Consider the following 70,599-nt stretch of genomic DNA (forward strand, 5'->3'; position numbering starts at 1 on the left):
TAGTTTCCACTTGTGTCCTCTACTGTCTCCTTTCTTTGCTTGCCTCTTTGCATTGCTGATTCTGAAGAAGGCTGCTCGATTGGCTTTGTCTATGCCTTTGAGGATTTTAAGTTCTTGGATCAGATCACTGATAAATTGTCTACTCTGTTCAAGACTGAAGAGGTTCAGTTCCTTCAGGCTGTCAGTGTAGGGCGTTCCATTAATCCGCCGAGCGGAATGATCTTTTCTATAACGTGGGGACCAACAGGGGTCAGAACTGTAATTCTGGAAGAGCTGTGACAAGTACACGTTTCATTGTCTTGCCGTTTGACCCTCTGTTCCTGACATGGAATTAAAGATGATCCAGCTAGACAGCCCATATCCCTTCCTACTTGGTTCTCTGCAATTCTGAAAGGTCTGGTCATTTTCTGTGCACCATCTAACCTGACCGCTGTCCCTGTGCCCTGCCTTCTGACCATATGACCTGCCTTCTCCCACTGTGTCCTGCGCCCTCTCCTTATAACCTTCCTCCTCTCTGTGTACCCTGCCTCCCCTACCTCCTCTCCTTATGACCCGCCTCATCTCCCAATGACACGCCCCTTCCTTGTGCCCCGCCCCTTCCCCTGTGCCCCGCCCCCTCTCACTCAGTGGTGTCCATTGAGGACCCCTTTGACCAGGACGACTGGGAGGCTTGGTCTCGGTTCACGGGCTCCGTGGCGATCCAGGTTGTCGGGGACGACCTGACCGTGACGAACCCCAAGCGCATCGAGAAAGCAGCCGAGGAACGGGCCTGCAACTGCCTGCTGCTGAAGGTCAACCAGATTGGCTCCGTCACCGAGGCCATCCAGGCGTGAGTCATTGCTAAGTGATAATCAATCAGAGAGACACGGGCCCTACAAGCAGCAGTCACTAATTTCTAAACAATAAGAGAGGGTAAGAGAGGATGTGGGAGAATGAAGTTGCATAAGGAAGAACTATTCAATAATCTTTATTCTACTGTATATGAGAGGGTAAGAGAGGCAGCGAGGGTCTCTATAAGCTTGAGCCAATCCATAATCAGTAATCTTTAATCAGTGAAAGAGAGATAGTGCTTCCAGAGATAGTGAGATCATTTAGGTTGATCGATTTGGGTCCCACCTTGCACCCATTGCTTGCTGGGATAGGCTCAGGCACCCCCACAGCCTGGGTGGATGTGCTGGATGGAATTTGCTATCTGCCTGACTTTGCTGGTGGGGTCCATCAGTAATGACCCAAGAAGAAGTGGGAGAGGGGAGAGAGAGGAATCAGATTTTTCGGCGAGGTTCTGCAGGTGTGGATCAATACGCTGTGATCTGCAATCTGTATTCCCTAACCTGCGAGAAGAGATGAAATGATGGGACAGTGGATAAACAGTCAGTGATTGTGACTCTCCTTGACTTTCATTTCTGTATATTGTTCTCAGTTCAAGCTATTTTTGACTGGTGTGCAGTTATTAACAATCAGTGTGCATATTGACTCTCACTTTGTGTTAATATTGGCTGCCACTTCTTTTATAATGAGGCTGTTAGGGTGTATTCATATTGACTCTCAGTGTGCTCATTCTGACTCTCAGCATGTTTATTCTGACTTGTATGTGTGTTGCTCCTTGTCTGTTAAGATTGACTCACAGGGCGTGTAATAATTTTAATTCTCATTATGGTCATTCTGACCCTTAGTGCTTGTCTATTGACCCTCATGGAATATGAATATTAACAGTACAGTCAGTTTGATTTGCTGTGCTGGCATATTGACTCCCAGTGTGGTCATTCTGACTCTTATTGTGTTCATTCTTACCCTGTGCTGGCGTATCACATCTTATTGACTCACAATGTGTTCATTTTGAATCTCAATGCGCTAAATCTGATTCTCAGTGCCTGTGCATTCACTCTTATATACAATATATTAATATTGAGACTCAATACTATTGAGACTGCCTGTGTATTGACCCTCATTGTACATTGATATAGAGTCATAGTGTTAATCTTGACTGAAAGTATGCTTAATCTGACTCTGTGTGCCCAGCCTGACTCTCAGTGTGCTCATTGTCTCTCAGGTGCAAGCTGGCACAGGAGAATGGCTGGGGAGTGATGGTCAGTCACCGTTCTGGGGAGACAGAGGACACCTTTATCGCTGACCTTGTTGTAGGGCTCTGCACTGGACAGGTACCTGACGTTATCTTCTGCTCTCCAGCTCAGTTAAAGCACTTTATAGGCAAGACCGATGAGGCACATTAGTGCCAAGGCATATAGTTAACAATGAAGTTAAAACACGACAAGTCTTGAACAATTGCAAGAAGCCATTTAACACACCATTACAAATACTTTGTGTGCATCTGAGTTAAGGCCACAAGGAGAAAATACAAAAATAATCAAGTTTATATAATCAATAAAATAAAGTAAGTAAATAATGAATACTTTCAGATGACAAGAATAAATCAAACAGAAGGACAGAAGTAGGTGCACCCCAGTTTTTATTTTGTACATCTCCTTCTCCTTTGTAGCCACTCAATTCCCTGTTTCTCCCTCTCTGTATATCTTCCAGCACCTCATTTTCTACCTTCACTACCTCTGTCTGTATCTCATTTTCTGCCTTCGTTATTTCTGTCTGTATCTCATTTTCTGGCTTCGCTATCTCTGTCTGTATCTCACTTTCTGATTTTGCTATCTCTGCATCTTTTTACTGATGCAAGTGTAGGCAAGTTTTACATTTTTGTATCTCCATCCTGACTACCTATCTCTACGGTCCTGTCTCTATTCTCCCCCTATCCCCACCTCTCTCCATGCAGATCAAGACTGGTGCCCCCTGCAGATCAGAGCGTCTGGCAAAGTACAACCAGCTGATGAGGTGAGGTCCCATCTCTCCCTGCGTGAAGGCTGAACTGTGATGTCAGCCTTATCCGCCTTGACATCCGCTCCCTCCCCCTCTCTTTCTCAGGATCGAGGAGGAGTTAGGGGATCAGGCCCGGTTCGCCGGACACAACTTCCGGAACCCCAGCGCCCTGTGAGAGGCAGACCGACGCCGGGACGCTGACTGACCGACACTGTGGTTGGCAGATGGAGCGGGCACTGACACAGCCAATCCACAGAGACACACAGCTGGACAGATGGGCTGACCTTTATACAGCCGTCTACATGCACGCACACACAAACACGGCGTCTGGATTTCCACTCGTACACCAAAACGCACTCTCTCCCCCCCGTCCCTGCCCCTCCTGCGTGCCCTCCATCCCTTTCTGTCTCCGATCCTCTCCCCTCTTCGTTAGCTTATCTCTGTGAGCCTTCCTTTTCCTCCCCTCTCTCTCCCTCCCTCCTGACCCTGCAGTGACTTGGAATAAATCCACCCTTCACCGATCCACCCAACAAAAACAATCGAACTATACTATTAAATAGCTTGTATCCACAACTTCAGTGTCCGTCATTCTTCACTACGAGCTGCAGTTCCCCCGCTGGGCCTGCACAGAAAGAGGGGGCGCTCTAATTCATATAGTCATGGGGGTGATGTATTTTACTACTGCTACTTACCTTCATGCTGATCTCAATATTAATATTGTGAGTTGCAGTGCCCACACTGTGCCTGTAAAGGGTTTAGGGGCGCTCTTTCTCACATGATGATAGCGATGATGATCCCTCTGTTTTCGGTAAATGGCGGCGTGCTGCTGAGCAACCTGGAGCCCATCTCAGAGGTGCGGAGGGCCAGGACATCAGTCCACTGCAGACATCCCTGACTGAGGAGAGTAGCTGAGTTTATCGCCGCTCTTGGGAAAAGCGTGGGCCGTGTTAAATATGTTAAATATGGGCAGCCATATCACCCTGCAACTTATAACTGGCAGCCCACTGAAGTTAAGTAGGTGTTATTCCAGTTTCCTGGGCAAATTTCCCTTTGGCCTTTACCAGTTCTGGCCTCCTAATAATCCCCATCTCTGAACTGGCTTCATCACTCTGCTCTCCTCCCCACTGAGAGCTGGTGTGTGGGGAGAGGACTGCAGCATCATCCAGGTGAGGCTCCACACTGGTGGGGGTGGAGGGGATCCCCATGTCCTGTGAAGCACTTTGAGTGGAGTGTCCAGAAAAGTGTTACATAAGTGTAAAGTATTATTATTATCATTATTGTTATTATTATTATTATTATGTGCAGTGTCCATGTTGTGTGAACGTGTGTATGCTTTCCTGTCTCGCACACCTGGGTAGGACGATTTGGCTCAGGTGTGCAGCATTGTGTACTCTATGCTGCTGTGTGATGGGTGCTTAGTTTTGGTGTTTGGTCTCACAGGGCTACCATGGCCTAGACTGCCAGCGAGCTAAAAATCCTGGTGCCCGCTTATTGAACAACCAGCAGGGTTCTGAACAGCTGGCATGGGTACACTCACCGTCAGGGTCCTGGTCAGAATTATTCAGTGCTTCAGTGGCGATCTTAAGATCTTAAGTGAGGGGGGTCTGGAAATAGCACAAAATTAACAGCATTTGTTCATTTGGAAGTTTGCTGTTAATTTGGAAATTAACAGTAGTTAAGATACTGAAGTGCGCAATCCCTAGATCATCCACCAGAGGGAGACATGAGTTTTAGCTGTTACAAGACGGCCCCTTTCGTCCTCCCCTTCCCCCTAACCCCCCCCCCCCCACCAACAACTCTCCAACCTTGTCTTTGTTGCCATGGCTACAGCACAAAAGGAGACTGGAGTCTTTTTCCTTTTTCCAAATGGAAAGGGAGAGGGAGAAAAAGGGGTGGTGTGTGGTGGATACTAATGCAGACTGATTCCACAGTACATTAAGGAGGGGACAATCATAAAAAATGAAGTGGAACAGCCATGGTACAATAGGGGCTGTATCAAAAATACAGAATAGGCTTTCTGTAGAGTTGAGTAGCACAGCAGTGTAGGTAGAATAGACTGCAATAGTGTCTCTGATGAAAGTAGGACAGAACAGTCGTACTTGCAACAGTGTCTCTGAAGAAAGTAGGGTATAACAGTCCTGCAGCAATAGTGTCTCTCATTAAAGTAATATAGAATAGTCATGCTGCGATAGTCTCTGATGAAAGTAATAGAAAATAGTCGTGTTGCGATAGTGTCTCTGATGAAAGTAATATAGAATAGTTGTGCTACGATAGTCTCTGATAAAAGTACTATAGTAATGCTGAGATAGTCTCTGATAAAAGTACTATAGTAATGCTGAGATAGTCTCTGATAAAAGATGGTGTCTCTCATAAAAGTAGGATAGAACATTTTTTGCTGCACTTGTGTCTCGGATAAAAATAGTGTAGAACAGTTGTATTGTGATAGTGTCTCTGAAGAACATAATATAGAATAGTCATGCTGCAAGGGTGTCTCTGATTAAAACTGTAGTATAATGCTGACAGATGATTGACAGATTTCTAACAAGTAGTATGACAAAAAGTCTTCAAGACCTGAAAACTGAGAGGGAAGATTTTCTAAATCCATTCAAGATTCAGCTGGAAGCTATTGCTGTGAGGCCAGAACAGGAGTAAGATAAACAGCCACACTGGTGGCATGACGTGTCACCAGGACATTGTAACATAAATACCAGGGAATATGTGCCAGGTCCTGGTGACCTCATTAGCAATCAGGGAGGGGGCACCCGAGAATCTGTCCTCGTAGAGGAGGGAGGTGCATCTAGGAAAAGCTGCTCAGTAGGAAAGCTAAGGTTCAAGCTTGATTCATCAGAAAAAATGAAATCTCTGGTTCTATGACATGAAGCTTGCCTACACTACCTGCCCAACATTCCCACAAGGAAACAGAGGTATTTCTCTAGAAATCTAAGGTCGTCTACATGATATGTTATTTTCCCAAAGGTTGCTGTAGTCAATATAGGTGGCCATGTTAACCCAGAACTCCAGACATTGTACTGTAGCACAGCTGTCTCGTAAATGGACACACTTTGCTTGACAATTGTTCTGGTTCTGTCTTACTGTGGTGGATAATAGGACACCAGAAAGACTGTCTACACAAATACAGCAAGTTAACCTAACATGGGCTGACAGATGAGCAAAGGTTTCTAGGTTGCCATTAAAACAACACTACAGTAGATTAGTCCTTTTACAATAGGGGCATACAGTAAAGTAGTCCTGTTACAATAGGGGCTACAGTATAGTAGAACAGTCCTGTTATGATAGAAGATACACTGCAGTCCCAGTACAGTAGAACAGTCCCAGTCCCTACAGTAAAGAAAAGTAATCCTGTTACAATAAAGACTACAGTACTGTAGAACAGTCCTGTTACAATAGGACCTACAATCACAATACAGTAGTTCAGTGCTGTTACAACAGGGGCTGCAGTCACAGTACAGTAGAACAGTCCTGTTGCAATAGGGGCTACAGTCCCAGTACAGTACAACAGTCCCATTACAATAGTGGCTACACTCCCAGTACAGTACAACAATCCTGTTACAATAGGGGCTACAGTCTCAGTACAGTAGAACAGTCCCATTACAATAGGGGCTACACTCCCAGTACAGTACAACAGTCCTGTTACAATAGGGGCTACAGTCCCAGTACAGTAGAACAGTCTGTTACAGTAGGAGCTACACTCCCAGTACAGTAGAACAGTCCTGTTGCAATAGGAGCTACAGTCCCAGTACAATAGAATAATCATGTTACTGTATTGGACTGTATTATGCATTATAAGGGTCAGTAGAACAGTAAAATGTCCATGTTACAATGGGGGAATTGTAAAATTAGCCTACAAGACATATATACAAACATACGATGTTGAGCGCAGCGGTGTGCAGTAAGGTCTGTCAGCGGAAATCTGAATTGAATATATTGTATTCAATAACTGAGCTACTTCAAAGCGGAGCCAGTGCGGTTCCGTGCAAGCTGGAGTGACTCAAAGTGCTCTGCCAATGGGTCTCTAATGTCGAAAATACGTCTCTTGCGTGATTTTTTTAAATTAATGAACAACTAGCGCGCTACGCTCAAATCAGGCTGTTCCTTTTTTCGCCTTGTCTGTTTCACGCTACCCCAGAAGAGAGCAGCCCGGCGACAGAAAGCGAAGAAGACGGAGACAGTGCTGCTTTTGCACCCTTCCCTCTCCGTCTCCGCTTCCTGTTAAACTGCCCATCCTGGCCCCTTTCCCCCCCTTCTTCTCCTCCTCAATCTCCCTCCCTCTCCCTCTCGGCTCCTCCAGGGTCTATGCAAATTACGTGTGTGTGTGTCTCTCTCTCTCCTGCTCCGTCAATTTCTCCCTCCCTCTGTCTGCGAAAGAAGTCTCTGCTGGCTAGGCTACAACAACAGCTCGACTCTTGAGAGAGAGAGAGAGAAAGAGAGAGAGAGAAAAAGAGAGAGAGAGAGCAGGCGTTAGCGTACGCATCAATTTGTAGTCCTCGACAACGCACAGATTTTCCAACGCCGAATTCAGAGAGAGAGAGAAGGGGAAAGAGAGAGAGAGGTGGAGAGAGAGAGAGAGACGCGTCAAATTCAGCCTGCTTTATTTATTTTTTTTCTGACTGCAGCTACAATGTGACTGTTTGTGTTGTTATAGTTCATATTGTCCCCTCTCCGGCCGCTGCTCATGTTGCACAGTGCGAAGAGAGAGACCGCGAGAGAAAGAGAGTGGAGGAGAGGGAGGGAGGCAGAGAGGGAGAGAGAGAAAGAGAGAGGGGGACACATCGTTGCGTTTTATAGGTAGGTACTGAGAAATATGGGGGCGAAAAAATGGAAGCGGTTTCCATTTCGTCTTGTTCTGTGGTGGGCTAAATGATGTACCTCTGATTGGACGTAAAAAAATCTGTGTTTCACCCTACAAATCCCTCCACACACTCAGATCCGCTACATTGTAACCTGTTCAGGGAAGATAATGTGTGCCGGAAAACGATGTTATTATTCGGTTCGAATTATTTTATGTGTGTGTGAGTAGCAACCATACACGTAACACGCACACACAGAGAACTCGGTGTATTCGGCTCTTCGGCTAACACACTGTACAGTACAGTAAGATACAGTACAGTACCGTCTCACAACAACACACGGAGCACAGCGATTCCGTGCCGTACCGCATCGTACATTGCACAGCGTGAAAAATAGCACCCTGCGATAGATTCACATAGCCTTCAGTTATTTATTTAGATGGGGAACGAGTATTGCCTGCAATATACACGTCGTGTATAATGTAGAATATGTATTTATATGTTTATTTAACGTGTTACATTGAGTATTTTGAAATGCATGAGTGTGCATGAGTCTGTGAAGTGTATAACTATCATGTATCCATGCAGCTACAGATTTATACAATATTTATGTATTCGGCACCGCATTATTTAACAATGTAGCAATATATTTGTAGACGTGTTTATTATAATCAGTGGACTAACCGTAACCACACTAGTACAGCATTATTGCACTGAACATGAATTACTGTACTATGCATCTGCAGTAGTTTTAAATTACTGGACTGGAATTGCTGTACTGTGTAACTGCACTGGTTTAACACCACTGGACTGGAATTACTGTACTGTGTAACTGCACTAGTTTAACATCACTGGACTGGAGTTACTGTACTGTGTAACTGCACTGGTTTAACACCACTGGACTGGAATTACTGTACTGTGTAACTGCACTAGTTTAACATCACTGGACTGGAGTTACTGTACTGTGTAACTGCACTGGTTTAACACCACTGGACTGGAATTACTGTACTGTGTAACTGCGCTAATTTAACATCAGTACACTGGAGTTACTGTGCTGTGTAACTGCACTAATTTAACTTCACTGGAATGGAATTACTATACAGTGTAACTGCACTAATTGAACGTCACTGGACTGGAATTACTGGAATTACCAGCTCTCAGTGGGGAGGAGAACAGGGTGATGAAGCCAGTTCAGAGATGGGGATTATTAGGAGGCCATGATTGGTAAAGGCCAGGGGGAAATTTGACCAGGACACCGGGGTAACACCCCTACTCTTTTCAAGAAACTCCCTGGAATTTTTAATGACCACAGAGAATCAGGACCTCAATGTTATGTCTCATTTCATCAGGACAGTGCAGTTTTACAGTATAGTGTCTCCGTCACTATACTGGGGCACTAGGACCTGCACAGACTGCAGGGTGAGCACCTCCTACTGACCACACTAATACCACACCAGCAGCAACCTTAGTTTTTCCCAGTAGGTCTCCCATCCAGGTACTGACCAGACTCACACCTGCTGAGCTTCAAACAGTTGCAGGGTGATATGGCTGCTAGCTTTTAATGCGGTACTGTGTAACATCATTACTTTAACATCACTGGACCGGAATTACTGCACTATGTAACTGCATTGGTTTAACATCACTGGACAGGACTGACTCATTGCATACTCTTATTTAAGTGGTATTGAATAATTTGACCATAATCATCTTTCACTCTTTTTTGTTTTGCAGGTAGTGAATTTTAAGGACCAACGAAGATTTAGACCGCGAACCAATTTTCAGATTGGATCACGTATTCCCTTCTGCGACAAAACCAAAAGATCTGTGAATTTTGGGGCAGGGGGAGGAGGAAGAGGGGAGAAAGGCAGACAAAAATGGGCTCATTAACACACGGATCATGAAATCAAGGAATAGCAGAGATTCGGTAAGGGATTTGAGAATCAGACAGAAAAGTATAGAATGCGATCCTGTTTTTCGTTCCATTAGCTGCGTCAGATTCTTTTCTAAGATCTTGTGAACATCAGGAGATGATGGTTGCTGACCCTATAGGCGCCACTGCGTGAATTCTGCAAGCTTTTACCTGGTTTTTTTTTTTTGTTTGCCCACTGCTGTTGTGACTTCCTCTTTGCTTTGTCTTCAGACCGCTAGTGCAATGAAACTAGGTCTCTTTAATGTCCGGTCTGTAACAACCAAGTACTCCTTTCTAAATGATTTGATTGTCCGCGAAAGCATTGACTGCTTCTTCTTAACTGAGACGTGGCACCGACACAATGACTTCCTGGTTCTGAAATACTCCGCCCCCCCTGGTTACTTGTATCTGGACCAGCCCCGCCCCTCTAAGCGAGGGGGCGGATTGGCCGTTATCTACCGCTCATCGCTAAAGCTCAGACCCTTCCCCGTCCCTGCGGCGACGTCGTACGAATGCTTGGCGGTAAAGGCCTCGACCTCTGCACCAGCCATCTCGTTTGTGCTGCTCTATCGGCCCCCGAAGTACAACACTGCCTTTTTGCCGGAGCTCGCCGAGCTGCTCTCCGTCTTGCGTTCGCATTTCGACAAGATCTTGCTCGTAGGCGACTTTAACATTCACGTCGACTGCGAGACGGCGTTTTCCGCCGACTTCCTGTCGTTGTTGGACAGCTGCGGGTTCCTCCAGCACGTTAACGTCCCCACGCACTGCCGCGGTCACACCCTGGACCTCGTGTTCTCGTTTGGACTGCCCGTCTCCCATTTGGATGTAGTCGACCTGACCATTTCCGATCACAAGGCGGTGTTTTTCGAGAGCGTCTGGCCACAGCTGGGCCTTAAGTCTAAGCCCCCCATGACCTTCCCCAGTATAAACTCTGCGGATTTCCCCCAGGTCCTTAGATCGTCGCCTCTGAACGTCACTGATTCAGCGCCCCTGGAGGAAATGGTTAATTTTTTTTTTTTAATTCACCAGTGACTGATGTTGTTAAATGCCTTCTCTCCCCTCAGAGCACGGACAGTTTCCCCTTGCGTACAGCTCTCCTTCAAAGTGGGTTTCATAGCAACTTGGGCTCCACGAAGGCAGCAGGTAGATGCTTGGAAAGCACATGGGAATGCACTGGCCTTCCGGTCTATTTTCTGGCTTATCCAAAGCACTGATCAGCCCCTGATGGGATGTTCTTTCCGTCTGCTGAGTGAATTTTTCGGCCAAGCCAACCCCCCCCCCAGAATTTGTCTGCATTTGGAAATCCGTGGTTCCCAGACCTGTTGACAATTCCATGACCTTGCGTCTCCTCGTGGCCATTGGGATTTGCATTTTCCCCCTCCTCTTTTTCAGCAGCATCCTAGACCCCCCCCCCCCCCCCAGATTGCATCAAAACCCACCTGCTGTTCAGTCTCCAAGCCTCCTCTCTGCCTTCGATGGAGCTGGGTTGAAAAAAGTGCGGGGGGTTTCACAGTCAGAAGTTATTGAACGTGCTCTGAACATGAAGCCAGCACCTGCTCCCCCTGCCCTGTCCCTTCTCTTTTTGTCCCCAGCCCAGAGTCTTGCTTCTGGTCACTAATCTTATGGTCTCTTCTCCACCCCCCTCCCCCCACTCGATTTGTCCCCTGTTTTTTTTTGACAACAGCACTTCCAAATCGGTTGTTGAAAAAGCCCAGTCTTGATCGGAGCCAGCTGGGTGATCACAGACCTGCCTTTGATCTGCCTTTCCCGGCAAAGGTTTTAGAGCATGTGGTGGCTTCTGGACTCCTGAGAGTGTTTGGTTTTGGATGATAACTATGCATCATTCCTATTTGGGTTTGACCATTGACATCATACAGAGACAGCTCTTGTCCAAGGTACTAAACAATTTCTTAATGACAGTGCTTTGCAGGTGTGTTTCAGGCACATTGGTTTGGATCTGATCCTTCAAAGAGAGGCAATCCTGTTGCTCTGGTCTGTTTTTCCTCTAACCCTCCTCCACCCCTCTCATTCCCTCAGGTGTTCCCCACGGCTCTAATCTGGGACCCCTGTTAGCTAGCATCTACATGTGTGAGGAGCGCAGCTCTTCCCTGCCCCTACCGGGATTTGATCCTAGTCGCTCGTGAGAATCCGAGCACGCGCAGCGCCACTCCGTAGACTGCGGATAGCTCCGCCACGCCACAAGTCCGGGCCCAGCAGCAGAGTTCGACACGGTCTAGCCTTCAGAGGGGGGTGATGTCGCTTCTGTAACTGTTACACCTGCTTCCTGTTGGGTCATAATATTCACCACCATGGTGTAAAAATGCCATCGAAATTCTTAAAATTCATCAAATCGAAAATCTGTGGATTTTCTGATCCTGACATTGCTGTCTCTGTTGTGTCCCACTGTTGTGGTGAGCTAAAATTTGGATTGCCAAATCAGAACATTCTGCATGTAGTTGACCTATCTGACGTGACAGGAGAGAAGGCTTCCTGTTCTTTCATGAGACTGGTATTGAACTCAGCGCTGACATTTGAGAACCCTGGTGTCATTATGGAGCCCTATTTTATTTCTTGGAAGTAACATTCAAACAATGGTTCATTAACCTCCTTGTTTGCCTTTGAGGGATGCTGAGAGAATTAGTCCAAAACACTCTGGGTCATGGATTTGCCATCAGTACTTCCCAGAACACTGCTGCTTGTACCTTACTTCATATCTGACCATATTTCACTAATTCTAACTCCTTTCTGTTGAATACCTCTGAAATATAGAATTGCTTATAAATTCCCTTGTTGCACACACATAAAGCACATGGTGGAATGGCAGCTTCTTGCACTACATATCTCCCTAAGCAAGAGATCCCGTTGTTACTGAGGTCATTCTTTCCCAGATTCCAGACTGCTCGCTCAGGGTGACAGGACGGTTTGTCTTCTGCCAACACACAGCTGTTTTTCTACTGTTACTTTCAGTAAGGTCTCATTTTCTGACTTGAGCAGTAGATAGCTTGATTTTTCTTAACTATTTTTTTGGGTGAAATTACTTGAGGGATTTGACAGTGAAAGGCACTGTATTAAAGCACAGTGGCATTGTCGAAACAATCACAGCAGATTCCCTACAGTATATAAAAGCCTGTGAATTGTGATGTAGAGATAATACTAGATACCCTTATAGATCCCTATATTACGATCTTATCATTTACAGCACATCTCTATATTATAGAATATTTAAGCAGGTTTATAAAGCTGAGAACATTATTCCAATAGATACCTGCACCAGATTTCCTTATAAAGGCCTGTGTACAGTGCTTGTAAGATGACGGTAGCAGATTCCCTCATAAAAGCCATGAAAAGTATTTAAAGAGACAGTCACGCCAGATTCCCTTCAAAACATTGGTTAAAGAGATATCTGGACCAGATGCTCCATTCAACATCCATGACCCTTATTTTCACAAGCTAGGCACTCCAGATTCCTTTGCAAAAGCCAGGAAACAATGTTTAAAGAGTTATACAAGTAGCCAAACCAAATTACCTTTTACAATCCAATAAACAGCCGTTAAAAGAGACAGATGTACAATACTCCTGTGTAAACACTTGAAAACAGTGTTCAGGAGAAAGCTGCTCCTAAAAAAAATGTTTGTTAAGTGTTTTTAAAGAGCTTTTCTCTCCAGGTTCCCTAATAAAAGCCCGTGAACAACATTTAAAAAGATAGGTGCACCGCATGCCTCGTGGGGAACGTTCAAAGCAATATCTGCATCAGATTAATTTATCAAAGCCTGTGGGCAGTGTTTAAAGTTATACCTGCACCATATTCCTTTATAAAAGCCCATAGGCAGTGTTTAAAATGATATCTGAACGAGATTAATTTATAAATGTCTGTAGGCAGAATTGAAAGTAATATTCACATTAGATTTCTTGATCAAAACCTGTGGGCAGTGTTTGAACTGGTATCTGCACCAGATCCCTTTTCAAAAGCCCGCGGACAGTTTTTAAAGTGGTATCAATTTCAGGTTAATTTATCAAAATTACCCGTCTGTAGTGTTTAAAGTGATATTGGCATCAGATTAATTTATAAAAGATTGTGAGCAGTGTTTAAAGTAATATTTGCTCCAGGCTTTCCTTTATAAAATCTTGTGGGCAGTGTTCAAAAGCGACATCAGGTTAATTTATAAAGGCCAGCGAGCAGTGTTTAAAGTAATATTTGCATCAGATTCCTTTATAGAAGCCTGTGGGCAGGATTTACAGTGATATCTGCACCAAATCCCATCACAAAACCATGTGGGCAGTGTTAAAAGATTTTGTTATCTGGTTCAGATTCCTTGATGAAAGCCTTTGGGAACTTTTTAAGGAGTTGTGTACCCCCCATTCGTTTATAAAAGCCTGTGGATGGTGTTTAATGTAAAATCCACATCAGATTCCTTTGTAAAAGCCCGTGGGCAATGTTTAAAGTTAATATCTGCACCGGATTCCTGGACCAGTATTCAGAAGCTTCCGAAAGATTTCACGTTAGAGGAGCTCAGTTTAGCCATTGCTGCTCCTTTGACTACTAGATCGCAGGTGAATCCCAGCCTCTTCCCTTTCCCAGTAATCCCAGGCAGTCAGTTCCAACAACATGGCTAGTTATATTTTCAGACACCCCCCCCCGTGCTCACAGTACCCCCGTTTTTAGCGTGGCCCCGGTCTTGAAGTTCATCTGTCATCAAGATGGCAGCCTGTCCCTTGCCATACCCAGAGCTGAGCGCTTGGTTCCAGACTCCTGCTCCTGTAATGTCTCTGAGATGTGGAATGACAGGGCCAGAGGCAGAAGGCACATCCCCATGGTATTCCACTATTTTGGCCCAGCCTGGTTGGAGGTTTTTCCCCCCTTTCCAAGCTCTGTTTCCTGCACAGTTAATCCCCATTCCTGCGTTAATGAGATCACTGTGACCATCCCTTCTTAATTTACCCCTGTGAGTCCAGGTATTGAATCGTACAGCCTAATTCTAAGTAGATCTATGTTGCAGGCTGATGTTGTTTAAGCGCTGTAGAAACGGGCCCGATTCTCTCTCTCTCAGCGCCGCGGCAGTGCTGTCGGGTCAGCGTGTCTGCACTAACCCCTCTCTCTGTGTGTGTGTGCGTAGATGTCAGTGCGCAGCGCTCGGCGAAGGGCTCTTCCCCAGGGCGTGCGGGTCAGTGAGGAGGGCAGGGGGGGCCGGGCTCTGGGCTCTCCTGCGGGGGGCGCTCTCTCCAGCCCCTCTCGGACAGACGGCCGCGCTGACAGATCCCCGGTGAGTCTGCCTGCCCGACCCCTGTCCCCGTGTGCCTGTCTGCGGCGCGGGCCCCCGCCTTTCCCTCATTCGCACGGTCTGGGCGTGTCACTGCCTGACTGCCTCGTCTGTCTGTGCAACTGTGATACTGATCTGTCTGTTCCACCCTGAGTCTGCTAGTCTACAGTACTGTCTCTGCTGTCTCACTGTCTCTTTCACCATGAGCCTATTAGTCTATAGAACTGTCTCTGCTGTTTCACTGGCTGTTTCACCCTGAGTCTCCTAGTCTACAGTACTGTCTCTGCTGTCTCACTGGCTGTTTCACCCTGAGTCTGCTAGTCTACAGTACTGTCTCTGCTGTCTCACTGGCTGTTTCACCCTGAGTCTGCTAGTCTACAGTACTGTCTCTGCTGTCTCACTGGCTGTTTCACCCTGAGTCTGCTAGTCTACAGTACTGTCTCTGCTGTCTCACTGGCTGTTTCACCCTGAGTCTGCTAGTCTACAGTACTGTCTCTGCTGTCTCACTGGCTGTTTCACCCTGAGTCTGCTAGTCTACAGTACTGTCTCTGCTGTCTCACTGTCTCTTTCACCATGAGTTTATTAGATTATAGAACTGTCTCCTCTGGCCTTGTGACTGACCTGCAATCCATGTCTCATTGCTTGACTGTACTGTGTGGCTGACCCCCTCACCTGCTAGTCATTCTGTGTGCCTGGATGTGTACTGTACTTGGGTTCCAGGTGAACATAACTGCATAATGATGTTTTGGGTTTGGCTGATGGCATGTAGTAGTCTCCTAAGATTACTTTGTGAAACAATACTTAATTTATATTTTGAGGCAAACAGTTTTGAAATTGTGTTGTTCTCTCTGATGGACATTGTTGGTTTCCGTTTGCGATATTAGATCCATTTTTCAGATGATGCAAAAGTAAGGGAGAGTGGTGCACACAGAGTCTTACGAAGAGACATAGACAAGATTATGTATTGTGCAGTAGACAGCCATATGGCCACTGAACTTTGACCTTTAGTGCATAGTGATCCTCATTGATTGCAGGATCTCGGGCTCTTATTGCATTGGTGGTCGTGAGGAAGAAGTGACATGCTAAACAGGTTGCGCTGTGTGTGAAGATCCATCTATACCGTCATCAATGCAATGAGGAAAGCGATCATAAAACAGAAAGAAAAACATCAAAATTAAATCCAGGGAAGTTATGCTCTATCTTTAAAACATTCTAGTATCACCTCAGTTAGAATATTGTGTTCCGTCACCATATTCAAAATTCTTAATAGCCTAGGGAAGATTTCAAAGAAGACTAACAGGAATACTTCCTGGTTTCAGAGGATTCACACATAGGGACAGGCTAAAGGAACTACGTCTCTTTAGTTCAGAATGAAATACATGAGATCCTTAGGAGTGTAGATAGGTTTAAAAAAAGGCACATTTTCCACTATAAGGACACGAGATCGCAATTGGGAACTGAAGAGGAAAGTCTTTAGGATGAAGACAAATTTGTATCCCTAATTTTACAAAGACTTGTGGGGGTTTGGATCCAGGTGATTGAGGCCCATCTGAAAGGAAATTTTGATTAATTTATTTATTTGGAGCGGTGGCACTGTGGCAAAGGATTTGTGCCTGTGGCTGGAAGGTTGCTGGTTCAAATCCCATTGTTGGCAGAGGAATCCTACTCTGTTGGGCCCCTGAGCAAGGCTCTTAACCCCAACTGCTCCAGGGGCACCGTATAAATGGCTGACCCTGCACTCTGACCCCAAGCTTCTCTCCCTGTCTGTGAGTAAGCTGGGGTTGGTGAAAAGACAAATTCCTAATGCAAGAAATGGTATATAGCTAATAAAGTGATCTTATCTTATCAGTACAAAATTACCAAATGATCTAAATGGGTGACAAGATTCTTATGAAGGGGTGTCTTTTGGAAGTGGAAATGTCTTACTTCATCACCGCATTTGAAGTGATTAGGGGTAATATACCATAAAATCTCTTATTAGTTCCTCCTCGGAATTATTTTGGCAATGTGCCTGACCACCTGGGAAATTACAGATGAACGTCGGTGTGCTGAGCCGTGCATATGATCCAACCTCCTTTGTGTTGAACAGATCTATGCCAACACAGACTCCTCTCTTGGTTTTAAGCCCCCTGTGGCGAATGTCAGTAACCCCAGTTTCGAGGATCATGTCTGGCCGGGAGATGGGCGGGCTACAGAGGATGGTTGACAATGATGAGCTCTGAAAGCGCCGTTCTTGCTCAGCAAGATCGGTTTGAAGGCTGCTCTATGTTGGCTTCACAGTCAGATTGTCTTCACAGATATGGTGCCTAGCACTGCCCATCAGAGTCATGAGAAATGACTTAATCACAGACAGCTCCTATAAAATAAACTGCAAGGACTGGGACTTGTGGCTGGTGGATTTTCCTTTGCAATACGTGCCTTTTAGAAAAGCCATCAGGGATGCTCAAACTGAGCTGAACTGAGTGTAGAGTTGTTTTAGGTGTTGTATGTACAGATTTACCTAGATGATGATCTTTTTCCGGAGAGCACGGTCAAACTTCCTATTCTGCTCTAATTGCATGGATTGCGCCTGTGTGAAAGGCAAGGAGTTTTGCATACTGTCAGAGAACATCACATATAAGCAAATCTTTTTGAACTGTCAGGGACTCGCTTACAGCAAACACTCCGATATGCTGAAGGTTCTCTCTGGTTGCACAACAGCATGTAATCCGAGAGATTTGACTGTGTTATAGATCGGGAGGCTCTAGTGTTACTGTTTGTTAGGTCTCCCCAGAGATGGGCAAAATTGAAAGTCAGTGAACTTTAAAGGGTCCTTTGAGACTTTCACTGGAGACTGGCCGAAACTAAGTTCCTGAGCTGGACAGCTGGTTGGAGCACAGCCTTCTCACTGGCACGGCCTAGTGTATGAGCCCTGAGAGTTCTAGCTCATAGAAATGGGAATTATGGGGCTGTGCTTTTGAAAAGATGCATCTGTAGTTCTTCTTTTGAGCAGTTTCTTGTTGTTGAATGTAGTCTTACTTTTCTCCTTCCTCCTGTAGTCTAGTCTTCTAAATTCTTGCCTCCGGTACTAGCTGTCCAGATCATTCTCACCCTTAAGCATGGTTCAGTTATTCACTGCCTTCAAAAGAACTTCTGGTTCCAGATCCCCTGGTCTTAGCAAAAAATTGCTAAGATAACTCTCCGCAGACTCTCTGAGATCACAGGAATGGAAACTGATTACTCAATGCAGTAATACCTACTAGGGTTTACCCTCCTTAATTGCTCCCTCTCCCCACAGAGAGATGCTGGAGAGGGATTGGCCAGTGGACGCGTCAATCGGAGATCCAGAGGCCATGATTCGTCAGAGAGTGAGGGGGAGGGAATGGGACCCCCATCCAAGAGGCAGAAAGTGAAGGTGCCTGTAATCATTCAGACTCATTAACTAATCAATTATTCTGTCAATTCTAGCCCAGCTGTGTGCCTTTTCTATCTACAGCATATGATAGAAAACATTAACCATTTTCTGAAATATCCACTGTGTTTAATATTGGTATTTTTAGGATCTCAAAACATATCAGCTGTCTGTACTATCAATCTGCATTATCTGATAGAAACCCATACTTTACAGATTGTTTTTTGACTCCCAGTCTGTCAGTTAATGAGCTTTTTAACTCTTTGACACACAAACAGGATTCTGCTCCAGGCCTGGCATTGGAGAGTTCCCGTGGAGATGGCCCTGGTCCCTGTGCCAGCTCTGGACCTGCCCCCATGCTACGAGAGAGCGACAACGAGGATGGCCAATCGCAGGGCAGTGGGAGCTCAGTGGGTGGCAGCTTGGCCAGTAGCAGCCTGAGCAGTGGGCGGGACATCGACCAAGACAACCGGAGCTCCTCCCCCAGCCTCTCTGCCTCCCCATTGGCCAGCCTTGACTCTGAATCTGAGACCCCAGAGTCTCCAAAATCTCCCAGATCCAGGAGGGGAGGAGGGGGTGACTCAAATCCGGATCACAGAGAAAGAGGAGGGGGTGAGGGGAAAGGGCTAGGCAGAGACTCAAGGGCCGAGAGGGAGAAAGGAGAGAAAGCAGAAAGAGCAAGCAAGGGAGGAAATGTAGAATCTGAAGGCGAAGAAGGACGGAGAACAATGGCCTCTGATCCAGGGGCAGAACAAGGAGGGGGCGGAGGGGACAGAGATGGAGAACGAGGCGAAGATGCAGTCCGAGAATCCCACAACGCCTCTGTCGCCTCCTCTCTCCGGGGGGCATGTGACTTACTGAACGAAAGCGGGAGGCGGCCATACCTTCCCCCAGACCCAAGTCACCACCTCCCGCACAGCAAGGGGGACTACGGCAACAGTGCTGCCAGTGGCAATACAAACACTGAAGCAACCAGAGGAAATACCAGCAGGAAAGGTGGAGCTCACTGTGTCTCCGGTGGCAGTGCGGGTGACTATGGCCTCCAGAATCCCTCCACTGTATCCCCTCACCAAGGACCCCCCCTGCCTCCACCCCCAGCCCTCAAACCTTTGGACACTCAGACAGAGAGGCTGGACAAGCTGGATAAGATAGACAAGATGGACAAAGTGGACAAGCCTAGCCCTCCATCTCTTTTGTCCCCTTCTTCTGCCCCTTCTCACCCTCACTACAGCCCCCCTGGGCAGACAGGGTGGCAGGCCGGAGGCGGGGGGGTGTCTAACTGCCCCGGAGGCTGGGGCTATTCTAGGTACCCCCAACAGCATCACCAGCAAACCAGCCAGCAGCAGATGCCCTCAGTGTATAGCAGCTCCCCCAGACACCCCACCCACCCCGCAACAATGTCCGCACCCCCTCCCTATCACCACTTAACGCATGGCCACCCACACCGAGAATACCCCTCAAGGGAGCTCCTGCACAGCAGGGGCTTTTCATCTTCCCGGGATATCCCTGAGAGAGAGAGGGGATCAGTGGGGTTAAGGGAATTTGGAGGAGGCGGGGGCAGGGACTTTAGTAACAGTAGCAGTGGTAGCTGTAGTAGTATTAGTGCCAGTAGTAGCAGTGGGAACATGAACAGCACTAGTGGAAATCAGGGTAGAGAGTTTTTGGTTCAGGAAAGAGGAGGAGGGGCTGGAGGGAATTTGGCCAATCAGAGTCGGGAATACTCTGTGTTAGGGTCCCAGAGCTCTGTCCGGGAAAACCGGGAAAGTTTGGGATCCAATCGAGACTTTGCTTCTGCATTTTCCTCTAACCGGGAACCAGGCAGCCATGGGCAAAGTCACGGCCTCTCTCCGAACACGAACCCAACTCGGGAATTTCCACGAGATGCAGGGGGCATCCCAGAGAGGTGGGATTTTGGGCCGTCCGGCCAAATCCGGGAGGCTATATCTGGGGCTCCTGCTAATCCCTCCAGTAGCTCCTCCTCCTCTTCCTCCTCCTCCTCAAGTGGAGCACACAGTGGACAAGGAACCTCCATTCCTGTAACAACCCGAGATCGAGATCTACCCAGTCCCCAACACCCCACTCCAAATCTGGACTCTAACACCCCCTCCCTGTCTCAGACGCAAACAGGAAACCCTCATCCCCAGTCAGGACCTCAAAACAGAGAGTACCCTGGTTCGCTGGAGTTTGCATTCCCTCAACAGCAGCAGCAACAAAATTGCACCCAGATATCTACCACATCCTCTGCAGCTGATCCCCTGGGACCCCCATACATACCTCCTCACTCCTCTGCTTCATCCTCCACCTCTTCACGAGAGTACCCTACCCCTGCTCCTGTACCATCTCCGGGGGCAAAAGATTACCTGCCCCCACCCCCTCTTAGTGCCCCAAATAGGGAATACCCTAGTCCTCCTGGTGCAAGTGCACCTAGAGAGTACACTGGGGTGTCCCAGATACAACACCCTCCTCACTCCTGCCACCCCCCACCTCACCACCCCCTGCATCCAGGAGTGGGTAGGGAATACCCTGGCCCAACAGGATCTGTTGCTCCCCAGGTCCGAGAGAGAGATAGAGAGAGAGACAGAGAGACAGGGGCATCGACAACTAATCCCCCTCACTACCCTGGCCGCAGTCTCTCCCAGCCTCACTCCCAGACTCTCTCCCCTACCTCCTCTTCCTCTCATCCCCGCCCTCCTTCTGCCCCTTATCCCCCTGCCCTTTCTGCATCCCCCTACTCTCAAGGCCTGCCCCCAGGTCTGGCCAATCAGGCACGGGGAGGGCCATATCCATCCTCCATTCAGACACTGACCCCACCCACTCCCCAGTCACCCCGCCCAAGCCCCTCCCCTTCCCTAGGTTCAGCAGCAGCCTTCCCCCACCAGGGTCCGCCACCTACGTTTCCCTTCCCAACCTCCTCGTCGGCATCTACTCCTCTCCCTGCCACAGCCACTCCAACTTCTTCTTCCCCTGCTGCCTCTGGTTACAGACCTTATCATCCTAACTTGAATAACCACACCCCCTTTATAAATTCCTTCCACAATAATGGGAGCAATACTAACACTTTGATGAATAATAACAATAATAATAATAACTCCAGTGCTTGTCACTCACTGTCACCTCAGAACACTCCCTCCTGTAAACCCCTCCCCCCTCTTAGCAGTCCCACCAGTAGCCTCCCTGTCCCCGCCTCTAGCCCTGCCCTTCCTGGTGCAGGCCAATCCATCCCGCCACCTGATTCCTTCTCAGCTTCATCGGTGCCCCCTGTCATCAAGGAGGAGCCAATCGAGGAAGGGGAGGAGACAGAGAGCCCACCTCCAGTGCTGAGGAGCCCCTCCCCTGAGCCCAAACCAGTGGACATCCCCATTCATGCCAGCCAATCAGCTCGGTGAGACTGTGTGACTGACAGAATGCATCTGTTACCTGTAATTCTTTGTTTTAGGGGTTGTGTAGTGGTAATATCCTACATGTTCTCTCACAGTGACTTTTTAGTTTTACTCCCTGCCCCTTCTAATTTTTCTCCTACCCCTGTCTCTCAGTTTCCACAGGGTCCTGGACAGAGGAAATAACTCCTGCTCACGTACTGACCTTCACTTTGTCCCTCTGGATGGGTCTAAGCTCTGGAAGAAGAGGAATGAAGTGATGGAGAGAGCGAGAAGGGAGGTGGAGCAACGAGCCCGCGACCTGAGAGAGAGGGAGCGGGAAAGAGAGAGGGAACGAGAGAGGGAAAGGGAACGGGAGAGGGAGAGGGACCTGGACCGACATTTACAGGTAAGATATGAAGGGGAGGAAGCTAGGGGAGAAGGAGGATGAGAAATGGAGGTAGAGAAAGAGAAATATTGGGATTATTCGATGGATACTGGTTGCAAAAGAGAGATGGAGCGGGATGAATTAGAAAAGGAGAGAAACACATAGTTGGGAACAAATCTGCACTAGTGTCTCACTGTCAGACTGAGCATAATGTAGCATACAATCATAATAAATAATACATTACACTTATATAATGCTTTTCTGGACACTCCACTCAAAGCGCTGAGGTAAATGAAAATGAAAACCTGTTATCTACAGGTAATAGGGAATCCCACTTCCACCACCAATGTGCAGCATCCACCTGTCATTGAGCCAGCCATTGAGTCATAATAATGTCTCTGTGACTGGCTGGCGAAATGACAACAGCACATGTCTCTAGATCTAAACAAAGTGGTGTGTCAGCGGACAAAATAGAAAGATCAGGTTTTTTTCTCCACAGCCTTCTCCTTTCTATCAGCTCCTCGCTATGGGTAGGGCTGTGTTCTCCTTCTCCCTTGTGGCTTGTTCGCCTTTTCCTCTCTCTTTCTTTCTGTCTAGGTGTAGGTCTTATCTCTATCTCAACCCTCAGCCCCTTCTAAAGAGACCACCTGGTTGCATAGTTAGGACTGCAGCTCTGTCTCTTAAGACAGTAACGACCAGCAGCTCAAGCCTCCCAGATAAGCTTTAGCTGATGGCCCGTCACAGTCTCCCTCTCTGATTCCCTCTTTTTCTCTTCCCCTCTCCCACAGAAGGACAGCAGCAGCAGTCTTGGCAGCACTTCAGCAGTGGGGGTGGGGGCGGGCCGCCCCCTGTCCTCTCTCCTCTTCTCCCAGCCTTCCTCCCTCCTGCTGGATCCCTCCTGTTCCTCATCCAACACATCTGCCCATCCCCACCCCCCCCACCCTCACCCTCCTCCACCTCCCCCTGCTCCTCCTCCCCCAGCTCACCACCTTCACTCCTCTTTCCACCCCTCCCTGCCTCACTCTCTCCTGCTGCCCTCTGTTGCACGGGCTGCTGCACTGGACCCCTCCTTGGTCGGGGGGACCGCAGGCTCACAGGGGTCAATTGGCGTTGGGGTACCCTATTTAGGTCCCGATACCCCAGCTCTCCGAACACTGAGTGAATATGCCCGGCCGCATGTCATGTCACCCGTCAGTGGGGGAGGGGGCTGCATGAACAGAGCTGCTGGACATCACCCCAATTTCCATGGCCACCCCCACTCGCACCCCCATCCCCCTCACCCTCACCACCATGCATCCTTTTTCTTGCCCCAGTTTCAAAACCCCGCTCTGGGGCATCACGGTTTGCCTCCAGATGCGGCAACTGCGGCCGCAATTTTGGGGTTCCTTTACGGGGGGCTGGAAGGGGCAGGTGTTGCTGGAGGCGCAGCTGTAGGGCCACCAGGGGGCCCGGGAGGCTTAGGAGGAGGAGGTGTAGGGGGGCTTGGGGGACTAGGAGGCCTTGGTTTCCCCCACTCCATCAGAGAGAGAGCGAAACCAGGGTTCGAGTTTAAAACGGAAGAGAGAGTGTACCAGAGTGCCCTGCCAGACCCGTCTCACTCTCACTCCCACTCGCACTCTCACTCGCATTCTCACTCCCACGCCCACTCACTCCTGGGCCCAGCTGTTCTTTTGGGAGGAGGAGGAGGACCAGAATCATCCCTCTATGGGACCCCCCCTCCCCCTCCGCCTGCCCCTCCCAACCCCACCCCCTCTAACCCCCCTCCTCCCTCTCTTCCTTCTCTCCCTCCCCCTTCCAGCCGCCTCTCTGGTCCTCCTCCCTCTCATCCTCTCCCTCACCCACCTTCGTCTTCGCTCCTCCCTCCCTCTCTTCCCTCTGTCTCCCAGCCCCAAGCCCCCCCTCCACCTCCCGCCCCTCCTCCTTCCACCAACCCCTCTTCAGTGCCTCCCACTCCCACTGCCTCCAACCCCACTCACTCTCTGCAGTCGTTCTCCCACTCCCACTCCCAGAGCCAAGCCACAGCATCGGTCACCATCGCTCCCCCCCCGCCTCCTCCTCCCCCTCTCCCTCCTGCGCCGGATCCCGAATCCCACCTTTCCCAATCACCTGGCGGAGTAGCGAGTGAGCGAGAGAGGGGAGGAGGGGGAGGAGGAGGCGGAGGAGGAGGAGTCGGAGGGGTGAGCGAGCGAGGAGCTCCCGAACGGGGAACAGCAGGAGGGGGAGGAGGAGAGGGGCTGGGGCGACTCCAGATGATGAACGTCACCCCTCATCATCACCAGCACTCCCACATCCACTCGCACCTGCACCTGCATCAACAGGAGACAGGTACTGAGAGAGACCGAGGGTGGGTGCAGGAGAGGAAGTGAGTGGGAAGACACAGGAAGTAGAAGGAGAACAAGAAGAAGTGAGGGGGGAGAGAAAAAAACGAGACAGAAAATGGTGGGAAGTGAGTGGAGAGAGGAAACGAGGAGAGAATAGGAGGAAGTGAGATGAGAGAAGAAGTGAGAGCGGAGAGAGAGGAAATGAGATGCAAATGATAGGAAGTGAAAGGCGAGAGAGAGGAAGTGAGATGCAAATGAGAGGAAGTCTCCCCACACACTTCCTCACTTTCCCCTCTCACTTCTTCTCATTTGCATCTCACATCCTCTCTTTTTTAAACGTACTTATTATAACATCAAAAATACATAGAATTCAAAGTCCCTGGACTCTTGGTTCCTATCTGTTGTGTGTGGTTTGTTGCCCTGGTCTCCCAGGTTTTTGTTATTGTGTGCTTTTGTACGTATTTTTTGTCTTGCTCCCTGTAGCCCTGACCGGCCCCTCCTTCCTCTACCCAATAAATAGCTCTCAGCCGTGGACTCCTGGAGGTTTCTTTTCAGTTGAATGAGGTTTCTCCTCCCCCCAGTGCTGTGCAGCTCATTTGTTTTTTGGGCATCAGGAGCCGCCCAAAAGGCGTACCTACTCTGTCCTGTTCCTAGCTTCCTTGTGCTTTGCTTGTCCTTCCGGTGTGTCTTTGTGTGGGTCTATATATTTCTGGGTCACCACTTCCTCCTCGCTCAGCATTGAGGGTTCAGATGTCTTGAGACCCGCCTAGCACCAGGTCGTCTCTTCCGTGGCCTGAGGGCATAGGTTTCTACCCGACATCGCCTGACCTGCAGAGCCTGGGCTAAACCCCGTTTTGCCGCTATGCATAGGGTCTTTTTTGCTCTCCTGCCATTCCACGGCATGCCTCTCCGACATCCGTGACAGTGTCACTGTGCGGTAGAGTCCAGTCAGTCAGTGTCACTGTGCTGTAGTGTCCAGTCAGTCAGTCAGTGTCACTGTGCTGTAGTGTCCAGTCAGTCAGTGTCACTGTGCTGTAGTGTCCAGTCAGTCAGTCAGTGTCACTGTGCTGTAGTGTCCAGTCAGTCAGTCAGTGTCACTGTGCTGTAGTGTCCAGTCAGTCAGTGTCACTGTGCTGTAGTGTCCAGTCAGTCAGTGTCTCTGTGCTGTCGTGTCCAGTCAGTCAGTCAGTGTCTCTGCGCTGTAGTGTCCAGTCAGTCAGTCAGTGTCACTGTGCTGTAGTGTCCAGTCAGTCAGTGTCTCTGTGCTATAGTGTCCAGTCAGTCAGTGTTACTGTGTTGTAGTGTCCTGTCAGACACTTTTAGGGTGCTATGCTGTCCAGTTGATCAGTGTGTCAGAACTGTGTTAACTCCTGTTTCTTTGTCTCTTAGCTCCTGGAGGGGTTCACCCCCTTATTGACCCCCTGACCTCAGGGTCATCTCTGGCTCGGCTGCCATACCCCGGAGGAGCTCTGGGGGCACCCATCCTTGCACACCCCCTTGCTGACACCGAGGTGCTCCGCCAGCAGCTGTTTGGTGAGCACCTGTCTGTAAAGATGTCTTTGTCTCTTTATATGTGTGTCTGTCTTTCAGTAGAGCACTCCCCAAAATCCAGTTAATCATATTCAATATTGTATAGTTATTAGCGTTGTGTCGTGTTACCAGTTGTCTACACAGGAGACAGTGACTGCACTAAAAGACAGTTCATGGGAGAACGGTGGGGGGCGTGCGTCAATCTCTTCGAGTCTGACGGACACACAAAAAACAAGACCAGAGCAGCCGAGCAAGAGCTTCCAGCGTCTCCGTCCTCCGCTCCTGCCAGGATTCAAGACAAACTCAGTTTAAAAATGAACAGCCATGTTTTGGGGCCGGTGACGGTGTGTGTGAGGAGGAGGCGGTGTGAAGATATTTATATTTCTGTCAACGTGCCATGGGATGGGATGTAAAAGAGAAACAGTTTTCTGGACATTGACCGGCAGTCATAGCGAGTCCCTGTTACGGGTGCCGTTGGGTTCTATGAGGATGCAGTACTAGTTTTTGCCACAAGAGGTCACTATCAAACCTGGACATTGTGTGGTTCTATTTCATTTATCTGAGCTGCGGGAACTTGTGGGAACAGGGGTTCAAATTCCTTTTTTTCTTGCTTTTTAGGAATTATTTTCTTTGTTTAATGTCATTTGTCCTTTTAGCTTACTCAACAGTGTCTGTGTTACTGTCCTCCTCCTGTAGGAGGGACACTGTCTTTTTTCTCCCCTTTTGACCAACGGTATCTGAAGAATCGTCCGTCAGTGAAGTGCAGTCGTGGCAGAAGAAGCAGCCTGTTGGCCTGTTTCAATTCCCTCCCTTCTCTGTCCTGTGCCTCAGCTTTCTCTTGTAGGGGTGTGTCCTGTCGATCAGTCGGTGTTTGGGCATCAAGCCCCCTCCTCTTTCTCCCCCTCTCTCTCCCCCAGGCGCTCCGTTCAGAGATCTGCCCCCACCCTCTCTGCCCCCGCCCATGTCCGCGGCTCATCACCTGCAGGCCATGCAGGCCCAGAGCGCCGAGATACAGAGGCTGGCCCTGGAGCAGCAGTGGCTTCATCACCACCACCACCACTCCCTGTCCGCTGCCCAGGAGGAGTACTACAGGTACTGGAGAGACCAGGGGAGAGGAGTGAGGGCAGGAGACAAGAGTGAGGGAGTGAGAGAGGGAGTGAGGGCAGGGGAGAGGAGTGAGAGCAGGATAGAGCAGTAGAGAGGAGTGAGGGAGTGAGAGCTGGAGAGAGGGAGTGAGGGCAGGAGAGAGGAGTGAGGGAGTGTGAGGTGGAGAGAGGAGTGAGGCAGGAGAGAGGAGTGAGGGAGTGTGAGGTGGAGAGAGGAGTGAGGGAGTAAGAGCTGGAGAGAAGAGGGTTAGAAAAGGGGAGCGAGGGAGAGAGAGAATATGAGAGAAGAAGATTATACTGTAGTTGAGAGCAGCATTGTGGCTGTTCTGTATTACTGTCCCAGAAAAAAAAACAAGTTAGTGTGCTATTCTCTGAAGGTGCAACATGTTCCAAAATCAGCTGACATTTCCTAACGTGAAAATGGAGGACTGAGCAGCCGGCTGCCTCTTTCACCGGGGTCCTTGTGTCTTTCAGCCACCTGAAGAAAGAGAGTGACAAGACACTGTGAGCGACAGCGAGCGACAGAGCGCGGAAAAGACCCCGCCACTACCCGCGGCCGATCGGAGGGCGGGGGGACAGCACGGAGAAATCCTGCTCATCGCCGGTCACCCGCCAGCGAGAGAGTAAAAGAAAGAGCGATGCACAGTGACTGGACTCTGATTTACATGAACACTGCGCTAGCAGAGAGAGGAAGACAGGGTTAATACACTGCTCCACTGACTGACTTACAACAGCTGCACTGTGACAGGGAGGAGGAGGAGGGATTGATGCAGTACACAGTATATTATCTATATGTCCTTGTGATGTGTCTGGGTGGTGTGCATACAGTATATGCAGTGTATTATGTACAGACCCTACTAAAGTGTTCAGGCTGTGTACGAGCTTATACACCGTGCACTATGAACCGATAAAAATTGCCAAACAATCTGCAAATATAGTACTGTAGTTTTAAGAGGTTCTGATAAGGTGTACAGGCAGTGTGGAGATATAGCACATTTAATCAAGGTCCTGATTATGCAGATTGATTGGTGTACGAACTGTAGCTGAGGTGCAGGACATCATAGTGCCCAGTGTGTGTATATAGAGTATATTTGATATAAGTTCAAATGAAATGGCCAGACAGTGTGTATATACAGTAGTTTAGCTGCAGTGTTCCTAATGAAGTGTTCAGGCACTGTGTATATACAGTATTTTAGGTACAAGGCCCAGTCGTCAGACCAGATGGAGTGTAAATACGGTACATTAGGTACTAAAATGACCAGACAGTGTGTACATGTGTCATTAAGTAGTGCTTTCATTTCCTGTCTAGTGCATGTAGCTCGATACTAAAACCTTATTGGTGGACCTACTTCTGTTTTTGTAGTAAGCCTCAATGCGATTGGTGCGATTTTAATGAGTATGCATGAGAATTATAATTTTGTGTCATTTTTTTTTAATTTCCTTTCTTTTTTGGTCGATAATAATTAAAAATATATATAAATATTATTTTTTATTATTTTTTTACATTTTCATGTTATGGCTATTATTTTTTTCCTTGTGTACAAACAAAAAGGATAATAAAAGAAATGTTTTTTTTCTATTTGTCTATACTGCCTCTATATATTTTGTAAATCTTCTGTAAAGAGTCTGGATTCCAGGTGTGTGTACTTTACAATACGAGTTTGCACTCTCGGTGTGTATATATACAGTGTGTCCAATCAGAGTCTGTATTATTTTACTGTATATACTGTTCAGTGTGTCCAATAAGAGTCTGTACTTCAGGTGCGTGTGTATACACTGTGTCCAATAGGAGTCTGTACTCCAGGATTGAGTATATACAGTGTGTCCAGTAAAAGTCCGGGGTTCAGGTCTATGTATATAAAGTGTGTCCATAAGTGTCTGTACTCCACGTGTGTGTATATACAGTGTGTCCAATAAGAGTCTGTATTATTTTTGTGTATATACTGTTCAGTGTGTCCAATAAGAGTCTGTACTTCAGGTTTGTATATACACTGTGTCCAGTAGGAGTCTCTAATCCAGGATTGAGCATATACAATGTGTCCAATAAGAGTCTGGAGTTCAGGAGTGTGTATACAGTATATAAAGAGTGTCCAATAAGTGTCTGTACTCCACATGTGTGTATACAGTGTGTCCAATAAGAGTCTAGTTTCCAGGTATGTACAGTATATATAAGTGATGGGGACACTATACTGTAAAAACAAAAGGTGCTATCCTTCAGATGAGACATAAAATCAAGGTCCTGACTCTCTGTGGTCATTAAAAATCACAGGGTGTTTCTTGAAAAGAGTAGGGGTGTTAACCCTGGTGTCCTGGCCATGTTTCCCCCTGACCTTTACTCATCACGGCCTCCTAATAATCTCCGTCTCTGAACTGGCCTCATCACTAGGTGGGGCTACACACTGGTGGTGTAGAGTGTCCAGGAAAGTGCTATTATTATTATTCTAACTCAGTATAATAAGATCTGCATTCTGCATTAGAGTAAAGTAGAGTAGTGTAAAATAGTGGAGCAAGTGAGACTGATTGCTGGTAAAAGACACCATTCGCTATGGGCGGACGTGGAAAAAGAACTGCACTTTTATACGTAGTGTATTTATTGCCTGTCTGTGCTGGGGGCCCAGAAGGTGGCCATGTTCTGAAATGGAGAAAACTGCCAGTATATCTGAGTCACGTAATCACAGCCCTTCAAGGATCTGACAGAGCGAACCCGAAGCACAAACCAGTGGAAACCGCATGGATGTGCATCTAAACCCCTAAAATGGGCATCCTTCTTTACAGAAAGGGTTGTGGGAGTATGGAACGAGCTGCCCAGCCGTGGTGTTTGAAGCTAATACACTGGCTCCTTTCAAGAAATGTCTGGAGGAGATTCTGAGATCAGTTTAGTAATGACTAAACAGTCTAAATAGAGCGAATAGTCTCCTCTCATTTGTAACATATCTAGTTCTCTTATGTGACTGTGTGTCATTAGTCAGTTCTGTATTCTATACTTATCTAAGACCTGACACTTAAAAAAGGAGAAGTATTTCAGACAGATCTGGAGAAGAACGAAGGCCTCTATAGTATTATTGAACGGACACAAACTGTTGTTCCATCATTCTGTCCTCTTCGTTTTCCTGTCTCTCTGCAGGTCCGTCAGTTGGTGGTTTGGCTACTCGTTTCTGTGTTCAGTTAGAAAGTCAGTCCGTGGGTCAGTCGTTTCATTCTTTGTCCAGTCAGCCAACTTCAATGTCTGGAGACGTGCTGTATTCCAATGTGACATTCTGTGCAAATGCCAGTGCTACGACAGCAGGTGGGTCTCAGTTTAATCGTACTACATTTTCCTGTGCGGTTGATATATCTGAAATAAGGGTTTCTCTGTGTGTGCCATGTTGACACTGTGGTGTTTGTATTAACTTCTACTCTCAGCACAGTCTTAATGGACTGGAGTGTCCAGTCAGTGTGTCTGTATTAACCCCCCTCTCTCTCAGTGCAGTGCAGTGCAGTGCAGTGCAGTGTTAATGTACTGCAGTGTCAGTGCAGTGTTCTAGCATAGCTCTGTTGCCTCCCTATCCACAAGGGAGTAGATTTTGAAGCATAGCTCCTTGCTTTTAAGCTCTAAAAAGGTCAAAGGTCCAGCTTGCCTCACAGAGCTTATACTTTTTCCAACATCACCCCGGTCGTCAAGATCAGGTCAATTTAATCTGCTGCAGGTCCCGAGGACCAAACTGCAAACTAGGCGTGACCTGTCTTCTCTGTCTCTTCTCCTTGCCTGTGGCAAAGACAATCATCTCAGACAATTAGCTTCAGCTGGGACCAGTAATATGAACTGTTGATTACCTATCTTTTTCTGTCTTCATAATTTTTAAGTTCCTTGATTTCTCTTTTATTTTGTGTTTATGTGAAGCACGTTGAAATTCACTGTAATGAAATCTTCAATATAAATAAAGTATTGTATTTTTATCATCATTATTATTATGTACTACCGTATGTTTGTGGCAGGGTGTAGTGACATGGGGACACCACTAGTGGCTGCTGCAGGGGTGAACACAATGACATATTGTAAGCAGTCCTGTTGTATTTTCTAGTTTACTGATTGGATAATGACTTCATTGACTGGAATGTGGGATGTTCACATGGATTTGGGAGTATATAAGGAGTGCTAACAGCACTGTGCCTTTCTGTTTTAGAAAGACTGCTTAGATCTGTCATGAACTAGTGTTACTGGTAGTTGAAATATGGACCAGAGTGTGCTCAGTGCTCTGAGGGAGCTAGGCAGATTGTATTTTTTTTTTTAGTGTATTGCAAATGGAGAAAGCCTTTTCTCCCATGGGATTCTTTTGTGAAGATCCTCTCAATCATGCAATTAGCAGTAGGGATTTTGTGTAGTGCACTCATCTCCCCTTGGTGATGAGGTAACCTGTGCTGGAGAGAACATGACGTGAGCTCCTTTGCTCCAGACAGTGCCCCCTGCTGGCTAATCAGAAGGATGCTGCCCCCCTTAGCAGTGAGTTTGAGCCTCTTCCTCTCCAAATTGTGGTATGATACAGTACAGTTCTAGCAACATGGCATCAAGTTTTGATATTTATTCTGTACTTTCCATTTGTAGTTTTGATACTCAAACCTCTTAAAAGCTTTTTATAGAGTAGTGTTCTCCCCAGTTTTGTTTTAATCTAAATTAGGGGTTTCTAATCATTGATGCACCCCCACATCTCCTGTTTTAATTCTTGCTTTCTGGTTAACTGAGTGAGCAAGCTGTTTGACTAAGAAGTGCTGTTTAAAAGGAAGATCATGAAGGAAGCTAGAAACAGGAGTTCAGATGAGTTATCTTCTGTCTGTTAAGGGGGCAATGGATTTGCTAAGCTAGGATGAAACCAAGCAGGTGTTTGGAATGTGGAAATTGGGTCTGGGACTCCCTGATTTAACATGAATACAGGGTGTCAGAAATCTGTGCGTTACAGGTAGCTTTATTGCCAAGGTTTATTGCTATTGCTGGTTTATAGAGCAGCTGCTGTACACTGAAGGAAAAGTAAGGTTAGGTAAAGAGAATTCTGTGAAGGATACAATGGTGAAGTGCATCTTGGTGCAATTTTGGCTTTTCTCAATGTTTTGTTTGCTTGCCATGGTGAACATTCAAAATGTGATGTCCTTATTGTTTGAGTGGCTGGGTAGCTTGTTCCTGACCCCCCCACAACCTTTTGTAGAAAGTACTTTCTGCCTTGAACGAAGTCTGGGGAAGGTTTCCTCTCTTTGTGGGCACTTATCTGAGGAATTGTAGTACATTGGTCTGATGGTGTCAATGTCTCTACGGGGTTCCTGTTTTTGAATCGTTCTCTCAAATCTTTGTAGGCCAACTGAGGTACATTAACCAGCTCATTTCCACATACAGGCATTCTTTAAATACAACTTCCGCAGTACTTCATCAAAAAACCTCCCTGAATCTAAATAAACTGTTGAATATCAAATACTGCAGATGCTTGACAAGTTAAGGCCTGTGTTTCCTTAAGTTCATGGCAATGAACCCCCGAGTTCCCTATGGACATACAAATCCATGTAGTTCAAGTTGGATTGGTCTGATTACGTGGGTAGGTTGCTGCTCTTTTCTGTGAAGGGTTAATCCTAATGAAATCCCATTTCATTAATTACAATTGGTGAAAGCCATCAGGACCTGGAGGTCTCAGGGTTGCAAGTATCTTTATCGCCTCTTTTCTCTCTTGAATTTATTAAGGAAACTTCTTATTTAATATTGCTCTTTCAACTTTCTCAGGCCTTTCAAATATTGTTCCTTATACTGTCCTTCTGCTGCTGTAACTGCTTTTTGTTGGCATGAACTCTAATATCAGGCTGAATATATTTGTGCTTCCATTTCATTCAATTTCCTTTTTTAAAGGGGATCTGCAGTCCCAATTTCTCAGACTGGTTATTGGATCTTGGTAACAAAATGAATTGAGCTGTGCCACGAAGTGGCCCTTCCTTTTCACTAGTCACTGTAGTGTTTGAAAGAATAAGAACAGGTTGTGCAGCAGGAACATTTCTGCTGTGAAATGCCAATGTGATCTGTGGGCGGAGTAGTTTTTGTCGTCAAGACTGTCTTGAGGTTGAGAGCAATATTTATATTGGATTTAAACAGATTTATTCACAAGCCTGTGTGTTTACTATGGAGTAGGGCAACTTGTTGCCTCATTCTTGATTGCTCAGTTAAGTAAATTGCGGACCTGGAAATGTCCCATTTGCATCACAAAATAGACCGTTTCACAAGTTACTGTGTACATTTTACTTTCTTTTTGGTTTGAAATGCTCAAGGTGTTTCTTTCTAACCCTGAAATATAGTGTTGCAGTTTCTCTTTAAGCAGATCTGGTTTTGATCACTTTACAAAGTGCCTTCTTGCGTTACATCAGTAGTTCCCAAACTTGGTCCTGGTGACCATACTGTTGGTTTTAGTTCCAGTCGAGCCCTCCGTTTCCAATCAAACCCTTCTTTGACTGAATAATAAAATTAATTACAGTTTTCCCTCCTACTGTCTGGTAAACGGTACCAAATTCGGTCCAAGACCAACAGATTAGTGAACAGCTTCTACCTCCAGGCAGTAAGACTGCTAAACAGCCAACCTGCAGCTCCTTCAGCAGATCATCCGTAATGGCTACATGGACATTGTTTTCATTGTATTCAGCATACTGCACTACTTGTATATATTGTGTACACCATGGACACATAGCAGCTCTATTCATATTGAGTTTTATTCAGTTTCTATTCCATTGTTATCTGTTATGTAACCTTATTTTCGTAACCCTAATTTTGTGACTTCTTATTTTATTCTTGTGATTCTTGTGAGCTCGCAGAAAAGACATTTCATTGCCAGCAACTACCGCTGCATGCTGTATTGTTGTGCATTTGATAAATAAATTTTGATTTGATTAATTTGAATAAATGGTTCCTGTCTCTTAAACACTGTGGATCTTTAATTAACAGTCACTCATTTGTGGAGTCCTATCCTGTCCTGTTCTGTATCTTGCAATGTTTGTTCCCAGAGAGCTCATGATTTTGTGAAAGAAAACCTGTACCTTTGTATGCTTGTATACTGATGTGGGGGGGAGTTGTCGATTTGTTTTAAGCCCACTGACCAGCAATACACCTTTTCCAGTGAGGCATTGCAACTTGCCAATCACACGTAACCTTGTTAGGTGCACTTTTACCCAAGGAGGGCCAGGTGGAACAATGCCTGATCAGGTCACCTTTAAAAGGCCTTAATTCAAGGTTTAGGTCACTGCAAAAAAAAAAAAAAAAAAAAAAAAGGCTCCACTTACTCAGTTTTCTGTGCATCCCATAATTCCTTGAATTTCACCAGAAGCAAAGGAGAGGGCCATCGGCATGCTGCAGGCAGGTCATGTGCCAGCATTGCCAGACACTATGGAGTAAGCTGCTCCACTGTGTCCCGACTGCAGAGAAGGTTTCGGCAGACCGGCAGGACAGATGACCGTCCAAGATCCGGTCGCCCTCGAGTGACCACACCAGAGCAGGACTGCCACATCCGACTGCTCCATCTGAGAGATCGTTTCAGATCTGCCACCCGTTCTGCTGCTGAAACTGCCGGCAGACACAATGCCCGCCTCAGTGACAGGACAGTGAGGCTCCATGCTGCTGGCCTTAGAGCAAGGCGACCTGTCAGAGGCCCTCTGCTCACACCTCCCAGACGTCACACCCGGCTGGCTTGGGCCAGAGCGGCTGCAATGAACTCGTCAGCAGTGGCGTCAGGTCCTCTTCACAGATGAGTCACTCTTCAGCCTGTTCCACGCAGATGGGAGGGCCAGAGTGTGGAGGAGGAGGTGTTGGGTTTCCCCCCCATAATGTTAATTGTTCCCTAATCGTTCTTGCCTGTTTATAACTATCCTGCTAGACTGTAGCTGTGCTCTTTAACATTTAAAGAGATTAAAATGTTTGGAATGGGTGTTTTGGAACTGTTGTTGCCTAAATATGACGCGTTGCATTCGTGAAGAGTATATGGGCAAATGGGGAGTTAAACTTCCATAGTCTTTTACACACCAACTACTTAACACATAGCTTTTGTTCTTAAAATGGCCTCCTTTCACCTTTAATTCCTCATTATTGTATGAAAAATGCAATGTGTTTTTTTTTTTTTTTTACCTTTTAAAACGGTCGAAGATTTCACAAATGTGAAGACTTGAGGGTGGGAGTAATGTTGGGTCTTGTTTTCCCCCACACAGACTATATTGGTGCAGAGACGTTTTAAATATATCTGCGGGCACACTCCCATGTGAGTGAGGGTTTCCTGTGGTTTAAAAGACAGGTACTCGGTGCAGAAAATAAAGGACTCCCACATTTTGGAAGAACATTGTACTTCATGTGGCTTTAGATAAGTTAGATCTTGCCTAACCAGCTTGTTCAAGGTCCTCTAATAGTAATTGCTACATGTGTAGCATATGATTTGGTATAGTTGACTTTCAGAATGCTTGGGATGAAATTCCTCGAAAGTACACAGGCAAAAGACTTTGAAGGTAGTGCATCTCCTTAGATTTAGAATTAACAAACAGGGATACAGATGAGGAATAAACCCTCAAGCTGTGGTGATCTAACTTTTGGATCTACACAAGGGACCTTGCTCTTCCCTATTCATGTAGCTTTGGTACAAGTAGGAAATTAACAGATTAAAATCCCTGCATTTTATCCAAATTATTAAGACTGGGCAAACAGCTGGTAAATGTTTAATAACCCTCCTGTTAATGAGGGGAGTTCTTCATGCTGGCAGCAAAAACAAATGCCAAACTGGGGAACATTGAACTTGAAGAGGCTACTTACGAAAGACTAAGGTGTTTGATGCCAACCTCTTCTGAATGTCAAGATGTGTAAGGACAAGAATTTAAATCCGGGGATGGTAAAGCTGTGTAATCCTCCTGTAATGCTTCATTTGTAATTAGTGTTGTGTATTGTTCACCTTCCTTCAGAAAATATTTTGCTGCTGTGGAATAAGCCCCATGAAGGGTAAATGTATGTGTTCCATGACTTGGAGGAATATCCTATGCTGACATGTTAAAACTTGACTTTGACAACATATGTAAAAATGTGGAAGTGCTTTTCATACTGAGAACAAGAGGCTGTGGGAGTATGGAACAAGCTACTCAGCCATGTTGTAGCCGATGCCCTGTTTTCTGACAAAACAGCTGGAGATAATCCTCAAATTAGTTTTGCCTCCCAAGCCAGCGAGGTGGGACGAATGGGCGCCTCGGCCTGTACTTAAGAACACGGTTTCTCTTGTTATAAATCATTCCCTACACTTGTATAGCGCATTCCTGGACACTCCTTTACGGGTAATGGCGAATCCCTTCATCGCCACCCCCGTGTAGCCCCACCTGGATGAAGTGACAGCAGACGCAGTGCACCTGTGTACTCTCCCCACCACACCGCCAGTGGGGAGGAGAGCAGAGTGGCGAAGCCAGTTCAGAGAGGGGCCATGCTTGGTAAAGGCCAGGGGGAAATCCCTAGTCATTTTCGTTTTTGTTTCATCATGAATATAACTTATCTTGCTTCATCTTGAACTGTTCCTTGTCTAGCCCGTGTACTGCAAAACACTACTTTACCCTTAGGTTGTGATGATCCTTTCTTGATTTGTGTCTGTACGTCTACTGTAGTGTACATTTGCTGGATCCTCATTCATACAAAATTTGTATAAATTGTTCTTTTCCCTTACTTTCCTAAATGAATCATTTGGGATGTTTTTTCAGCTATTGCTTTACTCCTTTCTGGGATTTTGGTCTGTGCTTCAAGCAAAATTGTAAATGTGCCCTCCATTTGTCACTGAATCCACCTCTGCACATCTCTCCTCTTTTGCATCTCTCAACTTTCCTTTCCTCCAAAGTCAAATTTACATCCAATAAGCTTTTGCTTTGGATGCCCCATGTGGTGCTGGAAACCAGCTTGAATTGGGTAGCTTTGAAATTCAGCTTTGAGTGGGGAAAAGCACATTTGCCAAGCTGCCTAAATAAGGGCTAATACTGATGCAGAGCTCAGCACAAAAACTGAGTAGATAGATCCTCAGGACTAGGATTAGGGTACTCTCAAGTGATTCACTGATCTACTGCATATTCTTTTTAGTTTGTGCTGTTAGACATGTTTACAATTTCTTATTTCAGTTTCTAATATCCCTTGCGGTACTGCCAAATCGCTGTGGGGGAAGTTGGACACTCACATGATGACTAATTTTTCCTTTAGACTGTTTCCTTATACAAGACTGATCCAGACATACTATTTTTAGAAGTTTATTGATGGCACCGCTGAAGCTTTCACTGACCGTGTTTGGGTACTTTACATTTTACAGGGTCACGATCAAAACTTTCCAAAATAAACATGGAAAAGGAGGAAAGGCAACTGCTGCTTAAAAAGCCTCGGATTGAAAAACTGTATAATTTAACATTTCTCAAACTGACAAGGAGTGAGTGCCAGAGCTGTACAAGAAGACAATGGAATGTGCACGCCCTGAGACTCTTGCACCTAAGGCCTCAGCAGAGTGTAGGACCTTTCTTGGCACATAGGATGTGAAGAGATGCTCATGATTTGGGGTTTAGGGCTTTAAATGTTTAAAATTTTGAAATGAATGGAAGTTGTCCGAATTGGGGGTGATGTGGCCATGAAGCCTTGAATATGTTAGATGAATTGAGTTTTTGGACCATTTGAAATGTTTAGAGCAGTGGCTTCTACACTCAAATGTTTTTTTTTTTATAAACTGTGTTTCTAAAACAAGCTAATTGAAGTGAATCAATATTAGTGTGATTCCCCTCCCCCTCCCCAACCCCCGATTCCATTTGGATGCCTTGGCCCAGCAGGTCCATTTCCTCCGGATTTTCATGTGCTCTATTATAGGTATATATATTGTAGGGAGTTCATTGCACCTGTGCCCAAGTATCAGTGCATGTTTTGTTTAGCCGGCATTTTACTTCTTTCTGTTCTCTTCAGTAATCTACTTTGTCCACCTACAGTGGCCTCACTGAGTCAACACTAAAGACAGTACATACAGTATATAGAGTACGTAATACTTTCAGTGGATTTTACATTCACATACATTTAATGTATTCTAAATAGTTCACAAACACAAGACTCAAGTGTGAAGCATACAATTTTAGGGAGGTGCCCACATATACCATGTAGATTGTGCAGTCGATACAATGCTCTGAAGTGGCTATATTGGCAACCCATACAGTATATCAGCCCCGCTGAAAAGGAGGAGCAAATAAGATACAAGTAGAAAGGAAAAGGGTATTACTGTATGTAAGTAAACCACACAAATAAATAGAACGCTACAACTTTCTTTCTTCCTGTTCCTATTTCTGTGTGAACCTCTCCGTCAGTCTTTTCTGACAACTCAGAAGGAGAGTTGAGCATCTGGCTGTATTGCTCTCTCTGTTCTGTTCTGTTGTCAGTGCGTGCGACTCGATTGGTCTTAATGTCAGAAGAAGTTTGCTATTCCTCTGTGACTTTTTCTAAAAACTGCAGTCGTGAAACACCGGGTGAGTCTCAATGCAGTGTCACTGTAGTGTCCAGTTATTGTTGAAATCCCTCTGTATTACCTTCTCTGTGTGTGGAACGGTCTGCATCATCCTTTTTCAATGTCCAGGCAGTGTTCATTTGCTGTAGCATCTGTATGGATTTCTCATTCCTTCAGTGCTTGTGTGCTGCTGGCTCTGCCTACTTCCTCTCTTCTCCTACAGACAAGCCTAGGCTGACAAGTAACTCTAAATTGTTCCTCTGTGTGGTAAACGTAAGCTTCTAGCACTGTTTAGCATTAGCCAGCTTAGTTTTAAAAGTCTTGGTTGTGTAGCTATTGTGCGCAGAAATGTTCAAATTTGCCTATTGTATGATGCGTCCTAACGTGTGGTTTCTCAAAGATGTGTGCACATTGCTATGGTGATAGCTCCCCAGGGAAGAGAAGATAGACATCCTGTCAGTTACTTCCCTTTTTTAAAAGGAAATTACCGTATAAAAAGCATCACGCTCACTTAATTTATTGCAATAATAAGCAATTGAAAAAGGCTGTACCATCCATGGGCCCTGGAGTTTTTACAGAAAGTGAACAAAGGCACAATACCACTGTTAGTAATCCTCTTCTCTAGCTCTTAAGTGAGTTCTTCCAGCAAGACAGGATCTTCAATTTCAACCCCTATAAATGTCAGTCAATAAAATAATAAGACCAGTTATAAGAAGAATCTAAGAGAAAATTGGTCTTTAAATGAGCTTTGAGCATGATTGGAGGTTTGCAATTTCTTGTAGTATTTGTCAGAGATTCTGGGAGTGTTATCAGAGGTGACCTGCGTAGAGCAGAGCTATGTTTGGTTGAGCCAGTAAGTCAGCCTCCCAGTAGTATAATCTGCAAGCAGAAACATAGTAAGCAAATTGCAAATATAAAATGGGTTCTATTCAATTTAGGAATTACGATTTTTAGTTATGGAATTATGTGATTTTTAAACAAATTTAAAACGGGTGTTGGAGTTTTGTGAATTTACCGGGACGATTTATTTTCGCTGTTAACCATGAGGTGATTCTTTTATGGCTATTAGAAAATCAACTAGCAGGAACAGTCAGCAACCTGCCTGGATACAGACGGCAGATCTTCTTGTGAGGGTTACCAAGATACAAGGTATACATGATCACGAAGCGATACAAAACAAGGAATATGCATTCAGTATACCGTTCAGCTATACTGTTTCATCAATATGAATTCTACATCAGCTACTCATAAGTAAATGTGTTACTCGCAAGAAATTAAATTGACCCTTGTTGAGGTACAACTCGAGTTCTCAGTCGGCAATGTAGAAAATTGAGTTACTTATCCAGATATGGATTTGTATTTCCCAGGGCATGGACACAAGACCAGCTGGCAGGCACTGTTGCAGCTTGGTGCCAACCCAGTCCTGGTGTAGTTCTGAGTCGCAGAAAGAAGGAAGGAGAAAAAGTCTGTCTGCGATGCGCAGGACAGTCGTTGCTCTCCAAGAGACCTACTAGTAGTCCAGCTGACTAGTAGAAAGTCTCTGTGCACAGAGGGTGACCGTGGGTCCAAGCAAGTCACTCTTTAGGGTGGAAGAGACGTGGTTCGATTCTGGCATAGCGCTGCTGCTGAATAGAACTTATTCAGGTTGTCGACAAGAGTCCAAACGTTTACTTCGGTGATCAAGTGAAGCGTCCCTGTTGACCGCGAGCGTTTCTCAAGGCCTGCTGCAGGCTAGACCTCAGAATCAAAAATCATACGTTGGGCCACAGGCCGATGCTTTCCTGAAATAAACTTCCAGTCCCTATACAGACAACACTGGCCGTCATGTGATTGTCTCTAAGGGTACGTGGAAATGGCCAGAGAAGTTTTGAGCTCTGCAGGGTCTTTTTATCCAGAACAGACAGGTGATTGGTTGAGAGCATTTGAGCATTTGAGACCTACGTGGGGTTACCACGCCCTGTAGGTTCCTGATTGGTTGGTCAACTGTAGGAAAGAGTAACATTGACCTCTTGACCCTGGGACCATAAACTAGGTGTTTGTAAGGATCCGAGTGGGCCTTACAAACATCCTGGCGCCAGGAATAACCCATCCATTATGATAGCCAGGCATGGCTGGGCGCATCCCCATTTGGGAACTGCTCCTTATCGGATCGAAAGCACTTTAAATCAGAAAGCTACATGAATAGCTTCTCTGTGGCTGCTCCACAGAGATGAGGAAGAGAGATGGGGCCCTCATTTAGGAAAGCACAGCAACACTTAATTCTGTCTTATTAATAAGCATTGCCGCTTTACAGGTAATCAATGACATTAGTATAGAGATGGTCATAACATGGCTGACGTTCTGTTGTCTGGGTGACTGGAGGCTTCTTTAAGTGTTGATGTGTAAGCACCTCAAAGGGATGTTTGATTACAATAATCTTAAGGTGATCAATGCTAGAACTGACCTTCAGCATCTGCTAGGGTCAAAAATCTGCAACCCACATTGTGATGTTACAGTCCAAAGACATCCTGGTAGGTTAGTTGGCCTCTGGGAAAATTGGCCCTGGTATAAGTGTATGTATGCCTGTCAGCCATTTGATGGACAGATATCCCATCCAGGGTATACCCTGTTTTGTGCCTACTGCTGGCTGGTGTATGTTCTGGCTCTAACACTACCCTGGATTGGAAGAAGCACTTGGAAAACAGATGGATCTCAAAATGGTACACCACATACAAAGAACTAAGGACCAGAAGAAAAGTTGTAACAGTGAAAGGATAGCTCTTATCAATAATCAATGCAGCTCACAAAAAAACAAGAAAGCTTCTAGCATCAACTCATTCAGTCAGCTTCTAGCATCAAGTCACTGGTACAGTACATTGCCGTACCCTGATAAGAGCTGTTTCTGTGCTCTGCTGTTGGGATGTGGACAGAAATGGCGCAAAGCCTTCTAACAAAAGAAAAACATCTCCAAAAAATTCCTACTGTGGCATCCTGGGAAAGTCCTAGCTTGGTCGACCTTGAAGCCAACACTGAAGACATTCCGATCAACTCAGCCTTAAGAACTCAGTCCACTACAGAGATGTTTTAAATCTCTCGTTCTCTCTCTAGCAGTGAAACAGGATGAGGTGACCTATGCAGAGGTGAAGACAGCAAGAGCTCCATCAGCCCAGACAGTACCTCCTCCTGGAGCACGAGGTTAGTCTTTTTTTCTTACAATGAAATACAAAAGGTTTCCTTGTCAGATAAGCAGAGCTGGGAGGTGGGTGTAACTCCCTTCCAGCACAGCTTTGAAATTTGTATTAATGCAACCCAGTTTGAATTCTGCAGTTTTGTTACCTTTTAAAATAACTAGCTCACTTTTTAGTAGCGTAGTTTTAGACAGCTGTCTTCAAGGTACAAATTTGCATAGTATTTTTAAGCACTTTGCTGTTACTGTGTGGTTTCTCAAAGAAGTGTACATGTTTCCATGGTGGTGGCCCACCAAGGGGAAAAGGTGCTTGACTTAAAAGCAAAGGGAACCTTCTGCGTCGTAAATGGCAGTCTTATCTCATATCAAAAAGGCCAATCTTGTAAAGTGTCTGAGACACCTTGCAGGTCCATGCGTGTTTTAGTGTCATACTTGGGCAGTTAACTCTGTCAGACCTTCTTACTCGTCATCTTTCAGCCTAATGCTCAGACTGGGGAGAACGTTGAATCTTCTGCAGCAGGATAGCTTTACACTCGCTTTCCAGTCAGACAGGAAGAGGGGATTTTTTTTGAGAAAGTGAACAGTGGGCAGTGATGTCGGTTCTATTTGTCTTGAGGCTCATGTGTGTCTCTCTGCACTGTAAGAGTCAAACAGCAACTAGCATTTTACATTTTTAAGACCAGGTGCAACACAAATCAGAGATTAACAGGTTTTTAAGAGTCATGTTTACAGGTTTGGGGATTTGAAACTTCTTGAATTAAGCAGGGGAATCAAATGCCCGGGTGCTTCATCAGAGAAGCCTGTTGCTAAAGTCAGTAAGTCAGCCACAGAGGTATATCGATTTCAAGTAGATTTAGGGTGCAATTAATAGAAGATGGAGCTGTCATTTAAGACTGTAGTAAATTTTATAACTGCAAAGGAACAAGTAATCGGTTTATTCCATGCTGAAAAGAGAAGAAAGAAAACACGACGTTTTGGCAGTGGAGCCTTCTTCAGGTGTGAGGACCTGAGGACTTCCACACACCTGAAGAAGGCTCCACGACCGAAACGTTCCTTGTTCCTTTGCGGCCTACACATGCTGACGTAGCTACCCGCCTGAATTTTATAACTGTCTAACTTATAAACTGTATAGATAACCTATGAAATATGATTTAGACTTTGTCATACCATGGGCAGGTGTTCTGAGCCTGTTGGATGCTCCTTAAAGCATTGCTGGGGAATACTGCAAAGGAATGTTGGATTACTTTATTCTTTCAGTGCAAAAACTGGACCGTTCAATATCTACTAGGGTCAGAAATGGTAATAGGCCATTAAATTAAAGGCCATTGAGGCCAACGCCACACATGAGCCTCAAAGGCTAGAGAATGCTAGAGATGCAAAGGTTCTCCAAGTTTTTATAAATTTGAACTGTGTACTAATGAGGACATCTGTTGGGTCATTCAGTACCCTGACAAAATCGGTTTACGTATTTAGCCATTGAGTAGATCTGGACATAAATGGCTCGAAAACATGTAACTCAAATGAATCTTCAAGACATGTCTACTGTAACACCTGGCTAAGCGGAGCATGAATCTGTTACTGATGATTTTCCGATTAACCCAGTCTAAAGAGCTCTCATTGCAGTCTTAAACCATCACCGCGATGGCATGAGTCTCTGTGTTAAATCCCTGGCTCTCTCTCGGTCAGGGGAACAGGATGAGGTGACCTATGAGAATGTGGGGACAGCTGGATCTGCCCCAGCACAGACAGCACTATCTCCTGAACAACCAGGTCAGTCATTTTTGTCTTATGAAATAGAAAAGGTTTCTTTGTCAGAGAAGCAGAGCTGTGAGGTGGGTGTGACTTCCTTACAGTACAGTTTAATATTGTATTAATGCACTAGGTCAGTCATAAGTCCTTTTTTTTTTCCAACAATAAATTTTGAAACTGTCCTCAGATACAGAGAGCTGAGTTGTTTGATTTTTTTGTAATAGAAAAATATTGGTATGTTTAAATGTTGTGCTGTATGACAGACCCTTCATCACTCAGCACAAATCCAGCAGCCTATTAAAGTAATTTTCCCCCTATTAAGTAAAAGGTGCCACATTGTTGGAACTATGCTGTGAGCATTTAGCAGTTAGACCTATACTGTAATTCAGTGGAATGTTTTTTACTTCAGTGTTTTGCATTCTCAATTATGTGGAGAGTCACAACTATTTTGTATTTCTAGGTCCACATTCCAAAAAGGAATTTTGGATTCTGTGAAGTGTAATTCTGATATGCAATGGGAAATGAGTTTTTGAAGAGTAGTGACCTAGTTGCCAGTTTGGTTATCGCATGTCATCTTGTTTTCTGAAACATTTTTTGCATGAGTTTTTGCATTTTTTGCATGAGTTTATAGCTACCCCAGCAGAACAGTATCCAGGCTTGATCCAGTCACATGCCTAGGGCATTGCATCTTGGGTAACTGTCAACATCAAATCTAGTACTCTATCACTTCTACAAGGAAAACCCATAGATTCCAGCACTGAGCCTTGTGGAACTCCACAAATAACCAAAAGCATTTCTCTTGTTTTTGTGTCCACAGTGAAAGCTCCATCCATCCCTCTTCCTTACAGACTGGCTGCAGTGTGTCTGGGGCTCCTGTGTGCTGTCTTACTGATTGCCATCATAGTTCTGATATTCTTCTGTGAGTATAGCTGTTTTTAGATGTAGTTTGATGAGTTTTGATATTGTAAATTTTATGCATGTGGTGTAGTTGTCTTGTATAGGTAAGAGACATGGATAGGTTGCAAACTTTGAAGTATATCCTATACACTTTTGGGTCACAGCCTGAACTAAATTGTGTGTGAGTCATGAGTCAACTTGAGTCATGATTTCTTTATTTCAATAAAGAAAGGAGAACTGACATAATTATCAGGTCAGTCATTCAGTTTCCAAAGGACAGTCCATGCTTTTATTCTTGAAGATGCAAAATGTCCATTCAAAAACAATTTTTAGGATTGAACAGTAACCGTTTGTTACCATATAAGGTGTAAACAAGGTAAGTTAAGCAGTTACTGTAGGTCAGCCATGGGCAATTAACCAAGGCCCTAATTAGCTAACACCCCTGTTCTTTCATGTTGCTAAATCATGGATCAGGATACATGAGTTACACTTCCACTTAAGACCTTGGAGAAACTTAGGTCAGCTGGAAATGCACAAAACAGTTCTTGAGGGCTTAATTGTTAACTTCTAATGGACAGAGGTTCTTTCAGTGTGTTTTGATAAAATGCATTTCTCTCCACAGATAATGGCAATTCTCAGAATATCTCCAAGTTGGTGAAGGAACTGGATCACCTGAGAGTGAACTACAGCAACCTAACTGCAGTCCATAACAGATTAGAGGTGGACTTTAGAAACCTCACTGCAACCAATAACAAGTTACAGGAGGACTTCAGGAACCTGACTGTAGGCTACAGCAACCTGACTGGAATCAAAGACAAGCTGCAGAACAAAACGGAACACCTCCAGTCTGTGATTAGTAAGCTGAGAAAGCACTTTCCTGTGGATCAGTACTGCCCTGTCACAAACCAAAACACACTGGGTGAGCTGTCTTGCTTCTTCATCCCATTCATTGTGTCCTTAGGGTTTCCATGTACTGTACTGAGAGTATCGGGAACACATTGATCACTTCACAAATCAACCTGTTTGTGTCAGTCTATTTAAAACTATTCCAAACTATTTGAATAGCAAAAATCTGGGTTGCACTGCAGTAGTGTCCTGTTTTACTCACATTGGCTGTACCTTGTCAGACTTCCGCAATATATACACTGTATATGCTCACCCTCCAAGCATTTCAAAATTGAATGCTTTATTTTGTACCTGGTGCTTTTGCCAAGATTGTCAAAATTGGCGTATTTTTATGTTTTTTTTTTTAAAAAGCATGGTTTTAGTTTGAAACAATACTGTGTTTATTACCGTGACATGCTGCACCATTCACTAGAGGGAAGGAAAGCTGCGCATGAATTAGTAGCCTTCTAAAAATGAGATTTTACATTGCTTTAACAGTTCAGACTGTACATTTGTTGTGCTTTATTGAAAGTATGTGACTAGAAATATTAGAGAGCTTTATGTAGTTTTGCTATGGTTTTGTTTACTTACTAACTAATTAATAAGGTTACTTTTAATGCATTACTTGTTTGAAAGAAGTGCACTCTTTTGTTTGTATTAGTGTGCTCTATTGCAGAGTAATTTCTTAATATTGTTGTCTAAATGTTAGCTAGTGTCTTATGAGAATCTTTGCTCCCCCTTTTGAAACCACAGGAACCCAAACTACAGCTTCGGTTCTGATATGAGCAGGTATAAATCCAAATACTGTATATAGCTCACAATATTTTAGATGTACTCATCACGGGGGATCAGAACTAGAGCTGGGACTCTATCTGAACGTCTAGAGTGAAGAGCTGTGATGGGTGGGTGTACCATGCTGGAGAGCTGTTGTCTGTCTTTACTCTCCAGAGGAAGAGTGTAGACCTTGTCCTCAGGGCTGGAAAATCTTCAACTCCAAGTGTTACTACTTCTCTACTGATACACTGAACTGGAATGACAGTCGCACTGCCTGCAGGAAGCTGGGAGCTGATCTGGTGGTTATAAACAATAGTAGTGAACAGGTAGGAGGCGGTGTTACTGCGCTGAAAAAATGCTACCCTATGAGGCACAGACATGACGCAGATACAAAACTAATGAAGGAATGGAACCCTGCACCAAGAGCCATGATTCTGAAACCAATTGGAGACCCTGAATCTTTTTCTTAACGATTTGTTTTCTCAGTTGCAACTCTAATTATATTTTTTTTGGAAAAGGAAAAGTATACTCCAAAAAAAAAAATCCACACAGCCCGCCTTGCCTTCATACTGTACATCTGTATTCTGAAATCTGAGGTAATCCTTCACAAGGTGGCAGTTGTTCACTATTGTGAATATCTGTAGTTGAGTGTACAACAAACTGCAGTTTGACCTGTCGCTCAGGATCTTTTCTTTTTTTGTGTGTGTGGAAAGGGAGAGGCACAGAGCATGCATCTTGTGGAATAAATATTCAGCACTAGAGAGCAGAGTAAATCTGCTCTTCCTCCTTGGAAGGTTACAGCCCAGAGGAGCTCTTTCAGGTGGTCGTATTCATGTGGTACAAGGAATCTTATAACCCCTGCTTCATTGCTAGTGGCTGAATGATCTAGGGTGCCTCACTAGACTCTGAGGCTCTATTTTGAGCCACGATCAGCGATTTGTCTTTTGTTCAGGAGTTCATCCAGAAGCAGATTAATGGACGGGAATACTGGATGGGACTGAGTGATGCAGCTGCAGAGGAGACCTGGATCTGGGTGGACGGCACTCAACCCATTGAATGGTAAGAGCAGTGGAAGGTACTGGTGTTGAACTACATCCGGTGGACAGACTGCAGACACACTGACCTCTAGACATTACTGGCCAGGTGTAGATACAGCTGATTCTGACAGGTGAAGGACAGCAATGGCGCCAGCAGTGTCCACTGTCAGCTGTACTGAAGGAAATGTAGTAGGTTTTACAGTACCAGTGTTTTAGTGTTTCCTCTGAGAAGCTGATGAGCTGTGTGAGTGTCTATGTATTGTAAACCTCGTACTACTGTTTCAGGTACTGGATTCAAAATCAGCCTGACAATTTCGAAAATGAGGACTGTTTGGCTACTGCTGATCACACTATTTCCCTGAAGAACTGGAATGATAAGAAATGTGAATCATCAGTGCTCTGGATTTGTGAAGGCAGCTCCCTGCCCCTGTCTCCTTAGACTCTCCGCTGTGTGCAGCCACTGCAGGATCCCATGGTGACGACTACAGCTGTGTGACCTGTCTGTGTCACTGACACACGTGCCCTGACACTCACTCTCACGGAGGCAAAAAAGAGTTTTAAATCATGAGTCTCGTCTTCCAATGACACTCTGCGTTTTACACATGAGGGATCAAATTCCGGGAGAAATATGATCGCCACTATTATGAAATACTTTTTAAACATTTTGTATATACTGTATATTCATATTTTTCCATTGCTATATACTGTATATAATTTATTTGAGAAAATTCTTCAATAGAAGAAGAAACGCAAATATCTGGGCTGTGCTTGATGAATCCGCAAGAAGCAAGAGGTGTATCATCATTAAAGTTAGTATGTTGGACGCTTATGTACTGTATGCTAATGTGCAATAATGTTTCCTATATTTAATGCTAGTATGTTAGACAATTATTTATGCTATTAAACCTTCCTATATCTACAATATAGAATGCTGTTAACTGATACTTGTAGGCCTAATCGATAATTGATCGAAGGGTTGTAACATATTGTAGTTCAGTAGAAGAGTATGTTTTTATTTAAAGGGTTTCTGTACTTTACCTTTATTTATCTTTTCCTTTTTTTCTTTTATACATTACGGCCAGTCTGAATTAAGGCCGTTTATTTTAAATCTCTACTTATCTTGAATCATTTTTAATGAAGTCTGTACTGTCATTTGCAATGAATTTGTTATACCGTCTGGACAAAGGGGGTGGTGTGTGTGGGGGTGGTTATTACATAGAGCAGGACACTTAAAATGTTAATATAAACTTGTAAATTGAGCACAGTTTCCCCATGAGACTTTATTCCCATTAAAGAAATTGAACGGACTGCAAAAGGTTTGAAATATGCATGCTTCCATCATTCAATATAATTTAAACAACATTGTGCCAGGCCGGCAGAAGCGACCTATCTGTTTCAGTTGTCACGAGAGAGAGATTGGGCCTGCATCTCCTATGGAAACTGTACTACAACATGTTGTGATTCACATTCTCACCTGGGCTTCATTTTGCCTAGGTCCGGTATATGAAGGGATTCCTGAGGAAGGTTGGTGTTGGTTTTTTTTTATACCGTGGACCTTTACTAAAATGGTTTTTCATTGCAGTTTTCCCATGAGCTGCTGAGGAGAGGTAGGCCTGCCCCACACATCTAAAATTAAATGTTTTGGGAAAATCATTTGAATTTAATTAAAAATATGTGTATATATATGTACAATACATATTTTGCCAGTTTGTTCTTGTCTAATCGTTTCTATGCTAATTTATGCTACATTTAATATTGGTAAACATAGTTCATCCTGCATTCCTGTTTATGTTTGGCTAACTCAAGGAGCCTATTTATATGTGTCCAGCAAGGAGAGTAAATGGATCCGTTTCCTTTAGGATCAGCTGTGCTCGTTTCACATCAAACATAGGTAGTGATGTTGGATGTCTGTCATGTTAGCTTTGCCATTTCTACTACACAGAAAACAAGAAATCCAAACCAAAATTACCTGGTACTGTGTGATTGTCTAAAACAATCTGCAATAGGTCTCTGATTATATTGCTGTAATACTAAAAAATACTGCAATTTATATACAACAGCTGTACTGTAGTTTTAATTTAGTAAATGCCAATCTGTAGGCCATATATGGAATATACTGTATTGTATATTAAAATTGTAATTGTAAGTTACAATTGTAATTTAGATTTGTTTTCTGTATTTTGAAAAAAGAGTTTGCAGTAAAAAAAAACTTCCTAAATTAATCTTATTGGTTAAAGTGCCCCAACAGTGCAGAATTAGCTCTTAGTGTTGACAGGTGTCTCCTGCTGTTTAGGTTTTTAGTTGTTGGATAATTGCTCAAGGTATTTTACTTTCTCAGAGTGAAATAATGTTGGCAGTGCAAATTTTAAGTTTTGCTGGTTGTATTGAAAGCCTACTGTTTCTATCTATTGCCACAAGAGGGCAGATAAGGCTCATGGAAAGAACCATAATCATAGTTTTCATGCTGTTGAATCATGAAGCTCAAATGTTGGTCACAGAGATCTCAATCCCAATGTTGCATATTATTTGTCTATATATTAACCACAGAATTTAATTTAGCCTTTTTTATTGTTTCCTTAGATTGCAAAGAAGCATGTTATTCTCATACTAAAGAATGAGAAGACCTGTAAGGCAGTGATGAATGAAAAAGGCATTTGTGAGCAACTAGACTGCAGTTTTCTTCATTTATATATTCAGTTTTGGGTCTTCTGTTCTTTACTGATAAGTCTTCTAACTGTCATTAACTAGGAGGCAGATGTATTGCATATACAGTGAATATATATATATAATCTTTATTATACTAATAGATTAATTACATTTAGTGCAGTTTTATTGATATTCCCTGAAAATAGATTGTTTAATCATGCTAAAACAGTCTAATTTGAAAGATTGTTCCATTTGCTGGAACAAAGTTCAGAGATTAAGGAGGGATTCTGCACACTGTTGTTTGCTGAAGGTGTTGGAAACCAGCTTGATGGCGGGATGCTTTTGAGTATAGAAACAAGGCCATCAAAAGTCTAAGCAAGCAGAAGAAATAAGGGCATAGATCGCTAATGACGCAGAATCTCAGGACCAGGGCATGGAGGGACTGGACTGGATTAATTTGAGCATTCTGTCTAGTCAAAGAGCCATTAAACATGTTTACAGTTTCTAGTTTTATCCCTCATGGTGTTTTCCAATGTTTGTGAAGAAAAACTCAATTTTTCCATGATGACCACTGCCTTGCATACAGATATTCTCAGACATCTCTCCTGCTTACAGACATTCCTTATCTGCTGCTGGCATAACTTCCTTCTCAAAGGCCTAACAAAAGTCATAAAAATGATCAAAATGGCAGAACAATCCTAAGGCTTAAAATACTGAAAGGCTTTTGTCTTGAATCAGGACAAAGGCCAAAATGTGGTTTGGCCTTTTGAGCGAAGATGATATTTGAAAGCAGCATTTAAACATCCAGATGCAACCATCCAGAATGCGTGAGGTGTCAGTCAGTATGCAGCAGTAGGTCTTGCTGAGAACACCACCTATAGCAGTAGGTGATGCAGTTCTGTCTGTCGTACTGCATCAGCTACTGCGGTATGTGGTATTTTTATTTTTTGGGATAATCTGATGCAGAACAGCACTGCTCTGTAAATTGGCCAGCTGGTGTGGTGAATCCTTACATTCCTACAGCTACCTGTGATGGCCAGATAAATCAGTACAGTATCAAATGCTTATTAGGCCATAAGTGTTTTCCCATGCTAATCTTATCATATGCATACAATACTAGCAACAAAGTAATTAAACCCCGTTATTTTACCCTACTGCAAATGAGATAATGCAGGTCGCAATACTGCAAACATGAATGGGAATATTTTTTTAATTACATTCAATCTGCAGAATTATCAGTAATTGTGTGTAACAAGTGCCACAGAGGTGTGTGACTGATTCCTGCAGCGTAGCTCAGCATTCTCGTTTTGCAGGAGCAGTTTGTCAGTGCACGGAGGAGAAAGTGGATCTCGGCTGAATTTTTGTTTTTTCCCCCCCAATCATTTCACAGCTGGTGGGTGTACATGTACAATAGGATGTGCAGTGGAGGGAAAGACTGAGATGCATTGCAAGCCCTGATAGTTAACAGCAAGAGTGCCAGAAGAGAAAGGAGAGGTTTAAACCGAGTCAGAGCTTGCTGAACCCGCCTGTATCTGGGGTGTAATACGGGGCTGAACTACACATAATGGCAGAGGGTCCTGGAGATGAGTGCGTGCCTAGAGCAGGCTGTTCCATTCCTGTAATCCCAGCCAGAGGAACATACTATACAAAGAGAGGGTGAACTAGCGAAGAAGAGAAAAGATCATCCTTTGCTAAAATGATAATCATTTGTTTCCTGCTTGACTGTTAACTTTTTGTGAAATTTTGTGAATTCTCCATTATGGCAGTGAGTGGACTTAAATATTTGTGGATATTTGTTCTTGTTTTGATGTCTTTTATATGTGTTCAAGTCTGTACCTTATATAAGTGGAGCTGGACTGCAGTACAGAGAAGGCATAGAGGAGTAGCAGTGGAGCTGGTGAGACAAGAGTAGTGAGGTTGTTACAGAGCAACAGTTTTTTGTTGTTGTTTTGTGTAGTAGTATTTTCTCCCCTAGTTCGAGAGTGTACTTTGTCATGGTTCTTCTTTTCTGATTACTTTTTTATATCCCCCCCACCCCTCTGCTTGAGTGTTTGGATATTTGTGTGGTTGATTACAGCCTCCCCTCTAGGGCCCAACATATCGGGTTGTTCTTGTTGTTGTTGTTTTTTACGTCACTGTTTTCTTTTCACGGTTTTGGAAAACGGCATGTCCTGGCCAGCACTTCCCCTGCAAGAAGACATTGGGTGGCAGAGTCCAAACCAAACCACCGGGGAAACTATGGAAACCAGACCTGGCAAGTGGCAGATTGACCGGGTCAATTTAAGGACTTCCTGGTGGCTCAGCAAAAAGGAAAGAAGGATTAGGTGAAGAACTAAAATCTCTCAGAACAACTATTCAAGAAGCATCTACTTTTGATCTTCAGGGCAATTCATTTCCTATGTACTCCAGATGAGCTACCGTTTAAGAGACATTTAGGGAAAAGCCAAGGAGAACCTAGAAAAAGGATAGAGAAATCAAATATGTTATGTTTGGTGTGCCTGGAAGCGGGAACTGTCCCCAGGCCTAAAAGTACAACTTCTGCTGCCTATCTCAACAAGCAAGCTTCTGACAAAGTGGCATGGGTTATACGAAATATTGAGGACAGGGACAGTCACGTATGCGATTAGGCGGCCGAATGAAAAGAAGGCAGGTGTATCATATGAACATGCTGAAGGGAGAGCCCTGAGATTGTAATGAAGGTGGTAGCAGCTGGGGAGTAACAAGATGTGGCCGAGATGGGGACTGCAGGTGCTGTATAAATGTCCAGAACTTGAGGTGTCGGCCACGGTGCACCTAGATGAAGGGTTACATGTCTATTAAAGAATGACCAACGGGTACAAGAAAAGATAGGGATTCTGTTTAGACTTTTGAAAGCCTAACAATAGGTCACTATGATGTTCACCAGATGCCAAGGATAGATAAACTACTGAAGGGCCTGGGTAAGGCCAACTTCTTCCCCACACTTAACCTTGACCTCTGCAAAGGGTACTAGAAAGTGCCATTGTCAGCCAACTAAAAGCACTGCACAACTTTTCAAAGTCCTCTTGGCCTACATTAATTTACAGTCCTGCCATTTGGACTGCATGGAGCCCCAGCTCCAGGAGACCGAGTCCTAGAGGGGAGTCATCCGTTTTCAGCTTCCTACTTGGATATCTTAATCTACAGCGTCACCTCAGAAGAGCACTTACAGTCCCCGAGTGTGGAACTAGGTAGGATTATAGCTGTAAGTCTCGCCCTCAATCTGGGGAAGTGTGCGTGGGCCAACCACTCTAACCTCCAACCCCTGAACTCAAACACAAAGAACATAACAGAAAATTAGAGAGAATTGTATAAAACCTCAAAAAAACCACGAGGTATGAGATAAAACAGAGATTCTGTTTCCCTGATGTGCTAATCTAGTGATACAGGACACAAGAAGCATCGAAACTGTCCGTAGTGGGGAACTAACTCACAGTTTCTTACAAATGCCCAGATGCTTCATTCTATTATTACTGTATATTTTTAGACTTATGATCCTGAATGCCCCCCTCGTGTTCTATAGTATTAGGATAAACACGGAAAATCTGTTGATGTAATTATTGAACATTTGTTTGGTCAGCTCCCAGAACCTGCTGATTGCTGTGACTAGTTCTTGCTTTGAGGTTGTGTTCATTGTTATTGAAATGTAGACTTTGAGGTCGTGCCCAACCGTCTCCGTTGGATTTAAAGCAGTTAATTCTTTTGTCTTTTTCTCCCAGTTTATTTTGCCTGCTGTATTACTTGACATTGGTCCTCTGTGTTTCAGATCAGTGTCCTAAGCAAAAGGGTGTCTAAATCTGTAATGCTCCCTGATGCTGTTGTTTTAAAGTAAATAGTACAGAAATGTATAACAAATACATCAGTTTAAAAAAAATACCCATGTCTGCTCAGTTACAAGAGTTCTTGTTTGAACTTTTTCATTTTCTGAATCTTACATTTGATGACATACAGATGTCTTAATGGCTTTAGCCCATCAGAGCTATTTCCATGTGATTTATTGTATGTACAGTATATATTATAGCGACTGTCTATCACACCTGTTGCCAGGTATCTATGTGTGGGTTGTTCTCAGGTGACACTATTTCTGTTTGTTGTCTTATATAATAGCTTTGCCAAAAAGGAGAAGCTGGTGATTTACATATAGAAAGGAAATGGGTATTACTGTGAGTAAACCATATAAATAGAACACTACCATTCTTTCTCTCTTCCTGTTCCTATTTCTGTATGTACCTCTAAGTCAGTCTTTTCTGATCAGTCAGAAGACGAGTTGGCTGTCTGTATCGCTTGGTTTCTTTGGTTCTGTTGTCGGTGCGTGTATCTGGATCAGTCTTAATGTCGGAGGAAGTTTGCTATTCCACTGTGACCTTTTCTAAAAGCCCCAGTGCTGGAACACCTGGTGAGTCTCAATGCAGTTAAACCATTTTGTGAACCTTTTCACTCCGTATGGTCTGTATCACCTTCTTTGTGTGTGGTGTTAAGTGGCTGTATTATCCTCTCTCTCGTTAGTTTTCATGTGTTGTAGGATCTGTGTTATCCTGTTGCTGGTCGCGTTTACCTGCTGTAGGATCTGTATTATCCTGTCTAATGCTCACATGCTGAACTCTTTGTATTTTCGCCTCTATCTTTCAGTGTTCACATGCTGTGGAGTTTAACTGGCATTGGGCTCTGCTCTTGCCTCTTCTTTTCTCCTAGAGACATGCTGCCTAGGCTAACAAGTAACTCTAAATTGTTCATGTGTGTGTTTACCCTACAACTAACTGGCATGCCATGCAGGCTGTAATCCCATATGCTTACCCTACATTACTGGGATAAGCTCTAGATTGCTGCAACCCTCACCAGGAATTAAATGATGGCTGAAGGGGTGGAGACCTTAACAAACTGAAGGAGATGCTCATCCCAGGCTTGTCATATCAGTGGAGATTTGTCACCATCTGTTCAATGTTGGCAAAGACACTTGTCAACCCATATAAAACAATTGTCAGGGACTCATTTGAAATTATATATTATACTATATAATCGTAGTTATTTTCACATTACAGTGAAAAATCATTAGCAGATGATCACTCTTCTAGCGGAGTGGAGATTTACTCAGCTGTGTTTTCTGAGTGCCTCTGATCACTGCAACTTGTGTTCTTGGTGATCTTCAAATCTGCATAATGTACAGGATGGTTTCTCAAAGAGCTGTATGCACATTGCTATGGTGCTGGCCCTTAAGGGAAGAGAAGACCAAGACTTCCTGTCAGTAATTTCCCTTTTGTGGAAGGAACTTGCTGTGTAATAAGCATCACACTGCTTTATTTCCTATTGAAAAGGACATTTGTAAAAGGTCATACAACTTCATATGTGGGTTGGGTCTTTACAGGAATGACCAATGGCGTTCGCATACTGAAATCCTCTTCTCTAAATGCATAAGTGTGCTTTCCTGCAGCCATACCATTATAAAATCTTAGAGAAGTCAGGGTTTATCAGAGTAGACTGTTGCCTAGAGTGGAGCGATGTTTATTGACTGGTTTGACCAAATGTCTGTACACCGCCATGTCAATAGCAAGTATAACCCGAGTTCTAGGAATGTGTAAAAGTGTTAAAAAGCACATTTTAAAATTGACGGTCCATTTTATAGGTGATCTGTGACATTAGGATTGAGATTGTCAGGAACAGTGCATTCTGAATATACTGGCGGCTTTTGAATTTGGGGAAAACCCACAAAGGAATGTTTGTAATATCAACTGTATCAATATCAATATATATATATATCTCAATATATAACTGTAATATCAAGGTCATCAATCCAAGAGCTGACCTTTCAGCATCTACTAGACTCACAGATGGTAATATTTTACAAACGATAGGCCCTTGAGAGTAACACAGCACACATGTCTCAATTACTAGAGAAAGATTCACAGCAAGACCCACATTTGACATTTGGGCTGTGTTAGAACTGTCCAAAGCAATGAGTAGAAAGCATCATTGTTGCAAGTTTAAGATCCCAACAGACTTTTAGATTTCTCAGAAGGTAACTGTGAGAAGTCATCACACATTTTGATTAATTGTGTGTGAAATGCAATGGGACTGAATAAAATCCTAATTTTAAATCTGCGTATCGGCATAAAAATGAAACCTACATTGAATAACCTGATTTAAAGGCAGTGTTAACTGAAACTATTAAATAGCTAGGATCTCAAGCACGGAGCACTATTGCACATCAGATACAAAGATTTCAGGTTTAAAGTTAAGTAACAAAGAATGCATGGACATCTATTGGACAATAACAGTCTAAACCAAAGTTTACTTCTGAGATTCATTCTCCTGCATTTTGTATAAACTCAGTCAATATTCAATGATCACCAATTCAGCTCAAGATAACTAAGAAGGAGTTTAGAATCACTTGGGCATTCAGTAAAACCTGAAGAAGTGTTTCTGTCCTCTGCTGTTGAGAACTGGCTCAAAAATATTATGTAAGTGCAGAAAAGGAATCTTCAACACGTTCCTATTATGACGTTCTGGTTAACTGAATTGTCAAGACATCACTGAAGATGTTCCAATTAACCAAGTTTAAAGAGCTCTCTCATTGCAGTCACAAGAGATGGAATGAGTCTGTGTGTTAAATCCCTGGTTCTGTCTCTGTCAGTGAAACAGGAAGAGGTGACCTATGAAGCGGTCAAGACCGTAAGATCTCCATCAGCCCAGACAGCACCTCCTCCTGGTCCACCAGGTCAGTCATAGGTCTTTATCTTGCAATGAAATAGAAGCTGTTTCATTGTCAGACAAGTAGAGCTGTCAGGTGAGTGTGACTTCCATACAGTACAGTTTAATATTCTTTTCGTGCATTCCATTGGGCAATTTCTTTATTGGTAGCTTTTTTGATCAATAACTAGCCCGTTTTAAGTAGTGTATATCACCAACTGATGTGTATATCTTCAATGTACCTTTCTAAGAATTACAACTTTTGTGCTTATTAGTTTTCAACTTTGCATAGTGTACAATATTTTAAAACACAATGACCTCTGTGTGGTTTCCCAAAGCATTATGCATGTTGCTATGGTGATGGCCCTCAGGGGAAAAGATGCCAGTTCCTGTTTCTCAGTTATTTCCCTTTAGCATATGGACTGGATTAGAGCAAAGGGAACCTGCTGTAATAAACATGACAAACTTATTTCATATTAGAATATTGAGAAAGGTCATGAAACACTGTGTGTGGGTGGAAGTCCAACCAAGTCCAAACCTTTGTCAGACCTCTTTACTTGTTTCCATAACAGGATAGTTTTACCGTCGCTGTCCAGCCAGGAGAAGAGTTTTTACAGGAAGTGAACAATGGTGTTGGCCAGTGATGTCTGTGTTAAGCTCTAGGTTCTTCTATAACAGAACAGTCAAATTGCAACACTAAAGTTATAAACATTGTACACATTTAGAACCAAGTTCAACAATAATCTAAGCTAAAAGAGGTCTTTAAATGCACTTTTGAGCATCACCAGTGATCCATGCTTTCTTGTGGCATTTGGCAGGGAATTCAAATGTCTGAGAGCATGGTTTGGTCACGTCTGCCACAGAGAGGCATCAATTTCTAGTAGAAATGGTTAGCAAGCAGCACAGCAACATAAGAATGGACTGTTTCTGTAACATGCACTGTTGTTTGGTAGACGATCAGTGATCAGAAGCTGTAAACTGGATCCAAGTGCAGGTACTGTAAGTTGAAGTCAAGTACTCATCCAAAGCTGTAGTTATTCGAAAAACACCAAGTGGTAGGGACAATCCAAGACAAAGTTGGAGTGAAAGAAAACAATCAAAAGCCTAGGAAATGACAAAAAAAAACAATTCAAGGGGAAAATCCAAGAGCAAAGTCAAAACCAAGCAAAGATCAGTAAGAGACCAGGATCAAAATCACTAATACCTGAGTGTGGGTGTGTCATAGGGGCAGGTCATAAATTCCCTGCTTAAATGTGCTCCTTTAGGACAAATTTCCTTCCTGATCTGGTCATTCTGGCAATGGGCTGAGTGGCAGGTCTGCCAGTCTATCAGGTAGTGGTAATTCTAATGCTGTCTGTGTTATTTAAGTGACAGTGGGTATGACAATTTCATTTAAAAGGTTAATAAGGGAGCTTCAAAGCTTTATAAAAGAGCTAAAAAGAAAATTGTAAACTCTGTAGGCAACCAGTGAAAATAAGATGATATGATTGAGATTTTGACAATGAATGCTTGAGATACCAACTTCCTTACGTAAAATACTGTGGTCAATCATCACTAATGCAGCTCTTGATAAACAAGGCACCTCGAAGCAGCTGATGTTAGTGGGTCATTCAGTTAGTAGATCATTCAATTCAGACAAGAGCTGTCTCTGTACTCTGGAGTAGACAGAAACTGGACAGACTCCCGTGACTTATGACTCTATGACTTACTATACTCCAGTAATGGTATGAGTGTTTTAACTTTTTATTTTAGAGAAACCGATAACAAAATTTAAATACATTACATTACACATTATTGACATTACTCACCAATCCTTTTTATAACAAAAATATACCAATACACATCATACATGGAAATGTAGTCTATTTATATCTGTTCCCTTAATATTTTACAATTATTTTACTTCTAAACCAAGCTATCAAAGTTAGGAAGATACATATTTTTTTTTATTTATGAGGGGGGAAATAATGTAGATATACGTTCCTAATTCTAGTTTCAGTTATTCTGTATCTCCACAAATGAAAGGTTTAATGTATTTAACCCCCCAGACCCAAATTTGACAAATGTGTTCATCTGTAATTGAAAACGTTAATTTTTTCCGGTATGCGAATTGTTGATTAATTCAATCCAACCATTGATTGTTAGTAAATCCGGGAGGAGCCACTTTCTTGTGATTGTCTTTTAACAGTACCTGCAGATAAGAGAATTCCAAACAGATATTTGTCAGCACTACTTAAATGCCCTTGCCAAAATATAGCGCCTCAAACGTAAAGGGTAAAGTTAAATACATATGACGTTACACACCAGTCCTTTAAATATACCAATATACATCACACATGAAAGTGTAGTCTCTTTATATATGTTCCCTTATAATTGTTTTGCTTCGAAACCGAACTATATGCATTCAAAATAAGGAAGACATTCTTTCAAATATATTCTCTAGGGCCCCTAGTAAATCCATCCAGACAGGCCTTGTTTTAGGGCACTCCCAGAATATACGCCAGTGTTGGCCTTCTTGGTTTCCACACTGTCTCCAGTATTTAGAATTTTGCTCCGTACGGTGTGCCCGCTGCTTCGGAGTGATAAAGAATCTGAAACTCTTTTCCCAGCAAAACTCTCTCCAGAAATGTGAGTTAGTACATCTCCGTTGACATCCGCCAAATTGAAACCACTCATTTGCAATCATATTTTCTTTCACCCATTTATCTTTTATATACACTCTGCAGAATGCGATTTCTTTTCAATAAAACCTCGTATGAATGAGATATAAACCCCTTACTTGACTCTGTTTTATAGGTATAGGTAACTGCTTTTACCACTACATCATCAACAATGTCTAGGTCCCCCTATTTAATATCACTACTAAAGTCTTGGCAGACTTGGAAATATCTATAGAAATCTTGATTCTCCAAATGGTGTTTCTCTATTAAAAACTGAAAGCTTTGTAACTGTTTTTTTTTAGTTATAGCACAAAGTAGTGTCCTTATTCCTTTTGCTATCCAAACTTTCAATCTATTATTCATTCTATTTGAACTCCATATCATAATCACACCATCTGAGTACCTTTGCTGCATCACTTAAGTGATGTTCTTTTATAAATGAATTCCACATCTTTAGTTGGAGGTTCATCCATGGATAAAGTATTTATCAATGACTTATCTAAGTTATTATTGCTTAACAATGCCTGAATTAGGGGGTTGCTCATAAAGGATGGTTCAATGTCTTTCCACCTGTCTTGATAATCTGAGTTACAGGAATTAATCAAGTATTTAGTTTGAGATGCATATTAATAATCTTTCAAATTTGGTAATGCCTTTCCTCCTTTATCTTTTGAAAATTGCAACATTTTGAATCTTATTCTTGATCCCCTGCCATATAAATCTAGAAATCATTTTATCTTATTCTGAAAATTGTTTTGAAGAGACCTTTATGGGGCAATCTTGATATAAGAGTAAATGTGGTTAGACGTTCATTTTTACTGATTCAATTCTAGAACTAAAACTTATAAAGGGGGTTAGATTCTGCTTTAATTTTAACTATAAGGGTCCATAATTAATTGCTGATAATGTAGAGATATCTTTTGGCAAACAGATTCCTAAATATCTCTTTGAGATTTGGTCCCACCAAAGGTATGAGTGTTTTAAACCCCAGGTTCTCTCTCGGTCAGTGAAACAGGATGAGAGAACCACTGAAGATGTGAAGACAGCTGGATCTCCCCCAGCCCAGACAGCACCTCTTCCTGAAGCACCTGGTCAGTCATACAGTACATCTTGTTTTTAATAATGAAATAGAAACTGTTTGCTCATCAGACAAGCAGAGCTGTGGGGTGGATGTGATTGATGTTTTGTTCACGTATCTCAAAGTCTTTGGAAAAGGTAGTTTCGGTCTTAAATCTTTTTCACCTGTTAAATAATAAATGATGCCGTGCAGTGTTGAGACTGTGAATGATCTGTGCCTCTATTGTCTGAGCAGAGAGACTTGCCCTGTGACATTATAATGTGTCACCTACCTATTCTAGTGTTTTGTTTTCTCACTGATCTGAGAAGTCTTGTATCTCATGTTCCAATTCCACATTTCAAGAAGAGTTTTGGACACTGGCAACCACAACTATAGCAACATCTCCTGGCCTGTCATCCTAAATTACTTTGTGCTTTCTGATTTATAGTGTAGTGGCTACCAGTATGGTATCATATGTAATCTTAGTTTCTGCAGCAGTTTTTTTTTACATTACAATAAATAGGATTGAGCCAGCCACATACCTTAGTGTTGGCATTGTATGTGTAAGTTTACCAGATTTGCAGTTGGCACTCCATTTCTATGAGGAAACCCCAGTGCTTCCAGTACTGAGCCTTGTGGAACTCCACTTATGACCAGATAGCAATTCTCTTGATTTTCCGTTCACAGTGAAAGCTAGGCCCAGACTTCCTGCAGTGTGTCTGGGGCTCCTGTGTGCTGCACTACTGATTGCCCTCATAGCCCTGACTGTCTACTGTGAGTATAACAGTGTGCGATTAGTTGCAGTATGACTGAGTATAGTTTAGACATGAGGGGTATTGTTATCTTGCACAGGTAAGAATCATTTATCGGTTCCTAACTTTGAAATACATCCTGTATGCTCTGGGATCACAGATTAGTCTGAATATTGTGCTTTTGTCTGTATTATGTTTCTTGTCTGTTTTAATATCATGGTGCGTTAATTCTATGTTAATAGTATAAGTAATAGTAATAGTTGTTGACTTTCTTCTCTTTCCAGCATTAAATAAACCTATTACTTGTTCCAAAGGAATAGTATAGTATGTTAATAGTATCAGCAGTTCTGGGGTAAAGTACAATATGGAGAATTAAGTAGAGTTAAATTGCAGACTTCGATACCTTTTTAGATGTTTACTAGGAATCATCATGTAGCCATGTCACAGGGAGACACCCTGGGAAAGGGCAGGGGGAGGGAACAAAGGAAATGCAGTACTCTGTGTGCTTGTGCCAGAACTGACCAGCTGCTATGTAGATTGTCCCGCACTTTTTTTTAAATTTATTGATCAGTAGTTATGGTTTGGTTTGGAAATAGTCCTGTCTGTACATTCAAAGTTATTCCTTTTCTGCATTACAGTGTCACCCTCACCGCATATTCCAATATTCAGTAATAGGTCGAACCAGAAAGACATACCTCTGATAACCAGAAAGGTGTTAAGGTGATAAGGTGTGAGATGGTGACTACTGTACATGAGAAAGGCTTGTGACCTGTGAAGCAGATTTTGTCTCGTTTATCAAGATGCTCAAAGAGGGAATTATGAGAAATGGTGACTCACTACAGAATGCAGTGAAGGAAACAGAACATTGCAGCTCTGTGAGAAAGTTTTTTTGGTTTTAAAGTACAGTAAATAATTCACTCCACAGATATTGGCAAAACTCAGAACATTTCTCAGTTAAACGATGAACTGGATCACCTGAGAGAAAACAACAGCAACCTGACTGCAGTCCGTGACAGGTTACAGGTGAACTTCAGCAACCTGACTGCAGTCCGTGATAGGTTACAGGTAAACTTCAACAACCTGACTGCAGCCCACGACAAGTTACAGGTGGACTTCAGGAATCTGACTACAAACTACACCAATCTGTCTGTAAGCAACGTGAAGTTACAGGAAGAAAGAAAAAATCTCACATCTGTGATCACTAAGTTGAGAAAGCACTTTCCAGTGGATCAGTACTGCCCTGTCACAAACCAAAGCACACTAGGTGAGTTGTCTGATCCCTTTATTCCATTCTGTCTGTAAGGATTCAGATGGACTGCTTGGGCTGTTTCCCTCTTCAGAATGTTATGTTGGTGACTGGGTCTTCCTGAGCCTCTGTGAAGTAGAAAGTTCAGTTTGGAAGTCTACTATAGTGAAGAGATGTGCTGGGTGCATGCACCGTGCTGAAGAGAGAGATGAACTGATATGTGCTGTTGTCTGTTCTTACTCTCCAGAGGAAGAGTGCAGACCTTGTCTTCAGGACTGGGAGTTGTTCAACTCCAAGTGTTACTACTTCTCTACTGAACAACTGAACTGGAATAACAGTCGCACCGCCTGCAGAAAGCAGGGAGCTGATCTGGTGGTTATAAACAGTAGTAGTGAACAGGTAGGAGGCTGCGTGTTACTTCACTGCTACTTTGTTGCAAAATGAAAATTACAATACAGAAATGAAATGACAAGTGGACAGAAACTGGTCCTTTACCATTATTCCCAATTTAGTCTTTGGTATTTACTCATGAAAATATTTTTCTCCCTACTAATGCCACTGTATATACAGTATAAGCAAAGGTAAAACTGAACTCCTAATGTCATAAAATCTAAAAGAAATATTCACACAGCCTGTTGTGGTATCATACGGGCTGTGTTTGGCAGGTAGGTGGAGCTCTTGATAGATAGCATTAGTATGCCTCCACAGCTGGAGACTGTTTGCATGTTAAGGAGATTCAGCTGAGGGAGTGATAATAAGATCATAAGTGTTTCCCTGTCCGCCTGCTGGTAAGATAAAGAAGGCAGTTGTTCAGATCCAGCCCAACAGAAATGACTGAGTCAAGGGTCTTCCACTGTTACTTCCTGAAAGAATTAGAGGTAAGGTTTGTTGAGACCAGGCAACCATGAGCAAAGGGCTCAGTGATGAGAGTAAGCCTCAGGAAAGTCTCAGAGGACACCATGAAAAGGACAGATGCATGTGTGAGTGGGAGGCTGTTAGTCTCAGAGTCTGAGATGGCTCGGAAAGTTATAGATTGAGAGAACAGTTTATGAGGGGTGTGTCTAGAGGGGTGAACCAAAGTGGTGTCCACAATCCCCATGGCATCACACTATCAACACTTCTACTATGTCTGCCATATGAAGTCTAATGTGATCCCCTAAAACATGACAGCAGTTTTGTCTTCATAATTGTCAATATCACTGGCTGGGTAAATACAGCAGAAAATAAATACCTTGATCTGTGGCATTGTATCTTAGAGTAGCTGTTCTATTATTCCTTTTTTCTCTGTAATAAAACAGCATGCAGTCTCGTGGTGTAAAATGTCAGTGCTCGAGAGCAGTAAAACCTGCTTCTCCTCTGTGAGGTCAGTCACGGAGCCCAGTGGTGCCAATCCTGCCTGTCTTCAGTTTCACAGGGCACTGGAGTGGTTTTGTGTTTGGGGGCACTTGTTCAACAAGGAGACTAGAGGTGTGTCATTCTGTTTTGTGCTCAGGAGTTCATCAGTAATCGTACTAAAGGACGTGAATACTGGATGGGAATGACTGATGTAGCTGTAGAAGGAACCTGGATCTGGGTGGATGGTACTCAACCAACTGTAAGGTAAGATCAATGAAGATACTGATTTTAACCTGCACCTGTCCAAACAGACTGTTAATGAAAGATGAAAGAGTAACCCCAAACTGAAAACTATAAAGAAGAAATAAAATATCTGAAGTGTTGAGCTTTGTTTAGGTGATGGAATAGACCTTAGACACAAACACACACATACAGTACTGACTACAGAGCTACAGATGCATTAAAAGAACAAAGTAGACACTGGACAGGACTGAGCAGATGTGAGCATTTGAATGTAGTGAAGGCACTGCTGTTTCTGACAGGTGAGGGACAGCAATGGCACTACCAGTTTCCACTATGAGCTGTACTGAGGGAAAGGTAACAGGTTTTCCAGGAACAGTTTGTCAGTGTTTCCTCTGTGAAGCTGATGAACTAAGTGAGTGTTTAAGTTAAAGACAAACTGTTGTGTTTCAGGTACTGGACTGCTGGTGAACCTAACAATTGTCAGAAAGAAGACTGTTTGGCTACCACAAAAGATGTTAAAGAAGTAATGAATTGGAATGATAAAAAATGTGAATTACTACTGCTCAGGATCTGTGAAGGCAGCTCCCTGCCCCTGTCTCCTTAGACTCTCCGCTGTGTGCAGCCACTGCAGCTTCCCATGGTGACGACTACAGCTGCATGACCTGTCTGTGTCACTGACACACCTGCCCTGACACCCACACTGTCACTGAGGCTGGTGAACAATCTATAGTTTTATAATCTTCTCCAGTTCCATATTAAATAACACTATGATTTTTTTAAATGCGCAGGAAGAAACTAAGTCGACCATTGTTCCTCAGAGTGCATGGCCGTTATTAGAAAAGACATACCTTTGAACATCTCATTACTTTTCCTGTGCTTTGTAAAACATATCTGAGAAGTGATTTATATCTGTTTAATGTAAAACAATCTGAGAAGAAAACAAATCTGGTCTGTGCGGAAGAGGAGGGGATAATTATTTGTGTTCTGCCTGACTCTGGCTGTGCCTCGTGTCAGCAAGGAATAATGGGTGCCATTTACTGTTCTTACATATTCAATATACTGTAAGCTTATCAGACACTTATGTAAGCTTATACACCCTCCTGTCTTCACAAGTAAGAATGCATGATTTCACACTGGTTGGATTTGCAAAATGGATGGTTTTTAATGGGGTGCATTTTTTTAAATTCAGCATGGTCTTTGTTTATTTGGTGTTGTGAAATACTGTAGTCCTTTACTCTGAGAACATCAGAATCTGTCTTGCATATTTATAAAGGATTATGCTACTTACATATTTATAAGGGATATTATCTGAAATATGCAGTGTCATGTCAACTGATATAGGAAGGTCTAATTGATAGAAGAATTGTAACAGTTCTGTATATATTTTTAAACTTGTTATTTTTGCTTTTCACATTAAAACATCTTAAGGTCTATTTCTAAACCTTTTCTTGCTTAAAAAATGTGCACTCTTTGATTTGCTTAAAATTTGAAGTGTCATGTACAAGTTATTGTTTTAATATAATATTCTTGTAAGTGTGCAAGTTAGTGTCCTCAACATCAACAGAATTTGTGACTGTGGCCACATCAATTACAATAAAACAAGTGACACTATTTTTTGTGTGTTTCTGCAGTTTAGTGTTTCTTTTTTATTGTTGTTAGTCCTATAGTTCTGCAATTATACTTGTAAGTACACCAACCTTAGTCCAAATATGACCAGTGATGAACTTTGACACAGGGAGATGATGGTTTTGATGGTGTAATGTTTGGTGTGTGAGATTTCCTGGCATGGTTTGGATGCATTGATTTACTCCACTCATAAGACAAGGTCAGTGCTCATTGCTACGTAATGGTACTGAGAGGTCATCTTCATCCCATTTTGCTGCACTTCTTCCTGCAGTGGGAGTGTCTTCACAATGACAAGGTCCCAGTCCACAAAACACAAGGTCTCCAAGTGGTTTGATGAACAGTTTGTTGATCTTACAGTATGCTGTAGGTCTTCACCTTCTCAGTCAACAACTCAAATGAGCGTTCATGGGCTATTTTTAAACAATGTCTGAGACATGTTTCTATCATCCATGTGTGACTGAACCTTTCTCAAAGAAGAATTTCATATCTCTGAAGTAGAAATCCAGATGCTGGTAGACTCTGTGACATGGTGAAAACAGGCATTACCATAACAAAGAGAGGCAATTGAGCCACAGAACATTTGCAAAGCCTGTGTGGTATCTGTCCTTTACATTGATGAACGTGTGCAATTGTGAGCATCACTGCATACAGTATATCATGTTCCCTGTTTTGCTTCCTTTATTTCTCTTCTGCTTCTCTTCTCCGATGCCCATACAGTAAAGAGCTATGCATTGAAACACCATCAATATCATTGGATTCAAAGGTTGTAAATGATCCCAAACTGAAGGATTCAGTCATTTTACCTTAAATGAATTGCTGTTTGTTACAAGTCAAGATCTTCACATGATGATCTTGGAATCGACCAATGTAAAGACTCCACCACAAGACAGGTAGGAAATTAGCCCCTCCTCAATGTGTAGAAAGAATATATTAACATCCCAGCAGCAGCAGGTTCCCTGCACTGTTTTGTAATCTTTTAACATTAACATAGAAACATTTTGATAAGTAACAAAGAATAATCATCACATTGCTGAATGATGGCTTGTTTTTATTCTCTATTAGGCCAAATCTTGTCATCAAGCTGTTTCAAAACAATACATCAACATTATATTGTGGTGTCACCAGGAGAAAGATTAACAAAACTATAATAATAAATAATTACATTTTGGGAGATATACTTGGTCCCTAACAATATGACAGATTGGCCCAACCCAGGTTACTAGTAGATACAGTTTATACACAAGTATATACAGTGAGAGTGAGGGGGACTGGTGATTGTGTGAAGATCACATTTTGGTGAACTGAGTCATTGCCATTGCAGTGTCGTGATTTTGGAGTGTCTTGTTCAGTGTTGAGACGGACAATGAGCTCTAACTGATACGCATTTAAAGGTGTGTTGTGGGCCCATGAAAACTCTTTTCCTTAGTAAACTTATTTGCCGTCCCGAAGCATAGTTTAACCCCCTGGAAAACTCTGTAAATTAGATTTGAGATGTAGACATTGTTTAATAGTTTTGTAATTCATGTCATGTTAATGAGAATTGTTGTGGTTTAATCTAATAAATATTTTCTGTTAAACCTAGCAATCACTGATTAAAATATGTGGTTTTAGTCAGTGTGTCCAAAAACCCTGTCTTTTATAGGCCTGGAGCAGGTGAAATTTGAACATATAATTTAAACGTACAGTACTGTCAGACAATGTGATTTCATCTGACACTTCATAATAATTCAAGGGAGTTATCTTTTTTACCTCCGCTTAATGTGTAAAGTGTTTTCAAGGCATTGAATTCTGACTTCAGTTTCTTTCCCAATTTATATGACTCTGCAGCATCTCTGGATTAAGCCTCTCAATGTTTGATGTGTTATACAGTCCAGGCAACAGATTCTAGAGTATATCCTGACCTATTATCCTGTTTCTGTCAGTGATAAGGGATGAATTAAAAATCAATTCAAAAGTGAAGACACTGTCTTCTTCAGCCCAGGTGGCTGCTTCACCTAGCCCAGAGGTTCTGTATTGTGTTGTCATTATGTGCCCCTTTCACACGTGTTGTACAACATTTCTGAAGGTGTATCACTGTGTTACACTGAATTTGAATATTGATTCATTGACTCACACCGGGACTGTAATGTGTGTGTGCTGAGAAGGGTAATCCCCAATGGAGAGAGTCCAAAAACACTTGCAAATTTGAAAGTTTACCCCAGACCTCCTTTGTCTACTCTGGCTGCAGTTTGTCTGGGGCTGCTGTGTGCCATCTTACTGACTGTCATCATAGCCTTGTGGGTCTTCTGTGAGTATAAACCAGTGTTATGTTTTGTGTCTAATTTGTTTGTGTGTGTGCCTGTAAAGAGCCTGAAAGAGCCTGATGATTTTACTGGTATGCAGTGTGCTTGCAGAAGAGCAGTGGAGTTCAAACTGTAAGGGCTTGTGTTGAGCCTGGTGCAGTGTGTGTGATGAGGATGATGTGTGCAAGACATCAGCAGCACTGACCTGGTGCTACCTTCTCTGTGCACAGCACATGTACTGTCAGTTGTTAGAATGGACACTCAGCACTAGAGAGCACATTATACAAGATGTGTCTCACCAAATTCTGAGTGGCTCTATATTTGGAGACACTTGTGGAACAGTAAGACTAGAGGTGTGTTTCTCTGTATCTTGTACTCAGGAGTACAAGATACGGGTTATGCAACACAAGCTTACACAAATCTGACTGTCTGTCTTGAGGTTATCCTCCTCCTAGATGACAGTCCCTGAAACTTAAACCCTCCTCTACACAAATGAAGCCTCATAGAAAGACTGTAGAAGTAGCACTTCTAGCTTCAAAGCAGGGAGGATGTTTGCCGAGTTCTGGGGGGGTCACTTCAGCAAAAACAATCGCAAACTTGACCTTTGCTGTACCTATTGTAGGTAAGTTGTGGGTTAATGATTGTCAATGAGCAGTACAGAAACAGTATAAGATCACATTAAGAGCACAGAGAAGAAGAGTAAGAAACACGAAGGAAGGAGAGATGGTCTAGAGGAGTTGGTATTTGAAGCATGCTCCTGGTGAGAGCCCCTACTTCATGATCATCCAAACCGGATCTGACTGGAGCTAAATATTTGAACCTTTTTAGAGAGCTTGCTAGATTGTGTGTTTAGGGAACTTGGGCTTCCTGGGTAGAAGATACCTCAGTTAGAAACATGCTTCCTGCTTGGGGCGCACTTCTAGAATAGGGAGATACAGTAGGCTCCCATTTATTCTGGGGCATCCGGGGTGCCGACCGAGAGATTAAACTGTGTGTTGTATCGCATTTATTTAGAAGGCAGCTGATCTCTCATTTGGCCTCTGCAGACATGAATTAAGAGTTCTGTACTTCGTAGAGTTTGGGTTTTTTTCTGGGTGATGAGAATGTTAGGCCTTGTTTTTTTATAAATACTGTACATAGAGTAACTTGTGTGTTATATGTTTTGTTGTGTATAATCTAGATGGTGTCTAGTCATTAATAAACATTTGTTGAACCAAGAGTGCTGGATTATTACTTTTTTCACCAAAGCTGTACCAGAGAATGAGGAATTCACTTGCCTTTAGTTATACCAACCGCTCTGGTATTCTCTGGAGAAATCACTAATAATTTGGGGGTTATGAATAATTAGTTTACTTATTGATGAGACCCATCAGTCAAATCCTGGTTTTCACCATTTTCGTTACCCCTTCTTTGTAACTGTACTGTACTTCCTGTATTGTATTGTGATGTACTTCCAGTAGACTGATTGTAGCTTCCTCTTAATGTCATACATAACAAGCACTCCGTGTTCCCACAGTCCTCAGAGTGAGGGAGCAGTACTGTAACAACCCACGTTACTGCCCAGGACAGCATCTCTAAACACACAGCACAGTCCATGGCTTCAGACGGTACACACTCTGTACTGGTCACCCCAGACAAGGATTCATACTGCACAATGTATGAGAACACAGCCTGCAACCCAAGAGTGGGGTACACAGGTGAGTATGGCTTTGGGATCTCTTATTCCATAGTCAACTTTAACAAGGCAGTGAAGAGTTTAGATGACATGGAGATCAGCAGCTATAGATTGTGAAGCTGTAGCCTGGTCTTGGTACAGGATGAGCCTGTGGGAAAGAGGCACCAGAGATCTGACATTACAGTTCATCGTGCTATTCAGTCACTGGGTATGAACACCATTGAGCCCTTGCACACTGTCCTCAACTCAGACAAGTTTCCTCAACTCAGACACTCATCACTAACTAGAAAGGTGAACAAATGAGGAGACAGACACTCTTGATAAGTTGTGACTGGTGATTAGAAATTAAATCTAATTTTAATTTCATTTTAAATTAAAAGAAAGATGCGATCGCATACAGAACAGATGCTCAGTGTTAGCACAATCCTCAGAGTGAGAGCCCAGTAATGTAAGAGCATAAGTTAATGACCAGGGAGCTTCTCTGCACATACAGCACAGTCCATGGCTTCAGACGGTGTATACTCTGGACTGGTCAACCCAGATAGGACTGTGTACTCCACAATGGATCAGAACCCACCCAGGAAGCCAGGAGTGCATCATATATGTGAGTACAGCTGTGCAAGCTCTTATGATCAAAGGTGTTATATGAGAATTCTAATTGTTTTGGACAGTTTAGTGCACTACATAGTGGACAGACAAGTAATAATAATGCCTAAACTTTGGAAAGAGTTTGTGTTGAAAGTAATGTTAGAAAAGCTTAAGCTATCTCCTAACTTTCAGATTAATGATTAATGTATTTTCTACAGTTGGAACCTGGTGTGTGAAGGACATACTTAACGATAGGTTCAAGTAGGGAGCTGCCTCAGCTTGTGTAGACTGCAAAGGAACAGGTAACGGGTTTATTCCAGGTTGAAAAGAAAAAAAAAGGAAGAACACACCTGAAGAAGGCTCCAAAGCTGAAACGTTGTGTTTCCTTTCTTTTCTTTTCAGCATGGAAAAAGCCCGTAACCTGTTCCCTTACTTCATGATATTGCTTTGTTCCTGAGAAGTGCTGGTCCGTGTGTTTAAGAGCTGGAGTTGTTTTCATTACTGTAGAGACAAGAGCAAGTGAGGAGACAGGTTGTTTGATGATAACACTGCAGTTATTTTCACACTCTCCTCTGGGAGTCTGTAACAGTCTGCCCAGCCATGTTGTTAACTTTCACACCTGGACTTCTCTCCATGTGTAGATGAGCACTGAAGAAGGAAGCAGGAAGCCTCCTCTGGTCTTTATGCTTTCAATCAATCAGCTGCATGTGTTTCTGTCAATGTCCAGCCTCTTCTCTTTGTCATGGTGAAGTTTAATGGCTTCAATCACTCTGTTACTGTGATTTTTCTGGACACGAGACATGAAACAGTAAGAGATTGTCGCAGGACTAAAGCTTGAAAGCTGACATCCCCTTATTTCTGTCTGTATGTGTGTTTTGATTTTCCCCTCACATTGTGTTCTTTTCAGTGTCACATTTA

The 70,599-nt window shown here is 43.5% G+C and overlaps 5 protein-coding genes across 5 annotated transcripts in view; all 5 read left to right on the forward strand.

Annotated features, from left to right (window-relative positions):
- eno2 (enolase 2) overlaps positions 1–3,404 on the forward strand; it is a 10,861-nt gene extending 7,457 nt beyond the window's left edge. The window contains exons 10-13 of the mRNA XM_088939553.1: positions 628–829; positions 2,051–2,159; positions 2,783–2,841; positions 2,932–3,404. Of these exons, the coding sequence (XP_088795679.1) occupies positions 628–829; positions 2,051–2,159; positions 2,783–2,841; positions 2,932–3,001 (440 nt within the window). The 3' untranslated portion in view covers positions 3,002–3,404. The remainder of the gene's footprint in view (positions 1–627; positions 830–2,050; positions 2,160–2,782; positions 2,842–2,931) is intronic.
- A 6,382-nt stretch (positions 3,405–9,786) lies between these two features.
- atn1 (atrophin 1) lies at positions 9,787–28,468 on the forward strand. Its single transcript, XM_088939554.1, has 9 exons — positions 9,787–10,545; positions 14,658–14,804; positions 18,079–18,195; positions 18,471–21,574; positions 21,726–21,957; positions 22,725–24,261; positions 25,647–25,790; positions 26,705–26,879; positions 27,368–28,468. The coding sequence occupies exons 1-9, from the start codon at positions 9,787–9,789 to the stop codon at positions 27,399–27,401; spliced, it is 6,249 nt and encodes a 2,082-aa protein (XP_088795680.1). The 3' UTR covers positions 27,402–28,468.
- A 9,851-nt stretch (positions 28,469–38,319) lies between these two features.
- On the forward strand, positions 38,320–47,308 carry LOC148816545 (uncharacterized). Its single transcript, XM_088939555.1, has 8 exons — positions 38,320–38,383; positions 41,452–41,535; positions 43,214–43,297; positions 44,094–44,195; positions 44,796–45,092; positions 46,007–46,158; positions 46,785–46,891; positions 47,155–47,308. The coding sequence occupies exons 1-8, from the start codon at positions 38,320–38,322 to the stop codon at positions 47,306–47,308; spliced, it is 1,044 nt and encodes a 347-aa protein (XP_088795681.1).
- A 6,460-nt stretch (positions 47,309–53,768) lies between these two features.
- LOC148816546 (uncharacterized) lies at positions 53,769–64,114 on the forward strand. Its single transcript, XM_088939564.1, has 8 exons — positions 53,769–53,929; positions 56,162–56,245; positions 59,885–59,968; positions 60,622–60,708; positions 61,612–61,950; positions 62,180–62,331; positions 63,425–63,531; positions 63,961–64,114. Exons 1-8 carry the CDS (start codon positions 53,866–53,868, stop codon positions 64,112–64,114), a joined length of 1,071 nt encoding a protein of 356 aa, XP_088795690.1. The 5' UTR covers positions 53,769–53,865.
- Positions 64,115–68,957: 4,843 nt separating this feature from the next.
- LOC148816547 (uncharacterized) overlaps positions 68,958–70,599 on the forward strand; it is a 6,760-nt gene continuing 5,118 nt past the window's right edge. Inside the window, exons 1-2 of the mRNA XM_088939565.1 lie at positions 68,958–69,115; positions 69,587–69,697. Coding sequence (XP_088795691.1) covers positions 69,013–69,115; positions 69,587–69,697 — 214 coding nt within the window. The 5' untranslated portion in view covers positions 68,958–69,012. The remainder of the gene's footprint in view (positions 69,116–69,586; positions 69,698–70,599) is intronic.

This window comes from Atractosteus spatula, chromosome 22 (assembly GCF_055471065.1).
Source record: "Atractosteus spatula isolate fAtrSpa1 chromosome 22, fAtrSpa1.hap1, whole genome shotgun sequence".
NCBI classification, from domain to species: Eukaryota; Metazoa; Chordata; class Actinopteri; order Semionotiformes; family Lepisosteidae; genus Atractosteus; species Atractosteus spatula.

Bases quoted from the DNA above. Each gene is read 5' to 3' on its own strand.
- LOC148816545 (XM_088939555.1), top strand. From the start codon at position 38,320: ATGTCAGAAGAAGTTTGCTATTCCTCTGTGACTTTTTCTAAAAACTGC. The intron at 43,298-44,093 runs GTCAGTCATTTT...TTGTGTCCACAG, and splicing joins ACTATCTCCTGAACAACCAG to TGAAAGCTCCATCCATCCCT. The intron at 46,159-46,784 runs GTAGGAGGCGGT...TCTTTTGTTCAG, and splicing joins TAAACAATAGTAGTGAACAG to GAGTTCATCCAGAAGCAGAT.
- atn1 (XM_088939554.1), top strand. From the start codon at position 9,787: ATGAAACTAGGTCTCTTTAATGTCCGGTCTGTAACAACCAAGTACTCC. The intron at 10,546-14,657 runs GTTAATTTTTTT...GTGTGTGCGTAG, and splicing joins CAGCGCCCCTGGAGGAAATG to ATGTCAGTGCGCAGCGCTCG. The intron at 21,575-21,725 runs GTGAGACTGTGT...CCTGTCTCTCAG, and splicing joins CATGCCAGCCAATCAGCTCG to TTTCCACAGGGTCCTGGACA.
- LOC148816546 (XM_088939564.1), top strand. From the start codon at position 53,866: ATGTCGGAGGAAGTTTGCTATTCCACTGTGACCTTTTCTAAAAGCCCC. The intron at 53,930-56,161 runs GTGAGTCTCAAT...TGTCTCTGTCAG, and splicing joins CCCCAGTGCTGGAACACCTG to TGAAACAGGAAGAGGTGACC. The intron at 63,532-63,960 runs GTAAGATCAATG...GTTGTGTTTCAG, and splicing joins GGTACTCAACCAACTGTAAG to GTACTGGACTGCTGGTGAAC.